Below are 67,297 nucleotides of genomic sequence, written 5' to 3'. Positions count from 1 at the left end.
ACATGATTCTATGATAAACTAATCTCCTCTTCCTGTACTGGTCCATATCCCTCTATTCCTTGCATATCTATATGCCTATCTAAAAGCCTCTTCAACACCACTATCACATCTGCCTCCACCCCATCTGTGTAAGTGTGTGTACATGACAGTGGTCCTACAGATCTGCCGACTTTCTCTGAGATCCACCATAGAGCCATACTGGGATCTCTCTGCTTCTGAAGATGAAGTTTAAAATGGCCCTGAACTCCTCAGTCTTTGGACCTATGGACTGGCTGCAACTATGGGAGATAATACAATATTATTTTATGCATGATATTATTTGATATTATTTTATACATTAGACATTGTTACGGTATTATTTTATACATTGTTGTTTAAGGTTTGTAACTACTTAGGCATTAGGCGCCTCTCTGTAACTAATTAAGGCGCTCTAGACATTCCTTACCCTTGACACGTCTCTGTAACATAACACTCCTTTGCTTTAGCTTGTCCCCTTGCTTTAGCCTAGATGATAAGGGTAGCAGAATCCGAAGAGATGCAGACATTCATCAATGAGTAGGATTTAATGGTGGCAAGAGAAGAGATAAGGAAAAACATGGGCCTTGGGGTGATGGATGGATGTGAGGGATGAACTAGCAGGAAATAAGGGAGGCGAAATATGAAGGGATGTGAGCATTGAGATAAGGATATATTACTAAATGGGATTTAATGGTGGCGGGACAAACAGGTACTACAAAGAAATGAAGGACTGAAGAAAGGAGTGTGGGTATGAGGTAATGCAAAGGAGATAAGGTTTAGAATAATCCTATAAAAATAGGCTGCCCGGTGTACTAAGTGGGATGGTTGACATCCTGATTGTTCCAGCCGTTGTTTGCAAATAAAGGCTTTTAACTTCTTGAAGAATTCTCCGTGTCATCTGCTTCATTTTGAACACCAGTAACCACGACACAACCTGCAACCGGTAGTTTGCTGCAATCGCATTGTGAAAGAGGCTCCCTTTAAAGCCAGGACAAATCAGCCCAACAGGAGAGTGGACAGCAGGCAACATGTCATGCTGATTTGGCCAAATGTTTATGAAGTTCTACAAGTGTGCAACACAGGAATGGGAGCCCCAGTCAGATTCTTCCACGCAATCAAAGTGCCAAACTTCCAGGCTCAGCACTCACAAGTCATACTGCTTTCACAACTAACTCACTTTGGGAATAAATGACAGAAACACTCCTCATGAAGTCTAGGAAAATAACTGCAGATGCTGGTACAAATCAAAGGTATTTATTCACAAAATGCTGGAGTAACTCAGCGGGTCAGGCAGCATCTCAGGAGAGAAGGAATGGGTGACGTTTCGGGTCGAGACCCTTCTTCAGTCTGAATCAGGGTCTCGACCCGAAACGTCACCCATTCCTTCTCTCCTCATGAAGTCTCATTCATTTCACTCCATGTCCCCTTCCCACTCACAATGTGCCTTTGCCTCCCATCATCTTTCTCTCCACTCTTCCTACATACTTCACTCTTCTGCCTCTCTCTTTTCCAGCCTCTGCTTTGTGTGACTTACCACCTCTCCATTCCCCCTTCATGTCCACCACTCTTTGAATAATATTCCCTTCCCTTCCCCTTGCCATCCCACTACCTGCTGTCTTCCCTGATTAGCCGGCCAGAAGCAATGTGCTGTGATCCAGCTGATGTCATGGTGAAGTCACTCTGACTACCTGTGAGCTCAGGGCCTGCATTGTGACATGTGACTGGTCTGTCTCCTTATCAACAGCCCCTCTCTGCCTCTTCCAAGCAGTCGGGTTTCGTGTTCACCATAGATAAAGGCAGCGCTTTTCAGATGTTTTGAAAGCCCCTGCAAATATTTTATCCTGAACCTTCAGAAGCGGAAACGACCAGTTGAAGATTTCATCTCAATGAATTCCATTTTCTTTTATTTAAATTCCAGATCGGTGCTATTTGACACAGATGATGAGGTAACAATATTCAATGTTAATTCTGAATTGCATTCTTTTTTTTTGTCGGGCTGTCTGTACATTGATGACACCAAGAAACAAGTTGTTTCAAAAAGAGGGGTCATTTCTGCTAGTGGGTAAATGGAGGTAGATCCACACTAGAGCCACACAGTTTGTGCACACTACCTCCCTTTCCCTTGCTGGAGAGGTTACATACATTAAAGCAAAATCACATCAGGCTACATTGATTTGGTTTATTGATAAGGTGAATGAGGGTAATTCACTTGATATCTTGTATTTCCATATTTCCTTAAAACATAGGCCACTTCGGCCCATCGACTCTATGCTGGCTCACAGAGAAATCCCAGCCCCCACTAATTTTCTCTGTATCCTATTCTAGAAACATAGAAAATAGGTGCAGGAGGAGGCCATTCGGCCCTTCAAGCCAGTACTGCCATTCATTGTGATCATGTATGATCATCCATAATCAGTAACCTGTGCCCAGCTTCTCCCCATATCCCTTGATTCCACTAGCCCCCAGAGCACTATCTAACTCACTCTTAAATTCATCCAGTGATTTGGCCTCCACAGCCCTCTGTGGCAGAGAATTTTACAAATTCACAACTCTCTGGGTGAAAAAGTTCCTTCTCACCTCAGTTTTAAATGGCCTTCCCTTTATTCTTAGACAGCGGCCCCTGGTTCTGGACTCCCCCAACATTGGGAACATTTTTCCTGCATCTAGCTTGTCCAGTCCTTTTATAATTTCATATGTCTCTATAATATCCCCTCTCATCCTTCTAAACTCCAGGGAATGCAACATTCTCTCACATTCCCTTGAATTAATTCCAGACTCCACCACTCACTTTACTGATCAATTAACTTGAAGATGTCTTTAGCAACAAGACAGAATTATGGTCGAAACAAGCAACTGCAGATGCTGATTTACAAACAAAGACACAAAGTGCTGGAGTAATGGAGTGTTAGCTGTTTTGTTTCAGATTGGAGGGAGTTTCCTGAGGTTTAGCACTGTTGCTTTTGATGAACATTATTATCTTAGCCTTGGGTTCTGGCAAAATTCTGTCGCGAACATTGAGTACGATCATAGTTGAGCTCAAGGGGACACTGGAAGGATGCTAGAATGTAATAGTGCACGTTCATCTTCAAAGTGTCTCCCAGAAGTGTGAAGGGAGATATATTAGTGGGAAGAAGAAGGAGAACAGATATGAGTGTAAAGAGAGTGTAAGAACAGAAAGAGATGGGCTTGAAGTAGTTCAGAAATCATGTGGATTCATGGCCTTTAATTCTAGCTCTGTTTATAGAGCACAAAATCCAGGAGGTTGTGTGCTCTATAATGTACCACTATGTGCACCTAATAAGGTACTAATTTAGTCTCAGGGGGAATATTTTGTCTAATTCTGGTGCCTTAATCTAGGAAGGTTATGGGGAGTGCGGGGATTTACGACTCAGTGTTTGGTATTTGTTTGTTATTGTCACGTGCTTCGAGATACAGTAAGAAAGTTTGCGTGTTGTCCAATCAAATTATGAATAAATGTGATAGCAGCAAATTACAGGCAGGAGGAATCCCTGGGCCACAACATGGAGTAGCGGCAATGGGTCTTGAGTGAGAAGTTTGTAAATCCAACATGTGGGGCGCTTCCACCCAGAGTTTCTTTGGCCTAACGCCGACCTCTCTGGGCGCACTGCGCCCCGGCTAACCCACTCACCTAGAGCCGAGAAACAGCTGCAGAATTCAATGGACATTGAGAGGTTCACATCCCCATTGGGAAAGCGCAACTAGTCGTTCAGAGAGCTACAGTCAGCCAAGGAGAAAGGAAATGGTCAGTGGAGGATGTCTGCCATCATGCAGGTGGTCACAACACTAAGGGAAGGCGCATGGAGGAGGTTCCCCATGGTGATTGACACTGCTGCTGTGAGGAGTCCTGGAGGCAACTTTTGTTGGAGTGAGAGGGATGGGGCATTGGTGTTGGAGGGAGTGGACATTGGTGTTAGAGGAACCAGGCATTGGTGACAGAGGGACGAGGAAGCTTCCCATAGGGCCAGAGGAGCAACAGGCCAACTGTAAAACTCCAATGTTCTTCCGAAACTGTACTTAAGATGTTCAACCCAGTCTGCTAGGGTGTAACGGGGACACGTTACCATGGTCCAGGTGGGAAGTCAGCTATGCCACACTGCTTGCTTGGCGAACTATCTGAGGAAAGGCCATGAATGGATCAATGTCCTGCCTGAGCCGATTTATCACTTTTGCTTTTTCCTATCAATAGAAATATCTATAATATTGTTGAATAGACACACAAAGTAAAAAAACAATCCGAGTTTTTCTAAGGAGGAGGGATGTAGCACAGAGATCATGGCGTTGGTACTAATGCCATCTGGGTAACGAGCCAGCTCAAGGATAATAGACTGAATGGTTGACTTTTGTGTCATATCTTTTTATGACATATGATTTTCTCACAGAAGGCAGGTTTTTCCTTAAAAACAGATAAAGGCTAAAGGGGGATTTCACAGGTGATTGAAATACAACATCTGGATGGAATATATTATGGAATATACCCAATGGCTGAAGAATTGATGTTTGGAAAAAAATGGTTTAAGGTGAATGGTAAATGAGTTTGAGGTAACATGAAACAAGCATTTTCATCCAGTGGTTGGCGAGTGTTTAAAATGCTCTTGTCTCATGGAGACGTGGGAACAGATTGAACCTTCAAACAGAAATTGGGGTAAAAAATGCTATATGGAGATTGGGATGCAAAGCCAAGGCGGGCGCAATGGGAAAGGAGGACCAGAGAAGAATCCAAGGCATTTGATCACATGTGAGAGGATTAGCTAGCACTGAAGAGAGCACTGGTTGTCCAGTGTTAGACCCTGTCGCTTCATTTAAGTGTAAGGGATACATTTCTTCCTTGCCTGGCAATTTACCCGTTATTTATTTCTTTAAAGATGACAGACGCCTTAATATGTCCTCTCTCTCCTCTTTGTTTAACATTTCTTATACTTTCAGTGAACTCCCGCATTTGGAGTATTGTGTACAGTTCTAAATACTCCATTACAGGAAGGATGTGGAGGCTTTGGAGAAAGTGCAGAGGGGGTTTACCAGAATGGCGCCTGGATTAGAGGATATTAGTTATCTAAAGAGATTGGATAAACTTGGATTGTTTTCTCTGGAATGTCAGAGATTGAGAGGAGACCTGATGGAAGTATATAAAACATTGAGAGGCAAGGATAGGGTAGACAGTCAGAATCTTTTTCCCCAGGGTGGAAATGTCAAAGATGAGGGGCCATGGCTTTAAAGTTTGAAGGAGTCCACATGGAAGGTTGATTAAGAAGGTTAAATCGTTGGGTATTAATAGTGAGGTTGCAAGATGGATTCAACAATGGCTGAATGGGAGATACCAGAGGGTAACGGTTGACAATTGTATGTCAGGTTGGAGGCCAGTGTCTAGTGGAGTGCCCCAAGGATCTGTGTTGGGTCCACTGTTGTTTGTCATTTACATTAATGATCTGGATGATGGTGTGGCAAATTGGATTAGTAAATATGCAGATGATACTAAGATAGGTGGAGTAGTTGATAGTGAGGTAGATTTTCAAAGTCTACAGAGAGACTTGGGCCTTTTGGAAGGGTGGGCTGAAAGATGGCAGATAGAGTTTAATGCTGATAAGTGTGAGGTGCTGCATTTTGGTAGGACAAATCAAAATAGGACGTACAGGGTAAATGGTAGGGAATTGAGGAATGCAGTGGAACAGAGGGATCTGGGAATAACTGCATTGTTCCCTGAAGGTGGAATCTCATGTGGATAGGGTGGTGAAGAAGGCGTTTGGTATGCTTGCCTTTATAAATCAGAGCATCGAGTATAGAAGTTGGGATGTAATGTTGAAATTGTACAGGGCATTGGTGAGGCCGAATCTGGAGTATGGTGTGCAGTTCTGGTCGCCAAATTATAGGAAGGATGTCGACAAAATGGAGAGGGTACAGAGGAGATTTACTAGAATGTTGCCTGGGTTTCAGCACTTAGGCTACAGAGAGAGGTTGAACAGGTTGGGTCTTTATTCTTTGGAGCGTAGAAGGTTGAGGGGGGACTTGATAGAGGTTTTTAAAATTTTGAGAGGGACGGACAGAGTTGACGTGGGTAGGCTTTTCCCTTTGAGAGTGGGGAAGATTCCAACAAGGGGACATAGCTTCAGAATTGAGGGACAAAGGTTTAGGGGTAACATGAGGGGGAACTTCTTTACTCAGAGGGTTGTGGCTGTATGGAATGGGCTTCCAGTGGAAGTGGTGGAGGCTGGCTCGATTTTATTATTTAAGAGTAAATTGGATAGGTATATGGATAGGAGGGGATTGGAGGGTTATGGTCTGAGTGCAGGTAGATGAGACTAGGTCAGGGAGAATGGTCGGCGTGGACTGGTAGGGCCGGGCAGGCCTGTTTCCATGCTGTAGTTGTTATATGTTTGTTATATGAGATACGAGCGTCAAGTTTTTACAGAGTGCGGTGAGTGCCTGTACACGGTGAGTGCCTGTACACGGTGAGTGCCTGTACACGGTGAGTGCCTGTACACGGTGAGTGCCTGTACACGGTGAGTGCCTGTACACGGTGAGTGCCTGTACACGGTGAGTGCCTGTACACGGTGAGTGCCTGTACACGGTGAGTGCCTGTACACGGTGAGTGCCTGTACACGGTGAGTGTCTGTACACGGTGAGTGCCTGTACACGGTGAGTGCCTGTACACGGTGAGTGTCTGTACACGGTGAGTGCCTGTACACGGTGAGTGTCTGTACACGGTGAGTGTCTGTACACGGTGAGTGCCTGTACACGGTGAGTGTCTGTACGTGGTGAGTGTCAGGGGGTGTGGTGGAGGCAGATACGATCGTGGTATTTGAGGCTATTGAATAGGCACATGGATATGCAGGGAATGGAAGGATTATGGATCACTTGCAGGTAGAGGGGATTTGTTTAACTTGACATCATATTGGGCATGGACATTATAGGGTGAAGGACCTGTTCATGTCCTGTACTGTTCTATGCACCACATTCTTCCTAGTTTATAACCACGATTACTTCATTTCTCTGGCATGCCACTCCAACTTTCATGAAAATGGATGCAAAGTATTCATTCAGAGATAATGCTGCCTGCTGTTTTGGTCTCTAAATTGTTTCACTCTTTCCTATCTAATGCAGCTTCCCCTCATTTTACGAGTGTGGGTGCGAAGATGGCGGGGTGTGGATGAGTACAGAGTTGGGGGTCAGAGATCAGACAATGTGGTGTGATTAGCTGGGTCTGACAGTGATATATATGTGATGTAATTAAATAGTGGGGTGAGTGCAGACAAGATTGTAGCAGTGCATATGGTTTGGTGGAGATGATGGTGCCTGTGCGTGGATGGTGCAGGCTGAGATAGATATGCCAAGAACAATGGCAAGCTTTTTATGTGGTTAGGTTGTTGAATGAATATTGGGGACTGTGGGAGAGAGGGCAGGGTGTAGAAAAGCAGGGGTTATGGTTTGTGTAAAGAGCTGAGTGATGTCTATGAAAGGAGTTTGGAAAGTGCGTTCTACTTCTTGGCTGAATATGGGCAGTGTTCAGGTCTGGGTGGCAAGGTGATTTTGCTTTGTAGAAATGGGGGCGTGGCACAATGAGGTCCATTAATCTGTGGCTTGGAGAGTGGTGTGTGAGGGGCGGGGATGTGGTGTGAGAGGGGTGGGGATGCGGTGTGGGAGGGGTGGGGATGTGATGTGGGAGGGGTGGGGAATGGGAGGGGTGGGGATGTGGTGTGGGAGGGGTGGGGATGTGATGTGGGAGGGGTGGGGATGTGATGTGGGAGGGGTGGGGAGTGGGAGGGGAGTGGGAGGGGTGGGGATGTAGTGTGAGAGGGGTGGGGATGTGGTGTGAGTTGGGTGGGGATGTGGCTGTACGCGGCTCTACGAGCAGGCTGCCCATGGCTGTACGAGCAGGCTGCCCATGGCTCTACGAGCAGGCTGCCCATGGCTGTACGAGCAGGCTGCCCATGGCTGTACGAGCAGGCTGCCCATGGGTCTACGAGCAGGCTGCCCATGGCTCTGTAAACAGCAGAGTCACTTCGAAGAGGAAAACATGTATCTTTCTCTAACTTGCATTGTTTTTCTTCCAGTTGCAGTACCATGACTCCAGGCCTTTCAGGGAGATCTTATTTCCTGAGACTTCCTATAATCAATCACTTATTGGGACCTGGTGGAAGCATCTGGTGGCAGGAGCAATAGCTGGAGCCGTGTCTCGAACATCGACGGCCCCGCTGGACCGGCTCAAGATCTATGTACAGGTAAAATGAAAAGGGTGATGGGAAACAAAGCCGTTGCCCTCCAGAGTGATTTACAGACGTTACCCAGGGAGCTTCCACTGAGAAATGGGTGAAACAGCAGAATCTACAAATGACTAAAACACTCATCTTGTTTGTTTATCTATACATTTGTCTCTTGTTCCCGAAATACAGCCAAAACAGTACACGATAGTGCAACAATTTTAGATCCACCCTACTCACCATTTCCATGTGCTCTCAATAAATCAAGTTTTGTTACTTTTTAAAAACAAATTAACTTCATAAACTTTAATAAATGCGCTAACCCCTCCCGCTGGGGGACACTCCCCGGCCGGCAACGGGTCCACAGATCGTCAGTTGGGGAGGGTTGCCACACCCCCACAGGAGAGGTTTGCACCCAACGGGGATTACCGCGCCCGCAAGAGAGGTTTGCACGGAGGGTTGCCACACCCCCAGGAGAGTTTTCGATCAGTTGGGGGAGAGTTGCCGGGCCCTAAGGAGAGGTTGCCACGCCCGCAGGAGAGATTTGGACCCAATGGGTCCATGCCCGTCTAGTAGCTTCTTCAAAAGGAAGTAGATTAAAAAAATCTGAGATATATCTACTAAGATCTACAAAGCACTTTCACTGAGCTAGTCTAGGGTGGCATGGTGGCGCAGCGGTAGAGTTGCTGCCTTGTGGCACCAGAGTCCCACGTTCGATCCCGACGGAGTTTGTACATTCTCCCTGTGACCGCGTGGTTTTTGTCCAAGAGATACAGGTTTGTAGGCTAATTGGTTTATAAGTGTACATTGTCCCTAGCGTGTGTAGGGTAGCGTTAATGTCCGGGATCGCTGGTCAGTGCAGACTCGGTGGGCCCACCACGTCTAGGCCCATCGTTAATGTCCGGGGATCGCTGGTCAGTGCAGACTCGGTGGGCCCACCACGTCTAGGCCCATCATTTTGCCAATTTAAACTTATCCCATTGACCTGCATATCCATCTTTTTTTCTGCCTGTTCTTGTGTCTGTTCATATGCCTCTTCAATGTAAATATTGTATCAGTCTGTAGAGACCATGCCTCAAACATTTCTTTAAACTTATTCCCTCTTACCTTAAGCTTCAAGTATTTGACAAATCTTTCATATATTGCCTTTCCAAATACAATGATTTCTCTGTTAACTTCTGACTTCTCCTTTCTGTCAAAATTCCTCCTGTGTTACGTTTTCATTGTTTTATTGCTTCATTTTCATTCACCACTGCAGGCACAGTTATTAAAAAAACTCCCAGTTAAATCTTTAAAAACCGCCATTGGGATAGAATATTTCACCAAAGGAAGAAACTATTGCCCAGTGATGTCCCGAAACTTGTTCTTCACGTCATATCATAACCCTGTTCTCACACAATTTAATACTTGTTGCATAAATTTTTATCAACTTCCTTTTTAGAAACTATACTAGTTCCTGCTTTTTTCTCCTGTTTCTACTTTTTTTAGTGTACAAATTGAAAATATATACAATTTTCTCTTTTAATGTCTCAAAGTCTGAGAACAAACCTGGTAGTGCTAATCTACATAGTTTCAATGTCTTCTTCATCTCCAAACTAACCTCAGTCATTTGGCTCCAGGGATTCTGCAAAGTCTTTATTGTCACAAAAATAAAAACTGAAAATTAAAAATAAAAACAAAAGTTGTTCAACAGGTCAGCCAGCAGCTGTGGAAAGAGAAGTGCAGCTAGTAAAGCTGCTACTGGAGATCCGGGTTCAATCCTGATCGAGGATGCCAATAGTGTGGAGTTTCCACATTCTCCCAATGGCCGGTAGTCCGGTTTCCTCCCACATCCCAAAGATGTGGATTTGTAGGTTAATTGGCTGCTGTAAATTGCCCCCAGAGCATAGGGAGAGGATGAGAAAGTGGATAACAGAACTAGTTTGAACGGGTGATCGATGGTCAGTGGCACTCAGTGGGCCAAAGGGCCTGTTTCCGTGCTGCATTTCCAAACTAAACTAGACTAAACTTGCATCTTAAGGGGCTACGGAAGGAACATGGGCCAATCCTGCACAGAAGTGGACACACTTCTAAAGAGAATCTGTAAGGCAACACAAATGATTGTTTAAAGAGGCACAGTTTCATTGATGCAGGATCTCAACCCAAAACGTCAACACCCCTTTGCCTCCACAGATGCTGCTGATCTGCTATGATCCTCCAGCAGTTTGGCTTTGCTCTAGATTACAGCATCTACAGTCTCTTGTGTCTCCATTGTTGAATTAAGTTCAGTCAGTATTTGACTGAACCCTAACCCTAATGATATGTCTGAAATTGACACAAAGTGCTGGAATAACTTCGAGTCAAGCAGCATCTCTGGAGAACTCCAGCACTTTATGTCCTTTTGTGTATTAACCACATCTGCAGGTCATTGTTTCCACAATGATTATGTCTGAATTGTTTGAGAAGATCACAAAGAGATTCATCAAGGTAGTGCAGACTGTGTGTATTAACCAATGTGGTTCACATTGGCAAGAAGTCTGATGAAAATCCAACATAGGAAGGCAAATTGGATTTATCTTGGGGAGGACAAACAGGCCAAGGAAATACATGGTGTACATCTGAGACTGTTTTACAAAGGTAAGTACAACTTTTTGCTGACTGAGGACTTGCTGCTACATTACGTAAAAGTCAGGATTAAAAGTTTGCCAATGAAACCACAATGGCCCTTACATTGTTCGTGAGGAAGAAAGGCTTAGGTTGCCGGAAGCCAGCAGGGGACTGAGGTTAGTCAGTACAGAGGTGTTAATCCTCACCAACCTCCAGTCATTCAGTATTTACTCCTTTTGGTTTCGCCGATCCTGCCTCTCCCCCGGCCTCCAGCAGGCTGGGGGGGCGTCAACTCACCCGAATTCCAGGCCCAGTACTGGATCGAGATCTTGACCTGAAATGTCACCTATCCATATTCTCCAGAGATGCTGCCTGACCTGCTGTGTTACTCCAGCACCTTGTGTCTTTTTGTGCATTGACCAGTAACTACAGTTTCAACTATTTCTACTATGATAATACCTTACTTGGTTGTAGCAGACAATCGGCAAACAAAACGACCTCCCCCCCACCATGGTCCGTTACAACAATGGTTCACTGTGTTACACTGGCACTACACTACAGGATAGTACATTGTTACATTCTGATTACACTGGTGTACACGGAGTACAAATACTAAACCCTGCACTGTCTTCCATCGTGTGACAACCACAACTGCACGGAGTACCCCTGCTGTCGACAAACCAATGCTTTCTATTGTTGTACCAGAACTCTCTGATCGTATTTTCTGTGCCGCTGCTGAGGACAAGTATCTCACTACTTTTGGCGATCCGTACACAAGTATATCAAGGTCCCACTATTCCTTAGTACTTCCTATGGGTACCATTCATGACATATTTCTATCATTAATACTTTCAAAAAATATTATTGCATATTTTTCATGATTAAGTTCCATCTGACATTTGCGCTGGTCATCTAATTAATTAATATCACAAACTATCCTCACTTTCAACAGAACCACCAATTTTCATGTCATCTGTATCTGACTAAATATACCTCCTGAATTCACCTGCAGATCGTCCCTTTGGTACTTACGTGTCACAGGTTGCCGATCACAAACAGCCTTCTGCTGTCACCCTTGGTCTCGTGTTATGGAGCCAATTTCAGATCCAACATCAACCACACCATGGCCTCTTACTTCAGGATCAGCCACCCACTTAGAACTTTGTCAAAGGTTTACTGAAGTTCATCAACCACATCACACTCATTGACAATTTTAATTTCCATTTCAGAAATTCTATTGGATTTGTCAGACAGGGATTTCCATTAAAAACATTATGATGATGATCCTTGACTAATTCCTGGCATTTCAAGTTAAGATTAATCCATTCCCATGATAACATATTGCAGCACCACATTTCGGTGCATACAACAACAGCAGAATACAGCACCACAAGATGTGAAAGCTGTATAAGTAATTTTAATTGAAATCATTAGGTGTTGTGATGTCGAGAGGTCGGGAGCTTTTCTCTTGAAGGTTGGGAGGTGTGGGTGCCGGAAATGAAGACAGAAAAGTTCTTGTTTTCAAACTTAAATTCCATATATTTAGTCTTTTCCAAAAACAGGTTAACTTAATTGTTTGCAGACAGGTACACAAAACCAAAACAGGTAGTTAAATCAAAACTGTAGCTTGCTGCCTTTCTTACAAAATATAACTCAAACACTGCTTCTCTCCCTGTCTGCTCCAGTCGTTGTTTCTCTTTTTAAATACACTGCTTCTCTTTTAGTTCTCTCATTGAGGCAATCAGCTCATCTGGTTCAGCTGGGCAGCAATCAGTGTCAGCAGCAATCAGTCTCAGCAGCAATCAGTGCCAGCAGCAATCAGTGCCAGCAGCAATCAGTGCCAGCAGCAATCAGTGCCAGCAGCAATCAGTGCCAGCAGCAATCAGTGCCAGCAGCAATCAGTGCCAGCAGCAATCAGTGCCAGCAGCAATCAGTGCCAGCAGCAATCAGTGCCAGCAGGGCAGGCAGCCCTGCTGACTATGGGTTTTGTAGTCTAATGCTGGCAGCCATGATGGTTTGTAGTCCTTGTTGCATCCACCGGGAGGAAATGTATCTCCCCTCTATGACTCTACCTCTCATGATATCACATTTTCCCCTCCCCTGACTTGAGGCCTCCGGACTGGGGAAGGAGGCCCACAGGACGTCTCTTCGGGAAAGGGCATCTGCATTCCCATGTTTCCGACCTGCCCTGTAGACAACCGAGAAGTCAAAAGCCTGGAGGCTGAGAAACCATCTTGTTACCCGACTGTTCGTTTCTTTATTTCTTGACATCCATTGCAAAGGAGCATGGTCTGCGAGTAGAGTGAATTTGCGCCCAATAAGGTAATAGCGAAGGGTTTCAAGGGCCCAATTAACTGCCAGACATTCTTTCTCCGGTGTAGAGTATCTTTTCTCATGGGCCAAAAGCTTTCTGCTACTGTATTGGGTGCTCCTCACCCTTCTGTATCTGAGAGAGTAACGCCCCAAGACCCACCTCTGAGGCATCTACCTGAACAACAAACTCCTTGTTGAAGTCTGGGACGGCCAGAACTGGGTGGGAACACAAGGCCTTCTTCAGGCTGGTGAAAGCCTCCTCTGCTTCCTGTGACCATTTCACCATTCGGGACTGTCTTTTAGTTGTCAGATCTGTTAGGGGGGCAATTAGATCAGAGAAGTTGGGAACAAAGCGTCTATAGTAGTTTGCAAGGCCTATAAAGGATTTTACTTGTCTCTTTGATACAGGTCATGGCCAATCTTGGATGGCCCTTAGTTTAGCATCTTGAGGTTTAACAAGGCCACGCCCTATTGTGTAACCAAGGTACCCTGTTTCACTATAGGCTAGCCTGCACTTGCGGGGATTGGCTGTGAGACCTGCTACCCGAAGAGCATCCAGTACCTTTTGTACTCGGGGCAAATGACTTTCCCAATCTGTGCTATGTATCACTATGTCATCTAAATAGGCTGCAGCATATTCTTTGTGGGGCCGCAGGACCCGGTCCATCAGCCGCTGGAAGGTGGCAGGCGCTCCGTGTAGACCAAATGGTAACTTGGTGTACTGGAAAAGCCCTTCACTTGTTGCAAAGGCTGTTTTCTCTCGGGATTCTAGGGAAAGCGGAACTTGCCAGTACCCCTTTGTGAGGTCAAGGGTGAAGCGAGCCATTCCCAGACGGTCTATTAGTTCATCTACCAGGGGCATGGGGTAAGCGTCGAACTCGGACACTTCATTTAGTTTTCTAAAGTCATTGCAGAATCGAGTCGACGTATCAGGTTTGGGGACCAGTACAATTGGGCTTGCCCAGGCATTATGGGATTCTTCAATAACTCCTAGTTCAAGCATCTTTTTAACTTCCTCTCTAATTGTTTCCTTATGGGCTTCTTGAACTCTATAGGGCCGCTGATGGACTACCTTTCCAGGCTTAGTGCGAATTTCATGTACCGCGAGATGTGTAGTGCCCGGCTTGGCCGAGAACACATCTTGGTTACGGTCAACCAGCTCCATGCACTCTTGACGTTGCTGGGGTGACAGCTCTGGGCCCACCTTTATGTCATCTCTTGGTGGTGCTCCTGACTCTTTTGGGGGTAAACAACTTAATAGACCCTTCTTCAGACTTCAGTCTGAAGAAGGGTCTCAACCCGAAAGGTCACCCATTCCTTCTCTCCCGAGATGCTGCTTGACCTGCTGAGTTACTCCAGCATTTTGTGAATAAATCGATTTGTACCAGCATCTGCAGTTATTTTCTTATATTAACCTGTCTGGTTGGGTTGCCCTGTATGGGTTTTTGGGGCTGTGGCCGAGGATTTGCTTGACGTCCTTGAACGATAGGTTGCTCTTTTTTCCCCCATGCGGAGCATTTCATTAGTAGCCTGAAACTGTTCAACTGCATCCACTAAGGCACTAGCTGCAACAGGAGCACTGTGGCCGATAACCCTTTTTGTCTCATAGGGTAGAGCACGTAAATATCGATCCACAACAATGGCTTCCACAATGGCTACTGCAGAGTTTTTATCAGGATCAAGCCACTTCTTTGTAATACGAATAAGTTCATGCATCTGAGTCCGGTGGGGGGGGGGGGGTTGGTCATTCCTAAAACCCCAATTATGGAAACGTTGAGCCATTCCAAACTTTGTAAGTCCTATTCTGCTCAATATTTCCTGCTTCAAGATGTCATAGTTATTCGCTATTGTACTGTTCAAGTCTTGAAAAGCTTTCTGTGATTCCCCGGCTAGGAACGGGGCTAGGATACCAACCCACTGGTCTTTAGGCCACTTTTCTCTGGTTGCAGTAGTCTCGATGCATGGAGATAGGCCTCTGGATCATCAGTGGGTCCCATTTTAGCAATAAAATCACTGGCACGGACCCTCGGGTTGGTGGTTGATCGCCCCGCTCCTTGAGACTGGATCCTCTGTAACCTGAGTTCCTCTTCTTTCAACATATTGGCTTTTCTTTGTTCCTCCAAAAGAGCCCATCTCGTCTCTATTTGGAGCTGGTTACTCTGAGCCAGCATCTTCAACATTTCCTCCATGTCGTTCTCACTGGTTCTCAATTGTGCCAAGCGGATAGTCAAATCACTGATGGACATTCGTACTTACCCCCCCCTCCTTATTTGGCATTCTCCACCATTGTGATGTCTTGAGAGGTCGGGAGCTTTTCTCTTGAAGGTTGGGAGGTGTGGGTGCCGGAAATGAAGACAGAAAAGTTCTTGTTTTCAAACTTAAATTCCATATATTTAGTCTTTTCCAAAAACAGGTAAACAATTGTTTGCAGACAGGTACACAAAACCAAAACAGGTAGTTAAATCAAAACTAGCTTGCTGCCTTCTTACAACATGTAACTCAAACACTGCTTCTCTCCCTGTCTGCTCCAGTCATTGTCTCTCTCCCTGTCTGCTCCAGTCATTGTCTCTCTCCCTGTCTGCTCCAGTCATTGTCTCTCTCCCTGTCTGCTCCAGTCATTGTCTCTCTCCCTGTCTGCTCCAGTCATTGTCTCTCTCCCTGTCTGCTCCAGTCATTGTCTCTCTCCCTGTCTGCTCCAGTCATTGTCTCTCTCCCTGTCTGCTCCAGTCATTGTCTCTCTCCCTGTCTGCTCCAGTCATTGTCTCTCTCCCTGTCTGCTCCAGTCATTGTCTCTCTCCCTGTCTGCTCCAGTCATTGTCTCTCTCCCTGTCTGCTCCAGTCATTGTCTCTCTCCCTGTCTGCTCCAGTCATTGTCTCTCTCCCTGTCTGCTCCAGTCATTGTCTCTCTCCCTGTCTGCTCCAGTCATTGTCTCTCTCCCTGTCTGCTCCAGTCATTGTCTCTCTCCCTGTCTGCTCCAGTCATTGTCTCTCTCCCTGTCTGCTCCAGTCATTGTCTCTCTCCCTGTCTGCTCCAGTCATTGTCTCTCTCCCTGTCTGCTCCAGTCATTGTCTCTCTCCCTGTCTGCTCCAGTCATTGTCTCTCTCCCTGTCTGCTCCAGTCATTGTCTCTCTCCCTGTCTGCTCCAGTCATTGTCTCTCTCCCTGTCTGCTCCAGTCATTGTCTCTCTCCCTGTCTGCTCCAGTCATTGTCTCTCTCCCTGTCTGCTCCAGTCATTGTCTCTCTCCCTGTCTGCTCCAGTCATTGTCTCTCTCCCTGTCTGCTCCAGTCATTGTCTCTCTTTTTAAATACACTGCTTCCCTTCCCTTTTAGCTCTCTCAGAGGCAATCAGCTCATCTGGTTCAGCTGGGCAGCAATCTGTGTCAGCAGCAATCTGTGTCAGCAGCAATCAGTGTCAGCAGCAATCAGTGTCAGCAGCAATCAGTGTCAGCAGCAATCAGTGTCAGCAGCAATCAGTGTCAGCAGCAATCAGTGTCAGCAGCAATCAGTGTCAGCAGCCCTGCTGACTATGGGTTTTGTAGTCTTTTGCTGGCAGCCATGATGGTTTGTAGTCCTTGTTGCATCCACCGGGAGGAAATGTATCTCCCCTCTATGACTCTACCTCTCATGATATCACAGTGTGTATAAATGACTTATAAATTCATGTTCATAAGTTGTATGAGCAGAATTAGGTCATTCGGCCCATCGTCGACTCTGCCATTCAATGATCTATGTTTACCTCCCAACCCCATTCTCCTTCCTTCTCTCCGTAACCCCTGACACCCTCACTAATCAAGAATCTGTCAATCTCTGCCTTAACAATATCCATTGAAGGCCTCCACAGTTGTCTGTGGCAATGAATTCCACAAATTCACCACCCTCTGACTAAAGCAATTCCTCCTCATGTCATTTCTAAAGCTACGTCCTTTTATTCTGAGACTATGGCCTCTTGTCCTAGACTCTCTCATTAGTGGAACCATCCTCTTCACATCTATTCTATCCAGGCCTTTGCTGTTCTGTAAGTTTCAATGAGGTCCCCCCTCATCTTTCTAAATTCCAGCGAGTAAACGCTCGTTATATGTAAACCCAATCATTCCTGCGATCAGTCTCACTCTCCCAACCTGTCTAAGTCCTTCTGCAGAGTCCCTACTTTCTCTAAACTATCTACTCCAGCAGTTATCTTTGTATCATGGTTTTCGATTTCTCCTTCCTCTAGGTCTATGCCATAAAAGAGAGCCTGGATCTACTGAGCATCTGGAGGGCAATGGTGAAGGAGGGCGGTTACATCTCACTCTGGAGAGGCAATGGGATAAATATCATGAAAATCGCACCAGAGACAGGCATTAAGTTTCTAGCTTATGATCAGGTAATTGGCTCAGTGATCCAGAGAAATAACCTTTCTGGGGAAGTCTTTGCTGACCCCATTCATCTCATAATCCTAATTCATAACAATGCTGGTTTCTGACCAATGTGACCCAACCAACCCCACGAGAAACACAAAGGAGGCAGGGTGAATCACCTGATGTGCTGTAGCTATACAATGTGGGAGCTGGTGGACCCCTTGTGACCACATCTGCAATAAGAGTTGGTTGATCGAAGAACTCAGACTCAAAGTTGACGACCTGGAGTCTGAGCTTCAAACACTGCAGCACATCAGGGATGGGGAGAATTACCTGGACGCTGTGTTTCTAGACGCAGTCACACCCATTAGAGTAACAGCTTCCAATGTGGTCCGTGGTCAGGAGGAAGATGTGATTGCAAGTGAGGCAGGCAGGGGAATAGAGGTAAGAGCAGCGTTAAAGGAACCCCAGCCCTTGAGCTTGTCGGTTGGGTCTGAGATTCTTGCTCCCTGTGCAGACGAGTGTGGAGGCTGTTGGAAGGATGAGCAACCTAACCAGGGCATCATGATTCAGGGGGCCATTCAAGAGGGGAGAGAGGGAGGAAAAGCATAGTTGCCATTTGGGATAGTATAGTTAGAGGAGTAGACATTAATGTCTGTCACGGGGATCAAGAGTCCCAAAGGCTGTGTTGCCTGCCTAATGCCGGGTTCGGGACCTCTCTTCTGACCTGCAGAGGAACTTGGAGTGGGAGGGAAAAGGTCCACTTCTTGTGGTCCATGTGGGTATCAATGACATAGGTAAAATGAGGAAAAAGGTTCTGCTGAGGGAATTTGAACAGCTAGGGGCTAAATTGAAAAGTACAGTAGAACCAAAGAGGAAATAATTTCTGGAATGCGTGACAATTTTAGGCCCACCTTACTCACCGTCGTCCCTTTAGTGCTAATGAAAGGTTTAATTGAAATTGGTAATATTTTTAAAGTTATTCACATTTTAAAGTTTAAATCTATCTCCTAAGGAGGGAGGATAAGGGGGGGGGGAGGAGGGAGGATAAAGGGGGGTTGAGGGGGAGGGAGGGGAGGAGGGAGGATAAGGGGGGGTTGAGGGGGAGGGAGGGGAGGAGGGGGAGGAGGGAGGATAAGGGGGGGTTGAGGGGGATGGAGTGGGAGAGGGGTGGAGGAAGGGGGAGGAGAGGGGAGGGGGAGGAGAGGGGAGGGAGGGAGGAGAGGGTACTGCACCAACGCAGGAGAGGTTTGGGCCCAACGGGTTCATTTGGTCTAGTCCCTACTAACATTTCTTGTCCTATTACTTCTTGAGACTTCAGTAACCTCTCCTGCACTCTCCTTCCCTTTAACTTCATCCATACATTTCCAATTTGATGACCCCCCTCCCCACTAATTAGTTTAAAGCCCTGTCTACGACTCTGATTATGTAGTTTGTCAGGACCCAGGTCCCAGTCGGGTCAAGTTGAGTCTGTCCCATCAGGACAGCTCCCTCCTTTCCCAACATTGTTGCCAATATCCCACAAATTTAAACCACTTCTTCCACACCAATCTTTGAGCCACACGTTCAACTCTTTAATGTTCTCAACCCTGTGCCAATCGCCTGTGGCTCAGGTAGCATTCCAATTGTATCTCCTGATGTAATTGTGTACACAAAATTGTGTACCGTTTTGACTGTAGCTCAGGAACAAACAAACAAACGAGTTTTAGTATATCGATAAGAGATTAAGATCAGGTAAAATCAGGACCAATATGAGTGGAGGGGTGGTGAATACCCAACTAAGGGTGTTCTATTTGAATTCACGTAGTATACGCAACCAAGTGGATGAACTTGTAGCGCGGTTAACAAGTGGTCGGTACGACGCTGTGGTCATTACGGAGACATGGCTGAAAGAGGATCAGAACCGGGAGCTGTGGGAAATTGGGCAGCATGGTGGCGCAGCGGTAGAGTTACTGCCTTACAGCGAATGCAGCGCCGGACACCCGGGTTCGATCCCGACTACGGGATCTGTCTGTACGTTCTCCCCGTGACCTGTGTGGGTTTTTCTCCGAGATCTTCGGTTTCCTCCCACACTCCAAAGACGTACAGGTATGTAGGTTAATTGGCTAGGTAAATGTAAAAAATTGTCCCGAGTGTATAGGATAGTTTTAATGTGCGGCGATCGCTGGTCGGCGCGGACCCGGTGGGCCGAAAGGGCCCGTTTCCGCACTGTATCTCTAAACTAAACTGAATATCCAAGGTTACATGTCCTATTGAAAAGACAAGACAAGTGGGCAGAGGGGATGGGGTAAGGAATGAAATCTGGTCCTTGGCAAAGGAGTGACATAGGATCAGATATGTAGTATCCTTGTGGGCAGAGCTAAGAAACTGCAAGGGTAAAAAGACCCCGATGAGTGTTATTTACAGACTTCCAATCAGCAGCCAGGATATAGGGTACCAATTACATCAGGAGATACAATTGGAATGTAAGAGAGACATTGGACCGCTGGGAAATGATGCTGGAGAAGTGATAATGGGGAATGGCAGATGAATTGAAATTTTTTTTTGCATCAGTTTTCACAGTGGATAACACCAGCAACGTGCCTAAAATTCAAGAGAGTCAGGTGGTGGAAGTTAGTGGAGAGGTTATTACTAAGGAGAAGGTGCTTGGAAAGCTGAAAGGTCTGAGGTGGATAGTCACCTGGACCGAAAGATCTGCAGCCCAGGGTTCTGAAAGAGGTGGGTTTGGAGATTGTGGAGACATTAGATGTGATCTTTCAAGAATCACGACAATCAGGAGGCATTCCAGACGATTGGAAAGTTGGAAATATTCAAGAAGGGAGCAAAGTAGAAGAGTGGTACCCAGAACTGAATGCCACAATCGGAAAGCAGCCTCACCAATGTCTTATATACACCAATCAGCCAAAACATTATGACCTGATGAGCCAAAACATTATGCCCACCTGCCTAATATGCTGTTGGTCCTCCGTGTGCAGCCCCATACGCAGCAGGGTGCGATGCACTGTGTATTGTGACACATTCCTCCAGTGACCACCATTAAACTTTTCTGTGACTTGTGCCACAGTCGACCTTCTGTCGGTTCGGACCAGATGGGATAGCCTTCGCTGCCCTCGTACATCGATGAGCCTTGGGCGCCCAACACCCTGTCGCCAGTTTGTGGTTTGTCCCTCCTCGGACCGCTGTCAGTAGGTACTCACCACTGCTGACCGGGAGCACCCAACAAGCCTTGCCGTTTCAGAGATGCTCTGACCCAGTTGGCTGGCCAGAACAATTTGGCTCTTGTCAAAGTCACTCAGTTCTTTACTCCTGCCCATTTCTCCTGCATCCAACACATCAACTTCAAGAACTGACTGTTCACTTGCTGCCTAATATATCTCACCCCTTGACAGGTGCCATTGTAGCAAGATAATCAATGTTATTCACTTTACCTGTCAGTGGTCATAATGTTTTGGCTGATCGGTGTAACTGCAACATTAAATCTGTACACACTCATAGGGTGTGAGTGTTGTAGGGTCATAGAAAGATACAGCACAGAAACAGACCCTTTGGTCCACTAAGTCCACGCCAATCGCCCTGTTTTGCTGGCAAGGCCAACATTTATTGCTTAACCTTAATTTTCTTTGAATTAAGTGACTTACCAGATCATTTTGACATGAAGCCATGTTTAAACTATGTCACAGCTGAACCAAGTGAGAGCATCAGAAGGATTTTAACAAATTGGCTGGGTTTATGAGAATCCAGTGATTTTATGATCACCTTTACAGGTAACCTGGTTTTCACTTTACATTAATTTTATTCCCTGAACTTTCAATCACCAGCTATGCTGGTGGGATCCCCCTCCAAACCGACAGTGCAAATCTCACCAAATTGGTCTAGTAACGTAACCATGGTGCTGCCAGAAGCCAGCAACGTTGAATAACTTAACAAATGGATGTACAATTATTCCCATACTTACATTATATCCCCCATTGTGTGTTTTTGAACAGTACAAGAAGTTTTTCAGCGACAGCCACGCCAAGCTGGCCATCCATCAACGCTTTGCTGCAGGATCGCTCGCAGGGGTCACTGCTCAGACCATCGTCTATCCGATGGAGGTAACATCTACTTCTGAAGTTCAGGCCATTGTTGACGGGTCAATCCAGGATCAGCAAAGTTGGAATTGCTCACAAAAACCTTCTTCAGAGAGAAATGTAATTTAGTTACAGATTAGACATACAGCATGGAAACAGGCCAATAGGCAATAGACAATAGGTGCAGGAGGAGGCCATTCAGCCCTTCGAGCCAGCACCGCCATTCAATATGATCATGGCTGATCATTCTCAATCAATACCCCGTTCCTGCCTTCTCCCCATACCCCCTGACTCCGCTATCCTTAAGAGCTCTATCTAGCTCTCTCTTGAATGCTTGAGTCCACGCCAATCATCAATCACCTATTGGCACGAGTTCTATATTATCCCATTTTTCAGAAACCAATTAACCTACCAACCATACATCTTTGGGATGTGGGAGGAAAATGGAGCATCTGGAGAAAACCCATATGGTCACAGGGGGAACGTGTCATGGCATTGCTGAAGCCAGACATTGATCCTTCAGCCACAAAGAGCTACAGGCCAATATCACTTCTTTGCCACACCTACAAGCTGTTTGAGCGACTCATCTTGACCGGCCTCAGCCAGGTGATAGAGCCATCCCTAATAAAGGAGCAGGCAGGGTCCAGCCTGGGAATGTTGCACAGGTCAGCTTCTCAATCTCACCCAACACATAGAGGATGGCTTTCAGGAAGGTGTTATCACAGGCGCTGTTTTTGTAGACCTTTCAGCCGCTTATGATACAGCAAACCGTCGCCGACTGTAACACAAAGTACTTAATTTGGCACACAACTTGCATCTAACCAACCTGGTGAGGATTCTGGTCGAAAACAGACACAGTAGGCCGGTCAGTATGCCAAAACTTCTTTGTCAAACTGTCAGGAAAGAAAAGTCGCTGGCGCAGGCAGAAACACGTCCTCCCTCAAGGAAGTGTCCTGGCACCCACCTTGTTCAATATCTATGGTGATAATGACCAGCCTATCCATCCCAACACCAGGAGTTTCATTTATGCAGATGACCTGTGTACTACAGCCCCAAGTGCTGAATTCCTTGAGGCAGAAGCTACTCTGTGTGAGGCTTTAGTCAACCTGTACTACAAAGAGAATCACCTGAGAGCTAATCCATCTAAAACCCAAGTCTGCGCCTTCCACTTGAAGAACAAGTGTGCCAATCGAAGGTTGAAGTTCACATGGAATGGAGTCAGATTGGAGCACTCGGACAATCCAGTTTATCCCGGTGTGACTCTTGATCGATCTCTGACCTACAAAGCACATATCACCAAGCTTCAAGGAAAAATCAGTTCCAGAAATGCTCTTCTTAGCAATCTGAGGACCTCAAAATGGGGAGTAAATTCTAAACCCATTCGATCAACGGCTCTGGCTCTCTGCTTCTCCACTGCCGAGTATGCCTGTGCAGTGTGGGAGTGCTCAGCTCAGACAAGGAAGATTGATCCTGTGCTAAACACAAGCTGTCGCTGCATCAGTAGATGCATGAAACCTACCAAGACCGACAACATCTACCTACTCTCTGGCATTGCACCTCCTGGAATCAGAAGATCTGTAGCCAGTCAAAAAAGAACACTTCAGACAACCAGAGGATAACAGACACCCCCTACATGACCACCCTTTGCTACCTCAGCATTTGAAATCACACAGAAGTTTTCTCTCTTCTGTCCATCCCCTGGACTGCAGTGCATCATCCAGAAGGCTCAAACTCTGGGAAGATAGACGAGAGAAATCTCCGGAAGACATTCACATGGCAATCGATCCCTCTGAGAAACTCCCACCAGGTTCCAACCAACCGTGGATAACCTGGTGCAGTCTCGACAGACTGCGGACAGGCGTGGGGAGGAGCAACATCCTGAAGTGGGGATACACTGAAGATGCGGCAGACTGCGAGTGCGGACGGGGCTTCCAGACTATGGAACATCTCCTGAGCTGTGATCTGCTGCATGACACATGCACTGTGAAGGATCTTGCAGAGCCCAACGACGTGGCATTAAAATTTGCTGGCTATTGGCAAACAGTTGTGTGATGACACGAATAAATAAAAGGACCCTTCAGACTCAGTTGTTTCTCTCTAATACTGTTGACATGTCTGATATATTACATTTTATTGAAAGCCTATCTGAAACCCACATTAACAAATGTAATTGTGGCAATCACCTGCATTTTGTTTGGCTTTCCTCTCTGGGAAACTCAAATAACTGCAGGATCATTACAGAAAAAGCTTGTTTTTGAAATATTACTGTTTAAAAATCCTTTTCATCCAGAATCACAGATATGTAAGCTTACCAAGATCATGAGTCTAATGAAGATTTCTCATGGTTTAGGTACTGAAGACGAGACTGGCACTTGGATATACGGGGCAGTACAAAGGAATCAATGATTGCATGAGAATTATCATCAAAGGTGAAGGTCTTGCTGCTCTCTACAGAGGCTACTTCCCAAACCTACTTGGTATCATCCCCTACGCAGGCATCGAGCTGACAGTCTACGAGGTATGTTTCAACAAGAAATACTTTGGATTTAGTGAGAGACGGCTGCTCCACCACAACAGCCACTGCTGTTAATAGTCGGAGTCTCTAGACCCCACTACCTCACGACAGTCTGGTACGATGTATATGGAACAAACTGCCAGCGGAAGTGGTACAGTTCAGTCCAATTACAATGTTTGAAAAACATTTAGACAAGGCACATGGACAGTACAGGTGAAGAGGGATATGGGCCAAATTCAGGCACATGACATGAGCTCAGGTAAACATCTCGGTCAACGTGCTGGAGTTAGTCCAAAGAGCCTGTTTTACAATGATTTGGTGACTCTAAACAGTCGAACCACACTTCCCTTTATATTTGTGACCAGAAACCTGGCCACCATTTTATTTTAAGGGTAACTTCAGGCAGTGCTGTTGAGTCCATTCCGTTCCATTATCATGTTACATGGTAATGCACTTTATCACAGCCACTCTCTGTGAAAGACAGGCAAAGTGCACAGATGACCTTTTGTTAAGGAACTCCACCCTTTGGTCTGATCCCTCAACTCAAACAAGCAGGCAGGAATGCCTCTTTATTGTTCAGTACGGACACAGCTCCAAGATGCTCTGAACTAGCACAACCAGTTAACAACCAAAGGAGCAGGCCAAAGTCTGAAGAAGGGTCTTGACCTGAAACACCACCTATCCATGTTCTCCAGAGATGCTTCCTGACATGCTGAGTTACTCCAGCAATGTGTCCTTTTAGGACAGTCTTCCTAAGCTCAAGTTTATTATTGTCACGTGCACTGAGGTACAGTGAGAAGCTTTGTTTTGCATTAGATACAAACAGATCAGATCGCACTATAAAAAAATACAACCAAGTCAAACTCAAGTAGAATAGATAGAGCGACTAGGGAAGATACAGGGTGCAGAATATAGTTCTCAGCATCACACATCAGTTCCATCAAAGTCCAATGTGCGCAATGTAGTAGAGGTGAATTGGGCAGTACCCTACTTATTGAAAGAATGTTCAGAAGTCTGATGGTGAGGGGAGGAAGCTGTTCCTGAGTGTCGTAGTGCATGCTTTCAAGCTTCTGTCTCTTCTGCTAGTTGGGAGCAGAGAGAAGGAGGAATGACCTGGATAGGATAAGTCTTGGGCAATGGGCAATATCATTATCTCACATACCTAACATTCTACTCTCCTAAGCTGCTACTGAAAGCCATTTGGCCCATTCTCACAGACCACGCATCACTCATGGACTGACATATTTGCTTTGACGTGTCACCACTTTCTATCCTGTTACGCATATTACTCATTGTTTGTGCATTTTCTTCTCATTTGATTACAGAGTTCAAAAAAAGCATATTGCCAGAGATATGGGCAAAGCCCAAATGACCCTGGTATGTTCATCCACCTTGGCTGTGGCACCATCTCCAGCACCTGTGGGCTGCTGGGCAGCTATCCTTTGGCACTCCTTAGGACCAAGATGCAAGCACATGGTAAGTTCTCTCATCTCAGTTCAAGATTCCTTCATTACATACACCAAGTAATGTGGTGATCTGCTTACTGAACAAACCCACTGAGAATCTGTGTAACGAGCAAAGTATTGGGGAACAGTTTGATGCATTGATCTGAAGAAGCAGAAGAACCATGGCGGCCTTACAGATTACATGAAGTCCCAAGATACAGTTTCTAGTGTCAAACATCCTTTGATATTAAGCAAAACAGCAGGAGGAACTCAGCTGGTCAGGCGGTATCTGTGGAGGGAATGAACAGGCAAATGAGTCTTGAGAACCAGAAACAAGAGTCTGAAAAAGGGGCCCAATCCAAAAGGTCACCCTGTCTATTCCCTCCACAGTTGCTGCCTGGCCATAAAGGGCCTGTCCCGGTTACGTGATTTTTAAGGTGACTGCCGGCGACTGTCAAAGTCGTAGCAGATCGCCAAATATTTCTTTTACCCGACGACAATGCCGAGTCAGGTCGATACAAGTTACTTTTTTTGTGAAACTAGCACCTGGCTAAGAGATTACACCGTCTTCGGAAACACGCTTACCTGACTGTCAAACTGTCGCCTCCAATCTACCTGTCAAATGTCCTGACGGTAAATAAATTGGTTAAACAAAATTATCTTCTGGTATCTTCAAATGCCTTTTCTTAATTTAATATTACGTGCTTCTAAATGCATCTGCGACAACCTAGCAAACCTGGGGACAGCGTGCGACAGACAGCGCCCACAATAAGCTACGATACCTGGCGACAAGCCAGCTGTCGCCGAGAAATTTCTATATGGAATTTTTTTCAATGACGCGCCGAGATCCGCTACGATTCATTGAAGACTCCTCACGATCACGCCTGCGACACCCTGGCGAATGTTCGGCGACAGCCTAGTCGCCGGCAGTCGCCTTAAAATTGCCTAAGTGGGACAGGCCCTTAAAGTTCCTCCAGCACTTTATGTTTTGCTCAGCATATTCCAACATTTCCTTGTGACTTCCTTGATATACCAGTTTTGTGAAATGTGTGATATCCCATCTGCTTCTCAGAAACCTCTTCAAAACTGGTCACAGTGGCACAGTGGTAGTGTGCACCAGGGGCCACCATGAAATGATCACTCACCTCATCCAGTGAATTTGCCTGTACTTAAGGCAAGAAACTGAGAGCTTCGGCAAGGGACTAAGAGACATGGTGATCTCTGTGCTGCTACTGGCCAGCTCCAAGTCCATTGCAACAGACTGTGCAGTAACAACCTACCTTCCCATTCCCAATACAGTACAGCCTTCGGCTAAAATCTGATGGCAAACACCAGATACATTTATCCAAGTTTTGTTAAACACCTTGACCAGAATGGTGTATGTTCCCAGCATCCTGAGTGCAACACAACAGGAAGATCGCCAATTTAATCTTGTGTTCTAATTTTACCGACTTCCTGTCCAGTCAATCATTTCAGTCTTAAGGCCCAATATCCCATGAGGATGTCAGGAGCAACGATTTGCTTGGGAATCTGGAAGAGTGAATGAGAAACATGGAAACCTGACCAGCCACTGCCAGCTGGTTGTGTCCTTGCCAACCTGGTTGGTTGCCAGCTCACATCTTGCAGCAGATTGGTCCCGGATTCCTGAGATAATTGATCATTCCCACCTTCAGATGTGAGAGTTTGAGGATCAGGTTTTAAATATAATTACCCATACCCCTTGAATGATTGCCCTGATGCGTGGTTACTTTCTGTGTTAAGCTTTTACCTGTTCACACCTAGATTGTGCTTTGAAACTATTTGCCAATGGGTTAAGTTGTTCCAACGTGTAATGCACAGGATTTTTTCTTTCTATAGCTATTGTCACAAACAGGGCACCGGCAAGCATGGTTCAATATATCATCACCATCATGGAAGAGCAAGGTTTAAGAGGGTTTTATCGAGGATTCACACCCAACTGCATGAAAGTTGTCCCTGCCGTGAGCATCAGCTTCATGGTCTATGAGCAGATGAGGAATCTTCTTGGTCTCACCTACAATTAATCAGCAGAACATGTCGGAAAATTTAACTAATTCTTCCCATATTTCTCTTCGATCCTGACCTGGAAAACGAGAGAAGTTGAATAATGGGAGAAAACAAAACCCATGTTGAGGAGTTGAAAGTTCTACCTCTGTCCAGATTCAGGCAGACAGAAACTTCATTAGCTGCCACATCATCTCAGTCCCTACATACCAAACATTCAACCCAACCTATGCATCAATTGTCAGCTCAATTGTTAACTCATTAGGACCATCTATCCATTAAAAGACCAGCAAATCTATGAGAAAGCCGAGAGCCAATTAAACAGCTAGTCAATTAAAAGTTAGTTCTTTACCATTCCACATCAAACTGAACAACCAACAGGACAGCTAACTCATGAACAAAGTTTGCCAGCCAAACTTCAGCAGGCCTGTTAAGCAGAAATTCAAAGACTAGCAAACTATCAGGTTGCCAGTTAACCAAGAAATCATTAAAAGCAAACAGTGAAAGATACCCAGTCCAAAGGTCAAGTTATCAACAGTTTAAGGGTCAGTGAACCAATATGAATATTAGATAGTTAAATAACAATCCAGTTCACCCTGTTAACCATCAGAGAATCACTGGAGGTCAGGTAACCTGGTCTTATCAACATAAGACCAGCTGACCAAAGAACATCAAAAAAGTAACCAAGTAACCAACCAGCTAATCAATCATCTGAAGACTAGTTAACTAGTCAATGGAAGATGCAAACCAATGTTTGGTCAGCATATCAACTAGCCAACCAACCATCTAGGTATAGGAAGACCTGTTATCCATCAAGATGCCAGAAAATAAACTGTAAGGCTCGCAAAGCTACCAGTGTGAGCAAATAACTTAATATATCTAACCAACCAATGGAATGCCAGTTAAATATTAGGAGTCAGATATTAAACAATTTGAATCCCAATAAGCCAATTATCTGGAGCCGATCTAACCAATAACATGACCATTGATCCTTAGAAAATCTGATAACCAATTAATGGAAGGCATGCTGTCCAATTAAACTAAGGAGAGTCAAAGAAGATCAGCTGAACAACCAAGTTAAGGACAACTAACCTGCCACACAGCAGTAGGGAATCTACAAACAGCTGATAACAAACCAACTTGTCAGCCAAACCATATCCAGTACAGCAGCTCATCAAGCCAGAAGGCAATTTAATATGAAAGGCTGGCAAACCAACCACAATATCAGCTATCAAATCATAAATAGGCTCACAAACCAATCAGTATTGCACCAGCATCATAAGGAACATGGCTACAAAGCAAGTAAAAGAAGGCATATGAACTAGCCAATCACACTAATGACCAGGCCAGTTTGGCGAACTAATCAATCATCAGAAGACTTGATCATCAGTTGCTAATTGAGAAGTCAAATTATCCGTCAAGGACCCAATGATCTAACGATCAAAGAGAGGAATGGTTACTTAACATAACCATTGGAGGACGAGCGAACCAACTAATAGAATCCCGATGACAGTGAAATGACCCTGGGGCTTACATTCACAGATTCTTAAAGACAACAAGATATCTCACTAATTTACTCCATTTGTTGAGGCATAGAATATAAAAGCATAGAGGTTATATTGGAACTGTATGTGGAGGTCTGACAGTAGCTCAATATATCTTCTAGTCACATTAAAATATATGTGATTTCAATGGAAATGGGGATCCTGAGGATGTTGCCAAGACTGGAAAATCGTAGCTGTGAGGAAAGATAGGATAAGTGGGGGAAGTTCCCTTGGAACAGACGAGGCTGAAGGAAGGCTAACTGAAGAGTGTAAAACTATGAGAGTCTAAAATAAATAGAGAGGACTTATTAAAGGGGTGAAACATTGTGGGCATAGATTTGAAGTAATTAGTAAACAGATTAAAGGAGACATTGAAGAAAACATTTTTAAGGCAAGGATGCTGCATCTGTAGCTCAGTGCTGGAAGGGTGTGAGTGACAGACACCCATGCTGCATTTAAACAGTATAGCAAAACTCCAAAATCTGCTATCAGATCAATCAGAAATCCCAATGGTTCGGCATCTTTGATCTTCCTATTCACTGGGACTGAGATCTTGTATTCCCTTCCGACTCACTGGGGCATGGATTCTGTGCTTCCATTTGAGTCTCGAGCTCTCTTTACATTTACCAGGTTCACTGGGAAATGTATTGTAAAACGATATGAATTAAAATTAAAAAATATGGGCAGTGAAGACCATCTAACAGTCTGTAAAGCCAGCAGTCTGCTAATCCAGCACCTCTGTTGTCCCAAGTGTGCCCTGTTAGTGGAGTTTTACTGCTGGTGTTGCATTTGAAGAGTGATTAACCACAGGGTTTTGGAACTTGTGCCAGAAAAGGATTTAGGTTTGGAAGCTACTTTTTTCATGAGTACAGACACAATAGGCTAGATCACCTCTTTCTGTATCATAAATGTTTTATGATCCTAGAAATGTGAAATATTTTAATTCTCGGATACAAAATAAAGACATTGAATGTAAAAAAGCATCAAACCTTCACGATATTTACTTTCTGCAGCATTCTCTCCATCCACACTCTCATTTATATTCTCATCACACATGTTAAGATTGGTTTCAGCAGGGACAGGTCTGGGTGTCGGGGGAAGATATGTAATTGGGACAAGGCAGATTACAATGCCATTTGGCAGGAGCAATGGAAGGTGCATTGGGATCAGTTGTTATTGGCTATTTCCACAGATAACATGTTGGAATAGTTTAAAACCTAGCTGATCAAAATGCAGGATCAGGATGTTAGAGGATGTCCCCAGGCCTGATTGGATCTGTCCCACGTTAATGAGGGAGGCAAGAGAGGAGATTTCAGAGGCCTTGAAGAGAATCTCTTTCTTTTCTAGCTGCAAGCGAGGTCCCGGAGGACTTAGAAAGAATCCAGGGAACTACTGTATAGACAGGTGAGCCTCAGCTCAGTGGCAGGGAAACTACTGGAGAAAATTCTTCAAGATAGGGTTTACTCTGATTGGAAGAAAATTGACTAATTAGGGATAGCCAGCACAGGTTTGTAGGCAGCATGTCATGTCATGTTTTACTAATATGGTTGATTCTTTGAGGAGATGGTGAAGGTGGCTGTCTAAATGGATTTGAGGAAGGCTTTGATCAGACCTGTTGTGGTAGGCTGATCCGGAAGATTAAGATGTACAGGATTTATGATGGCTTGGTCATATGGATTCAGAACTGGCTTATTCATAGAAGACAGAGTTTGTGGTAGAAGGAAGATATTCTGGCTGGAGGTCTGTGACCAGTGGAGTTCAGCAGGGATCTGTGCTGCGACATCTGCTATTTGTGATAAGTTTAGTTTGATTCATTCTCATGTGTACTGAGGTAAAGTGAAAAGCTTTTGTTGAGTGGTAAACAGTCGGAGGAAATACAATACATGATTACAATCGAACCATCCACAGTGTACATAGATATATGCACGTTTTGTGCAAGATAAAGTCCAATTAAGTCTGATTAAAGATAATCCAAGGGTCTCCAATGAGGTAGATGGTAGCTCAGGACTGCTCTCTAGTTGTTGAGGATGATTCAGTTGCCTGATAACAGTTGGGAAGAAACTGTCCTTGAAGTGTGTCGCAAGTGTTTGCCAAAGTGGGATAACTGAGAGCTAGTGTGAACCATTTGGATTGCTGAAACATGTTGGTCTCCCAGCACAGCAAGATTTCCATTGGGATGTTGGCACCTGACCCATTCCAGACTGCAGGAGGATGTGCTGAGAGACTCACTGAGGCTTGGTGCAGCCCAACACCAAGGCTCTGTGTGGAAGGAATAATTTGTGTTTGTTTCCACCCAGGATCTCCAAGGACTGGACCTGTGGTGCTGGAAGTATCTGCTGGGGTTAGACTTTCTCTTCCCACTCTGCCAAATGCTGGCATAAAATGGAATGAACTTCTTTCTCATTGCTGTTCGCCTGATACACAAGTCTCATATAATTCAGTGTTTTTGTCAAAGTAGTGTTACAGTCGGGTTTCCTCTGATATTTTGAATGTTGCCCTATAATGCTCCTGCAACCTTATCCAAACTATCTGGATTTGATCTTCATGGAGATTGTGTGAAGGTAAGGCCCCTATTTCAACCCCTCTTTTGGTTTCAGTGGATGTTTCAGATCAGGACCTTTGAAAGATTAACAATGGGGTTTCCTATTTATTTTTAGTCAAGGGTTTTACAATTCAGGAAGCTGGATCTTTAACAATAAAAGCAGTGCTGGAGGAACTCATTGGGTCAGGCAGCATCTGTAAGAAATGGACAGATGTGTTGGGTCAGGAACCTTCAGACTGAAGTGGAGAAAGAAGTGTGGATCTTCAGGGCAGGAGGTAGGTGAGAACATTATTGCTTTCTCCTGAAATGTATTGGCTTCTTTGATTAAATTGTGCTGACTTTTCCTTTCATTGTCATTTGAAGTGTCCAGGGTTTTTAATTATTACTTTTTCTGGTGCAACTGGAATTGTGCTGTTTCTGTGCTGTATCTCAGAACTAAAGGATGTTTCCACTAGTGGGAGACTCTGACCAGAGGGCACAGAGTCAGACTAAAAGAGGATATCTTTACTAACGTGGTGATACCCTGACCTTGATACAACTGAAATTGAATCTGGGTGATGTAAAATGTTGAAACAAGGAACTGCAGGTATAGGTTTATACCAAAGTTAGACACTTTGCTGGAGTAATTCAGTGGGTCAGGCAGCATCTCTGGAGAAACGAGAGATTTTAGGATGGAACAAAAGGGGTCGCCCATCCTTCTGTCATGGGCCTCTTCCATTGTCATAGTGAGGCCCAGCTCAAATTTACTGTCTTCCTGTCTCCAACTACATTCCATCTTTGTCCTGCCCCCTCCCCTGATATCAGTCTGAAGAAGGGTCTCAACCCAAAACGTCACCCATTCCTTCTCTCCTGAGATGCTGCCTGTCCTGCTGAGTTACTCCAGCATTTTGTGAATAAATACCTTTGATTTATAGCAGCATCTGCAGTTATTTTCCTACACTATCTCTATCTCCAATGCTTGGAGCCCCTGGGAAAGGGTGCAGACGAGATTTATGAGGATATTGCCAGGAATTGTTGCTGCTGCCAAGTCAAACCAGTACTTTGTCCACATATCAGACCGGCCTGCAGTGCAGCAGATTACCACACGGTGGGAGTGTTGACCACAAATTGGATGGGCCTGCAGTGCACCGGATCACCACACGGTGGGAGTGTTGACCACAAATTGGAGCGACCTTTTATATGAATTCACTGCACTTTGGGAGCGCTGTTTACAAATTAGATATAATTGTGCTCTTTGCTGCAAAATGGTTCTTTATTGCTCTGTGACCTGTTTCCTTTCCCCGTAATGCATCCATTGCCCAGATGCGACATTTGTAAAAGCCATGAAACCAAGGAAGATTTGGGGTGAAAATCAAGGAACTGCAGTTGCCGGTTTACAAAAAAGACACAGTGCAGGAGTAACTCAGCAGGACAGGCAGCATCTGTGAAGAACATGGATAGGTGATGTTTCAGAGTGCTGGAGGAGCAGCGGGCCAGGCAGCATCTGTGGAGAACATGGATTGGTGAGATTTTGGAACGGGAGCCTTCAGACTAATATCTATGTTTGGTTCCATTTACTTCATGAAGGCAGTGGCAAGAATGACTGTGTCGTGGACAGCTGTCAATTGTGTTTTAATTGGGGCACTTTATAGAAACATAGAAACATAGAAAAATAGGTGCAGGAGTAGGCCATTCGGCCCTTCGAGCCTGCACCGCCATTCAATATGATCATGGCTGATCATCCAGCTCAGTAACCTGTACCTGCCTTCTCTCCATACCCCCTGATCCCTTTAGCCATGAGGGCCACATCTAACTCCCTCTTAAATATAGCCAATGAACTGGCCTCAACTACCTTCTGTGGCAGAGAATTCCACAGACTCACCACTCTCTGTGTGAAGAAATGTTTTCTCATCTCGGTCCTAAAAGACTTCCCCCTTATCCTTAAGCTGTGACCCCTGGTTCTGGACTCCCCCAACATCGGGAACAATCTTCCCGCATCTAGCCTCTCCAACCCCTTAAGAATTTTATATGTTTCTATAAGATCCCCCCTCAATCTTCTAAATTCCAGCGAGTACAAGCCCAGTCTATCCAGTCTTTCCTCATATGAAAGTCCCGCCATCCCAGGGATCAATCTGGTGAACCTTCTCTGTACTCCCTCTAAGGCAAGAATGTCTTTCCTCAGATTAGGAGACCAGAACTGCACACAATACTCCAGGTGCGGTCTCACCAATGCCCTGTACAACTGCAGCAGAACCTCCCTGCTCCTAAACTCAAATCCTCTTGCTATGAATGCCAACATACCATTCGCTTTCTTCACTGCCTGCTGCACCTGCACGCTTGCTTTCAATGACTGGTGCACCATGACACACAGGTCACGTTGCATCTCCCCTTCTCCTAATCGGTCACCATTTCCTGTTCTTGCCGCCAAAGTGGATAACCTCACATTTATCCACATTATATCGCATCTGCCATGCATTTGCCCACTCGCCTAATCTATCCAAGTCACTCTGCAGCCTCCTAGCATCCTCCTCGCAGCTAACACTGCCACCCAGCTTCGTGTCATCCGCAAACTTAGAGATGTTGCATTCAATTCCCTCGTCCAAATCATTAATATACACTGTAAATAACTGGGGTCCCAGCACTGAGCCTTGCGGTACCCCACTAGTCACTGCCTGCCATTCCGAAAAGGACCCGTTTATTCCTACTCTTTGCTTCCTGTCCGCCAACCAATTTTCTATCCACCTCAACACTGGACCCTCAATACTGTGTGCTTTAAATTTGTACACCAATCTCCTATGTGGGACCTTGTCGAAGGCCTTCTGAAAGTCCAGATACAACACATCGACTGGTTCTCCCTTATCCACTCTACTAGTTACATCCTCGAAAAACTCTATAAGATTCATCAGACATGATTTGCCTTTTGTAAATCCATGCTGACTTATGAAGACGGGTTTTCATTTTATGACTAATTCTTGTGATTAAGAAGACAGCAGGGAATTTAAAGTGGATCTACATTGTACTTTGTTGAGGAAAGTTAATGTGAACTAGTTGTTAACCACTTGTGTGAAATGTTTAATGTTAACTACCCTAATCAAAGCTTGTTTATTAGGAATTCTTACAAAGGACTTTCAGGTGGCAGGAAACTGAGTAGAATGGTCATTCATTGGGCTTTGGACTGGACAATCTGAGGGGTACCTTTTCCAGAGGGTGGTGGGTGTATGGAACAAGCTGCCAGAAGAGGTAGTTGAGTCAGGGACTATCACAGCGTTTAAGAGACACGTGGACGGGTACATGGATAGGACAGGTTTTAAGGGATATGGGCCAAATGCGGGCAGCTGGGACGAGTATAGATGGAGCATGTTGGCCGGTGTTGGCAAGTTGGGCTGAAGGAAGGGCCTGTTTCCATGCTGGGTGACTCTCTGAACTTCCAAGAATAACTTTCTCCTTTCTCTAGGTCATTCTTTGTCATTCAGGATTGGTTCCAGTGGATTCGAGAGTAGCTAATGTTATCCCACTATTAAGAGGGCGAGAGAGAAAACATGAAATTATAGACCAGTTAGCCTGACATCAGTGGTGGGGAAGATACTGGAGTCAATTATAAAAGAAAAAATTGCAGAACATTTGGATAGCAGTAACAGGATCGTTCCGAGTCGGCATGGATTTACTAAGGGGAAATCATGCTTGACTAATCAGGGGTCACAGCTTAAGGATAAGGGGGAAGTCTTTTAGGACCGAGATGAGAAAACATTTCTTCACACAGAGAGTGGTGAGTCTGTGGAATTCTCTGCCACAGAAGGTAGTTGAGGCCAGTTCATTGGCTATATTTAAGAGGGAGTTAGATGTGGCCCTTGTGGCTAAAGGGATCAGGGGGTATGGAGAGAAGGCAGGTACAGGTTACTGAGCTGGATGATCAGCCATGATCATATTGAATGGCGGTGCAGGCTCGAAGGGCCGAATGGCCTACTCCTGCACCTATTTTCTATGTTTCTATGTTTCTGGAAATTGAGGATGTAACTAGGAAAATGGGCAAGGGAGAGCCGGTGGATGTAGTGTACCTGGACTTTCAGAAAGCCTTTGATAAGGTCCCTCATAGGAGATTAGTGGGCAAAATTAGAGCACATGGTATTGGGGGTAGGGTACTGACATGGATAGAAAATTGGTTGGCAGACAGGAAACAGAGTAGGGATTAACGGGACCCTTTCAGAATGGCAGGCAGTGACTAGTGGGGTACCACAAGGCTTGGTGCTGGGTCCGCAGCTACTTACAATATACATTAATGACTTAGATGAAGGGATTAAAAATAACATTAGCATATTTGCAGATGACACAAAGCTGGGTGGCAGTGTAAACTGTGAGGATGCTATGCGGATGCAGGGTTACTTGGACAGGTTGTGTGAGTGGGCGGATGCATGGCAGATGCAGTTTAATGAGGATAAATGTGAGGTTATTCACTTTGGTGGTGAGAACAGGAAGGCAGATTATTATCTGAATGGTGTCAAGTTAGGAAAAGGAAGTACAAAGCGATTTGGGTGTTCTTGTTCATCAGTCACTGAAAGTAAGCATGCAGGTACAGCAGGCAGTGAAGAAAGCTAATGGCATGTTGGCCTTCATGACAAGAGGAGTTGAGTATAGGAGCAAAGAGGTCCTTCTGCAGTTGTACAGGGCCCTACTGAGACCACACATGGAGTACTGTGTGCAGTTTTGGTCTCCAAATTTGAGGAAGGACATTCTTGCTATTGAGGGAGTGCAGCATAGGTTCACTAGGTTAATTCCCGGAATGGCGAGACTGTCGTATGTTGAAAGACTGGAGCGACTGGGCTTGTATACACTGGAATTTAGAAGGATGAGAGGGGATCTTATTGAAACATATAAGATTATTAAGGATTGGATGCGTTAGAGGCAGGAAACATGTTCCCAATGTTGGGGGAGTCCAGAACCAGGGGCCACAGTTCAAGAATAAGGGGTAGGCCATTTACAATGGAGATGAGGAAAAACATTTACACTCAAGAGTTGTAAATCTGTGGAATTCTCTGCCTCAGAAGGCAGTGGAAGCCAATTCTCTGGATGCTTTCAAGAGAGAGCTAGATAGAGCTCTTAATGATAGCAGAGTCGGGGGGGTATGGGGAGAAGGCAGGAACGGGGTACTGTTTGTGGATGATCAGCCATGGTCACATTGAATGACAGTGCTGGCTTGAAGGGCTGAATGGCCTACTCCTGCACCTATTGTCTATTAATAAAGAAAGTTTACCTTTCCTGTTTAAATGCCCACAGTAAAGAATTATGCTTCAGGTTAAAAAAAAGAGTAGATGATTACTTTAGCCAGGCATTATGTTACCTTGCATTGTGTGATGTTGTAAAGTGGATGATACTGAATCTTGAGCATAAAACAAAGTGCTGGAGGAACTCAGCGGGTAAGGCCCCATCTGAAGAGGACTGGGACCCTTCTTCAGACTGAGTCTGCTTTCTCCTCACCAACCCCCATTCCAATCAGTCTGAAGAAGGCTCCCGATCGCAGATCGCTGACTGACCCGCTGAGTTTCTCCAGCACTTTGTTTTTTGACCATGGCTCCAGAATCGGCAGTCTGCTCTGCTCACCGAGTCCATGGTGACCCGTTCACACCAGTGCCCACCTGTACACTGTACAGAACAATGACACTACAATGTACAGAAGCGAATTAACCGACAAAACTGCACATCTTTGGAGTGTGGGAGGAAACCCGAGCTCCCAGAGAAAACCCACATGGTTACAGGGAGAACGTACAAACTCCGTAGAGACAGCACCCGTAGTTGGGATCGAACGCTGGTCTCTGGTGCTGTGAGGCAGTAACTCTACCACCGTGCCACCCTTAAGGTTAAGGCAACAAAGTCACTTACATAATGGTATCAGGACATCAATGCACAGTTGGTTGCCCATCTGTTTGGCAAATTAGATACGGCTTGGTTTAATTTCAGACCCAAATGAAAATGTTCCAGATATTGCATGCATTTCAAAACCTCATTAATGCTGAGACATCTCGGATATTATGTAATATTTAATAAACTGTGATTACTGGTGTGCTGGAAATCAATACACAAGCTCCTTTGATATTGGCAAACTAAAATATTTGGATGACTATTCAACAAATGTGGACATTTACTTATCTTTCTGTTGCTCACTTCATTTATAGAATTAGCACCAACACATAATATTGTTCTGGAACCATTATCAGTTACAGAATACATTTTGGATGTTTGTGAGATTCACAGTGTAGGTAATTAAAACAGAGGCAGGGCAACAGGTTGGATACCAAGCAATGCAAGTGTAGAGTTTGTCATTAAGCACAGCAACAGGCCCATCGGCCCAATGAGTCCATGCTGACTAATCGGCACGTTTTGGGATGTGGGAGGAAACCGGAACACTCACAGTCACAGGGAGGACGTGCAGACTCCACAACATCAGTGACCGAGGTCAGGATTGAATCTGGATCTGCAGCATTGTGAGGCAGCAGCTCTACCCGCTGCACCACTGCGTTGCCCTTTTGACCAGGCTGTGTTTTTATCTCATTTCCGAATGCAAATGTTCATTTTACTTCCCCTTTCTTGGGCGCCCCCCAAGTGAAGAATGACTGATTTCCACTCCAGTTTTCAGGTGCAGGGGATACCTGCACGTGATTTATTTTAACATTGGAAGGATTATGTTGCACCATCTATGAGATGAGAGGGCAAGCTGTTGGTCCAGTCCACTAATAGCACACATAAATACAATGGATCCTCGTCTGGAACAGCACGCAGAGAGCCGCCAGGTTCCGGCAACATCTTGTAACTTCCACTTCTCTGAAAAGTTTGATCTTGGCCCAAAGAGATACCAATTTCTTACCTTCTTGCTTTAAGGCCGGGTGTGGTGGCGGCCCTGGATGGGTGAAGTAGGAGTGGGCTTGGCCCATCGCCATGTCCGACATCGGCCACTTCCACCGCCGCCCCGTGCAGCTGCCCCAGGCAATGATCGATCCGCCCGCTCACACCCCTGACTGCTGTGGGACCTCCCGCGGCCACCTCCACCAACACCACCCACCGCCCGCCCGCGACCACCACCAACCCGCCGTCCATCTGTCCCCTCCACCGACACCACCACCCACCGCCCGCTCACCCCCCTGACTGCTGTAGGACCTCCCACGGCCACCTCCACCAACACCACCCACCGCCCGCTCGCGGCCACTGCAAACCCACCGTCCATCCCCTCCACCAACACCACCGCCAACATCACCGCCAAACCACCGTCCATCTGTCCCCTCCACTAACACCACCGCTAGCACCATCGCAAACCCACTGTCCATCTGTCCCTTCCACCAAAACCACCGCAAATCCACTGTCCATCCTCTCCACCAACACCACCGCCTGCCCGCGACCACCCACCGTCCATCTGTCCCCTCCAGCAATACCGCTGCCAACACCACCGCCCTCGACCACCACAAAACTACCGTCCATCTGTCTCCTCCACTAACACCACCCACAGTCCGTCCATCCCCTCCAGCATTCGCCCCTCTGCTTCTAGAACCTGGAACATAGCACAGTACAGCACAAGAACAGGCCCTTCAGCCCACAATGTCTGTTGAATATGATGCCAAGACCATCTCTTATCTCCCTGCACATAACCCATATCCCTCCATTTCCTGTATGTCCACGTGACTATCTAAAACCCTCTTAAACTCCACTGTCGTATCTGCCTCCACCACCACCAACCCTCTGTGTAAAAAAAAAGTTGCCCCTCTAGTATTTGAGGCCAATGCTTTAATCTGTGCGCATAACCAAGGAACCATGGTTGGTAAACACAGCACCTGTATGAAAGGGAGGATACTCTGCTGTTAAACAATGCATTTCCCACACATTCAGCAGCCATCTGATAACAAGACAACGTGCTGGCATCAAACTGACCAATAACTAATAAAGTTAGACTTTACATCCCAGGGACAATTTTAACCAAACAATGTGAGAGAATTAAATCTAAATAAATAATATTGCCCTTTGAGTGATATCTGTAATGAGAAAATCTTTCTTTGCCTTTATAAAAAATATATTCTCTGATACATAACGATTGGTATTTCCACCAATCTTTCTCTGTGATATTCCTCCTCATTTATTTGCAGAGTTATTTTCCTCATGCTGCAGCTCTTTCAGAACCCATCTTTTATTCATTTATTCTTACGGTGGCGTAGTAGCGCAGCGGTAGAGTTGCTGCCGTACAGCGCCAGAGACCCGGGTTCGATCCTGATTACGGGTGCTGTCTGTAAGAGTTTGCACGTTCTCCCCGTGACCCACGTGGGTTTTCTCCGGGTGCTCCGGTTTCTAAAGACGTGCAGATTTGTAGGTTAATTGGCTTTGGTAAAATTGTAAAATTGGCCTTGGTGTGTAGGATAGTGTTAGTGCACGGGGTGATCGCTGGTCGGCGTGGAGTCAGTGGGCTGAAGGGCCTGTTTCCATGCGGTATCTCTAAAGTAAAGTCTAAAGTATTCTGATCTAGGTGTGACTGGGGATCCAATCAGATCAGATAATAGTAAACATCAATACAATCACGTAGAACAGGTAGAGCAAAGGGAAGGTGCAGATTGATAAGTAGTTGTTCCTGAGTCTGTTGGTGCAGCTTTCTGTACCTCTCGCCTGACAGCAGCAGGGAGAAGAAGGAATGGCCAGTCTGGGACAAGTCTGCGATTATGTTCGCTGCTTTCCTGAGGCAGCGTTTAAGTGTAGATGGAGTGTACGATGGGGAGTGTGGTCTGTGTGATGGACTGGGCTACATCTACAACGGTGGGGAGTGTGATGGACTGGACTACATCTACAATGGTGGGGAGTGTGGTCCGTGTGATGGACTGAGCTACATCTACAACACTACAATTTCTTGCGGTCTCGGGCAGGGCTGTTCCCAAACCAAGCTGTGCTGCAAACCGACAGTATGCTTCCTATGGAACATCTGTAGAGGTTTGTAAGAGTCACTGGTTGAACCATGACAGATAATTCTTTAATGGACTTCTGTACATGTGAGAATAATAAACTGAACTAATGTTGTATTTCTCCAGTACTTTGTGTCTTGTTTTGTAAACCACCAACTGCAGCGGCGCCCCCGAGAGGGACCCTTCAAAACACAGCCCATCCATCCATCGCTCTGGTCCCACTGCTCAGCGAGGCTTCACCGGCCCGACCGTGACTGCGCTCCGGACCCGACCAAGGGTCAAGATCAGAGACGTCGCCCCTCTCCCGCAGTTTAATAAAATATCGTCCCTCCCTCCCTCCCACCTCCCCCCCCCCCTCCCAGCCCTGCCTGTCTGTCCGCACAGCCGCTGACCGGCGGGTCGGGTGCCGTGGAGGAGCGAGGCGGGGGTGAGTGTGAGAGGGGTGCGTGTGAGGGAGTGATTATGAGGGGGGGTGATTATGAGGGGGGTGAGTGTGAGGGGGGTGAGTGTGAGGGGGTGAGTGTGAGGGGGTGAGTGTGAGGGGGTGATTATGAGGGGGGTGAGTGAGGGGGTGAGTGTGAGGGGGGTGATTATGAGGGGGGTGAGTGTGAGGGGGTGAGTGTGAGGGGGGTGAGTGTGAGGGGGGTGATTATGAGGGGGGTGAGTGAGGGGGGTGAGTGAGGGGGGTGAGTGTGAGGGGGTGAGTGTGAGAGGGGTGAGTGTGAGGGGGGTGAGTATGAGGGGGGTGATTATGAGGGGGGTGAGTAAGAGGGGGGTGAGGGCGGGGAATCTCTTTCTTGTGTCATTCTGCACCGTTGATCGTGTTCGCGGTTGCACCCACGCACTCCCCGGCGCCGAGTCCCCGCAAGTCCAGCTGCGCGCAAACATCTGCAGGTCAGGTTGGCTCCGAGAAGATCCAGCGCCCCTGGGCCGCTGCCTTGAAGGCAATGGCGGGGAGACCGCGACCGACCTGTGCTTCCAGACCGAGATCTTGTGGGAGATCGGTGAGGTTCGATCTCCTCGGTCAGAAGAAAAACAGTTGGAGGAACTCAGCGGTTCAGGCAGCATCTGTGGAGGGAATGGGACAGACGATGTTTTTGATCGGGACCCTTCAAGACTCCATTCTTGTCTCCATTTAACAGGTCAGTTTCCGACAACAGCAGATAGCAGAGGTTGATGATCACCATGGACTGGAATGACACATCGTTGAAGATCCCAAATGCCCAATCTTGCTCCAAGTTCTATGTGACCTTCCACACCTGGCGCTGGAGAAGCTGATGAGGAACAACTTGGTGGGACTTCTTGTGGCCCCGGATCTCCTCCAGACGGTGTGAAGGGGAAAACATGAAACATCTGCCGACTGATGTGGTCGCCAGCTGTTTGCATGGAACTTTCCCTCCGAAGACTTGCAGGAAAATGCCACTGGGGCAGATGATGAGTCAGAGCCGGACGAGTTTGACAAATTTCTGAATCGCCGTGGATTCTCCCTTGCAACCCCATGAGGGATTGGATAACACGCAACAACAGCCTTTCACTGTACCTCAGTGCACATGACAAGAAACTAAACTAAAACATCGTGAAACCATCGGATCTGAAGCCACATCGGTGGGGACCGTACCCAGAATTTCTCACTCCGTCCAACAAAGGCCCTTTTAAGAGTCACGAGAAAGAGCTACAACCACTTCCCCGCCCGCGCTTTCATCTGCAGTGGGATTTCATCGTCAACATTTCCCAGCACAACTGGCAGCGATCTGACCTGTCTGACCTGTGCTGCTGGGCAGACACTTGTCTGCTGGGGTAAGACTGTCTCTTCCCATTCTGCTAAATGCTGGCGTAGGATGGAATAAACTTCTTCTCCATTGCTGTTCTCCTGATACAAGTCTCATTTCATTCAGTGTTTTTGTCGGTTGAAGTATTGTCTGGTCTGTGGTCTGGTTTCCTCTATTTTGAACTGCTGCACGCCCTGTAACGTTCCTGCAACCATATCCAGTCTATCTGGATGTGATCTCCATGGAGATGGTGTGAAGGTAAGGCCCCTATCTCAACCCCTCCTTTGGTTTCAGTGGGGATATAAGTCTTTGAAAGATTAACAATGGGTTCCCTATTTTTGGTCAAGATTTTATAATTCAAAATGCTGGATCTTCAGCAATAAAAGCAATGCTGGAGGAACTCAATGGGTGTGGCAGCATCGGTAGGAAATGGACAGATGTGTGGGGTCAGGATCCTTCAGACTGGAGTGGGGCTGGAAGAAAGCTGGAAAGGTAAGGTGGGGTGGGCAAAGCCTGGCAAGTGATGGACGCTCACCAGGTATCCAATTACATTATTTGTGGGGAGTTGGACTTGACATTATTTGTTTTTAATTCTTTGCCTTTCACTTATTCTCGATATGTTTCTGTGTTGCAGCCACAGTCCCTGTTGAGACCCCCATTGATGCCCCCCCCCCCCCCCCCCATATTATCAGCATGCAGCACCTTTCTCATCGCAGACGGCATACTCAATGCCTGGGTACTATTGGCTGGAGACACACGCACCTGCGCAAGGGACAACAGAGTGGCCCCCCAGAACAGAGAGCCCGGCCTCAAGTTCTGACGGCAGTCCTCATGAGCCAATGTCTAACCGGCCACATTAAACATTATTACATAGAAGAATCTGTTTAATGTTAAAAATCTCTTTTTTGGTAGTTTTTGTAATTGAAGTTTATATTTTTCACAGATTTTTGCATGTAGTTATCCACCTTTTATAGGAATTTAGTTTGTTTGAATAAAGTTGATTTTGGACATTTTGACAAAAAATTGATGTCTGAAGTTATTGCATTTCTAAGTACTTTCTCATGGCACCTCTTTCAAATATTTTTGTTTCATTTATTTTGACCAATGAAATAAACACAGACACAAGCATTGCACTGCATTTAAAAACAAAACTTTTTATTTATTTAGATCAATGAAGCAAACACAAACACAAGCAATTCACTGCATTGAAAGGCAAACTCTTACCATTTCTTTTGATCATTGAAACAAAACCAACACAACCAATGCACTGCATTGAAAAATAAACTCATTGGGAGGGTGTGGGGGGCCCTGGATAGGGGCTTGGGTTGTGGTCTTTTGGGGGCTCTCTTCCTGGAGTGCTGGACATCTGCTTGTGGAGTGGGCAGTTTGCTGCTGGTCTTCAGATCATGTCATTCTGCTATGGTACGCTGCCTAGTTCGGAGTTGTAGTAAGTGCAGAGATGGTCTCTCTGCTCCTTGGCTTTCTTGGCGGAGGTGTTTCCTGGCAATATCCCCAGTCCCAGCAGTGGTGTTGCGTGTCCTCCAGTTCTCCATGAGCCTGTCTGGTTGTCCACCCTCCACCATGGTTGCTGCTGCTGCACTTCTGCTACTGATCAGGTTGTGGAGGACACATGCTGCGTAGACAATGGTCTGCACATTCTTGGGCTCCTACTGCATCGTAGTCATCAGGCATCTGAATCTGCAGGTGAGGATGTCAAAGGCATTTTCCACCACCCTTCTAGCCCTGGATAGCCTCTAGTTGAAGATCCTCTGCTCCCTTGACATCCCCCTGTGAGAGTATGGCTTCATCATCCATGACCTGCGTGGGAAGGCGTCATCACCAACCAGGGTGTATGGGATGGCAGGGTTCTCTTCTTCTGGCAGATGTTCTGGATCAGGAAAGCCTGCTCTTCCTTCCAGTGCTTCCCCAAGGGATGTCTCTCTCCAGATCCCACCATCTGCGACACTGCCAGGTGTGCCCACATGCACATACAGGAAGTTGTACTCTGCATCCACCACAGCCATGAATACGATGGAATAGAACTTCTTGTAGTTGAAGTACGTGGAACCTCCATTGGGTGGACATCTGATGGCCACGTGCTTGAAGTCCACTGCCCCACATGTGTTCTGAAAGTTCCATCTGGTATCAATGCTCTGCGCCACTCTTCCACTCATCTGGTGTAGAAGGACAGTCCATGACTTCATCTTCATAAACATTGATGTTGGCCTCACAGGTCTCTCGGACAACCTTGCTGATGGTGTTGTGGGCCACAAGAAAGCTGTAGTAGAGGCTCTTGTAGGAGTCTCCTGATGCAAGGTAGCAGAGGGTGATGGCTAGGCGCAGGCCTGTTTCCAGTGGCTTCCTCATGAAGGTTTCCCTTTTCTCCAGGAGAGGACCCACCCGTGACCTCAGCTCGTGAAACACCTCAGGAGGTAGCCTAGTGAAGTTTCTGAAGGCAGCCTGTTGACGTTTGCATCTCAAGGGCAGGATAGTCGGTATTATGTCTTTTATTCTTCGGAGGAATAAACACACATGCTCTCATACATCGGTGTTGCTCTAACCGGAAGTGAAGACTTTTATTTTGTTTTCATATGCATTTTATATCTGGTACACCGGAAGTGACGTCAGTATAAGAGCACAGTTAAACAGTTTCGGTTTAACATCCAACACCCCCACTTGCTCTTATGCTGTGCATTACATTTAACAACATATACAACATAACTTAATTGATTACATTCTCTGTGTCACCACATTTTACACATTTACAGTGTTCAACCTTTCAAAAAAAAAATAATTTTGTTATGATTTTACACTCCAAACATATAATCCCTGAATTTCTCAGTTTTAAACTTTGTTGCAGGCTTAGTTAAGATATCTGCAACCATGTCTGCTGTTGGACAATACTCAATGATTACTTTCTTATCACTGAGTGCAGACCGAATGAAATAATACCTAATGTCGATATGTTTGCATCTTTGTCGGTTCACTGGGTTCTTTGATAATGCAATCGCACCTTGATTGTCCTCAAAGATTTTCACTGGCTCGTACTGGCAATCTTTGGCCATTCCTTTCAATAGCTGCACAAGATACAAGCTCTCTTGTGTAGTAGCCGCCATTGCCATATATTCGGCTTCACATGTGGGCTACTGTCTGCTGTTTCTTGGATTTCCATGAAATAACAGGCCCATTTTCAGACAAACTAAAACAATATCCTGTTGCGCTTCGCCTGTCATTTTGATCTGCCGCCCAGTCAGCGTCACTGTATGCAACAAGTTTGAGTTTTTCCTCTCTTTTCTTGTAACACAGCTCCTGGTTTAAAGTACCCTTTAAGTACCTCAACACATGTTTGGTAGTTATCCTATGTTGTTCTTTAGGCTCTGCTAGATATTGTGACAGTTTACTGACAATCCAGCTTAAATCAGGCCTTGTACATGTCATCACATATATCAAGCTGCCTACCACTTCCCTGTATTGTGTTGGATTAACAGGCTCATCATCATCATAAAAGTTTTGTTTCTGTTCACATGGAGTTGACCTTGTTTTACAGTCAGACATTCCAAACTTCTCCAGTATATTTGCTATGTACCTCTTTTAGTTCATTTTTATTTCTCCCTCTGTCTGTGAAAAATCAATGCCTAGAAAATGTCTACGTTTCCCAAGATCTTTCATCTTAAACTTTGCACTTAGCATTTCTTTCACACCATTGAGAGATTCTTTATCACTGGCAGCAATAATTAGGTCGTCAACCCACATGATCAGAATTATTCTCTCATTTTCAGTCTCTTTACTGTACACGCAGTGATCTGCTGGATTTTGTGCGAAACCATTTTTACATGCTCTCATACATCGGTGTTGCTCTAACCGGAAGTGAAGACTTTTATTTTGTTTTCATATGCATTTTATATCTGGTACACCGGAAGTGACGTCAGTATAAGAGCACAGTTAAACAGTTTCGGTTTAACATCCAACACAGCCTCATCTTCTTGCTGGAGCTCAGTCATCAGGTTGTCATACTGGCCCAACCTGGGTCTCTTCACGGACAAGGGCTTCAACCACACAGACCTCTTCTTGGGTTTCTTCTTCACCATTCTTCTTTTTCTTCTGCCTATCAGAATTTGAAGCGCGAGGGCCACTGCAAGCAGCAGGGCTTGCATTTGATGAAAGAGCAATGCCAGCATTTTCTGCTTCCTGGTAAACATGATGCAGAATGATCGGTGATCCTACCCACACCCCTTTGGCGCCAAAATTACGTGAAATTGCTACCCCCCCCCCCCCCCCCGTTGTCATCCGGAGACTCAGGTTCGATCCTGACTACGGGTACTGCACTGTAAGGAGTTTGTACGTTCTCCCCGTGACCTGCGTGGGTTTTCTCCGAGATCTTCGGTTTCCTCCCACACTCCAAAGACGTACAGGTATGTAGGTTAATTGGCTGGGTAAATGTAAAAATTGTCCCTAGTGGGTGTAGGATAGTGTTAATGTACGGGGATCACTGGGCGGCACGGACTTGGTGGGCCGAAAAGGCCTGTTTCCGGCTGTATATATATGATATGATATGATATCAGTTGTGACCTGACAGGGTCGTAGCTTGTCGAGGGCGGAGGTCATGTTGACGTTGCTTGTCGTAGCTTGTTGTAGTCCCTGTCGTAGATGGACTTCCTAGGTCGCAAAGACTGGGTCGCCGATTGTCGGCAGCTTGCCGTCACCTATGTGGTAGGTTGTCGTAGCTTGTAGTCCCTGTCGTAGGTGGACTTCCTAGGTCGCAAAGACTGGGTCGCCGATTGTCGGTAGCTTGCCGTCGCCTATGTGGTAGGTTATCGAAGCTTGTTGTGGGCATTGTTGTAGGGGGAGTCGTAGACATGGTTTAAAAAAATTCCAAGTTTTTCGGCGATCTGCTACGACTTTGAAAGTCGCCGGCAGTCGCCTTAAAAATGGCCGAGGTGGGACAGGCCCTTTACATTTCAAATTTCTTCTCCCCTTGTCTGACCCCTTTTGTCTACTTTTCACATCGAACCTTTGTCACCGACTGTTCTCCTCTCCCAATAACCTCCCTCCACTAAATCCGCCGATCAGGTTCAAGACTTTGACTCGCTCCCACCTCTTCTACTTCATCCAACCCCATCAGTCTGAAGGGTCCCATCTCAATGTCATCTTTCCATTCACCTTGCACTCAGGTAGTTGGTGCCTGAACTGCTGAACGCCTCCAGCACTTTGTTTTTGGACACAGCCATGTTCCCTGGTTAAAGTAATTGTAGTTGGCTCCTGTTACAGGGAAAGTAGAGTTTACTATTGGTGGTGTATTAATTTGACTGTTTTGTACATCTTTGTCAACTCTATGTGGATCTGGTCTTTATGGAGATGGCAAGGCCCCTGTTTCAAACCCTCACTTGGGTTTCAGTGTTTGTGGAAAGATTGGACAGCACAGTGGTAGAGTTGCTGCCTCACAGCGCCAGAGACCTGGGTTCAATCCTGACAACATGTGTTGTCTGCACAGGGTTTGTACGTTCTCCCTGTGACCAAGTGGGTTTTCTCCAGGTGTTCTGGGTTCTTTCAACATGCCAAAGACATTCAATGTGTCAGAAGGTGAGGAGGCGTGAAATGTGAAGCTTGAGGGAGGTATACAGGTGTAATGGGACAGGGTGGGGGTGAAGGGGGTAAAATGGAAATATGGGGCTCTGAGAGGGAAATGAGCATACTGATGAAAACTCCACTCTTACCCTGCACCCCCACCTTGGTGTACACACTTCCCCATCACCTCAGTCACTGCTCCTCCCCCTCTGTACACTCATCTCTCATTCCCTGAGTCCTATATTTTCCGCCTTCCCCTTGCACCCATATCCATCCCTCTGGCTTTACATTTCAATGCTCTCATCTCCTTATCTGACAACCTTTGTCTCATTTTCCCCTCAAGCCTTTGTTACTTACTCCATCCATCTGCCAACCACCCTCTCGACTGTATCCAACTATCACTCGCCAGGCTTTGTCCTGCTCCCATCTCTCTCCCCAATTTCTTTTAGAGTGGGTGTCAGGGATTATGGGGATAAGGCAGGAGAATGGGGTTAGGAGGGAGAGGCAGATCAGCCATGATTGAATGGCAGAGTAGACTCGATGGACCGAATGGTCTAATTCTTGTGTCTTCTGGTCTTCTCTGACATAAGGAGATGCAAGCAGCCAGTTTGTGCAAACAGCAATGAGTCAATAGAGGGCAATTATTGTCCCCAGACAACTACTGCCCCCAGGTGGACATTATGATGTGTGCAACAAACATTGACCGGCCACTGGTGGACGACGGGTTAATGTGGTAAACGACTTGATTGAAGCTCAATAGGATTGAGGTGTGACGGGTAATTGCCAACTCCTCTGTATAAAAGGAGTTGTGGGAGGGTCTAAGTGTAGTTGTCCTGTGCTGTTGTTGTAACCAGTGCTCAGGGCAGTGACAGAGAGTCTCCCCTTGTAACCGATGCTCAGGGTAGATGCAGGGAGTCTCCCCTTGTGTCTGATGTGGATCTATGTCGCCAGGGCAGGAGGTAGGCGAGAACATTATTGTTTCTCCTGAAATGTGTTTGCTTATTTGATTAATTGTGCTGACTTTTCCTTTCAATTGTGTCATTTGAAATGTCCAGGGTTTGAATGATGATTTTTTTTTCTGGTGCAACTAGAATTGTGCTACCTCCATGCTGTATCTTAGAACTGAAAGGATGTTTCCACGAGTGGGACAGTCTCAGAGGGCACAGTGTCAGAATCAAAGGATGTGTCTTTACTAAAGAGATGATACCCTGACCTTGATACAACTGAAATTGAATCTGGGTGACATAAAATGTAGAAACAAGGAACTGCAGATGTTGATTTATACCAAAGTTAGACACATTACAGGAATAACTCAGTGGGTCAGGCAGCATCTGTGGAGAACATGGATAGGTGAAGTTTCATAGAGTGCTGGAGTAATTTGGCGGGTCAGGCAGCATCTGTGGAGAACATGGGTAGGTGACGTTTCAGAGTGCTGGAGTAACTCAGTGGGTCAGGCAGCATCTGTGGAGAACATGGATAGGTGACGTTTCACAGAGTGCTGGAGTAACTCAGCGGGTCAGGCAGCATCTGTGGAGAACATGGATAGGTGATATTTTGTGTTGAGAGCCTTCAGACTGATTTCTGCATGTGGTTCCATTTACTTCATAAAGGCAGTGGCAAAAATGAATTTGTCTCCTGGATAGCTGCCCAATTGTGTTCTAATTGGGGAACTTCAAGAAGATGGGTTTTCAGTTGATGACTAATTGTTGTGATTAAGAAGATAGCAAGGAATTTAAAGTGGATATACATTGTACTTGGTTGAGGAAAGTTAATGTGAACTAGTTGTTAACCACTTGTGTGAAATGATTAATGTGAACTACCCTAATCAAAGCTTGTTTATTATGAATACTTATGAATTTCAGGTGACAGGAAACTGTGAAATGTGTAGAGCGGTCACTCATTGAGCATTGGACTGGACAATCTGAGGGGTAACTTTTCCACACAGAGGGTGGCGGGTGTATGGAACGAGCTGCCAAAAGAGGCAGTTGAGGCAGGGAATATCACAACGTTTAAGAGACACTTGGAAAGGTACATGCATAGGACAGGTTTGGAGGGATATGGGCCAAATGCAGGCAGGTGGGACTAGTGTAGATGGGGCATGTTGGCCAGTGTGGGCAGGTGGGACTAGTGTAACTGGGGCATGTTGGCTGCTGTGGGCAAATTGGGCCGAAGGAAGGGCCTGTTTCCTTGCTGGGTGTCTTTGTGACTCTCTGAACTTCCAAGAGTACCATTCTCCTTTCCCTGGGTCATTCTTTGTTAATAGATAAAGTTGACCTTTCCTGTTTAGATGCCCACAGTAAAGTCTAGTCAAAAGTGAGCCCACCTGCTTCAGCCATGATGAATTAAGAAAATACATCACTGTTCATTTCTCTGGCAGTTGGCATTGTTCAGAACATTCCCTGCGCTCTGACCCTTGACACCAATGCCCCACAGGGTTATCATATCATATATCATATATCATATATATCATATATATATACAGCCGGAAACAGGCCTTTTCGGCCCTCCAAGTCCGTGCCGCCCAGCGATCCCCGTACATTAACACTATCCTACACCCACTAGGGACAATTTTTACATTTACCCAGCCAATTAACCTACATACCTGTACGTCTTTGGAGTGTGGGAGGAAACCGAAGATCTCGGAGAAAACCCACGCAGGTCACGGGGAGAACGTACAAACTCCTTACAGTGCAGCACCCGTAGTCAGGATCGAACCTGAGACTCCGGCGCTGCATTCGCTGTAAAGCAGCAACTCTACCGCTGCGCTACCGTGCCGCCCACAACTTGTGGCCCGGTCTCATGCCAATGGGATCGTGATGTACGTCCACCGATTATAACACTATTGTCAGCCACGATGAGATAGAATACAGGAAAGACATTGGGATCCCTCTGTCCTGAAGGGCCGAATGGCCGACTCTTGCACCTGCTTCCTGATGTCAGGACCACAAGCCATCCCTCAACATCTGCAAGACAAAAGAGTTAGTGTTTACAAGAATGATCCCGGGAATGAGTGGGTTAACGTACGATCAGTGTTTGTTGGCACTGGGTCTGTACTCGCTGGAGTTTAGAAGAATGAGGGGGGACTTCATTGAAAAGTACAGAATAGTGAAAGGCCGGGATAGAGTGGGTGTGGAGAGGATGATTCCACCAGTGGGAGAGTCTAGGACCAGAGGAATTGAAGAACATTCCTTTTGGAAGGAGATGAGGAGGAATTTCTTTAGCCAGAGGGTGGTGAATCTGTGGGATTATTTGCCATAGAAGGCCGTGGAGGCCACAAATCAGTGGGCATTTTTAAGGCAGAGACAGACAAATTCTTGGTTAGTGCTGGTGTCAGGGGTTATGGGGAGAAGGCAGGAGAATGGGGTTAGGAGGGAGAGATAGATCAGCCATGATTGAATGGCGGAGTAGAATCGATGGGCTGAATGGTCTAATTCTGCTCTTATGTCTTCTGGTTGGAGGAGCTCGTTATATTAAAATTATTTTTTTATTTGAGATTCTTTCAATTCAGGGCGATGGAATCTTGAACAAAAACAACAGTGCTGGAGGAACTGTAGGTCAAGCTGCATCTGTGGAGCAAATGGATAGATGTGTCCATTGGGAATCATTCGGACTGGAGTGGGGGAAAGCTGGGAAAGTGAGGTGGGGTGAGGCAAAGCTTAGCAAGTGATGGGTGGATAAGGTGAGGGGGTGATTGTGGAGTAAGTGACAAAGGCTTGGGATGAAAAGTTGAAAATGTGTCAGAAGGAGAGGGTGAAATGTAAAGCTTAAAGCTTGAGGGAGGTGTACAGGTGTAATGGGACAGGATGGGGGTGAAGGGGGTAAAAAAGGGAATAGTTAGAGTTAGAGTTTAATATTCATGGCCTTTTTTAAGGTAATTAGAATTTATTAATGCAGCCCATTCCAGTTGTCTCTAGTTTGGAGAGACAGCATGGAAATGGGGCCCTTCGGCCCACCGAGTCAATGCTGACCAGCAATCACCCATTCCCTAACCTACACCGGGGACAATTTACAGAAGTTAACTAACTTACAAACCTGCAGGTCTTTGGTATGTGGGAGGAAAACAGAGCACCTGGAGAAAATCTCTGTGGTCACAGAGAGAGCAACAAACTCTGTACAGACAGCACCAGAGATCAGGTCTCTGCTCCTGTACGACAGCAACTCTACCACTGTGCCACCCATATTTTAGTTGGTCTTAATGTTTTTCTTTTAGTACGATGTGACGAAGGTTCCTGACCTGAAACGTCACCTATCCATGTTCTGCAGAGATGCTGCCTGACCCGCTGAGTTACTCCAGCACTCTGTAAAACGTCACCTGTCCATGTTCTCCACAGATGCTGCCTGACCCTCTGAGTTACTCCAGCACTGTATCTTTTGTAAACCAGCATCTGCAGTTCCTTGATTTTGATTGCAAATCTTCTCGGGGCTTTTACAAACTTTGGCATCTGGGTAATGGGTGTATTATGGGGAAAGGAAACGGGTTGCAGATCAATGAAGACTATTTTGCAGTAAAGAGTAAAATTATATCTAATTTGTAGACAACACTCCCAATGTGCAGTGAATTCAAAAAACAGGTCGCTCCAATTTGTGGTCAACACTCCCACCGTGTGGTGATCTGCTGCACTGCAGGCACGTCCAATTTGTGGTCAATACTCCCACCATGTGGTGATCCGCTGCACTGCAGTTTTTTTGTTATTTTTTGTGTTTTAAAAGTATGTTTAATGTGTAAGCATGTGGGGGGGGGGGTCAGGGGAAACCTTTTTCAATCTTTTACCTTGTTTTCCAGATTGTATCACCAGTCGCTCTGCGGCCTTGCTCGAGACTGACTTTGAGACCCACAGCGGGGCCATGGACTGACCGTCGCAGCCTGCGATCCCTCGCCGGCGATCGATGCTCCCACCATGGCCTGCGATCTTCAACATCGAGGCGTTCGCAGTCACGGGTAGAGACTGATGTCGGGAAGCTCCAAAGAACGACGAAGGTTCGACTAGCCCTGACCCGGGGTCTGATCGCCCGGTGCGGGGAGCTTGATCGCCCCAATGCGGAGGGCCCGACCGCTGGCTATGGGAGCCAAGATCGCCCCGCCAACAGGAGGCTCGAGGCCCCTGACCATGGGAGAACAAAGAAGGGAAGTGATTGAAGTTTTTTTAACTTCCATCAGAGTGAGGAATGTGGAGGAGTCACTGTGGTGGATGTTCATGTTAAAATGTAGTTTGTGTGTTCTGTTGCTTTTTATTGGTGTGACTAAGACAAATGAAATTCCTCGTATGTTGCAAAACATACTTGGCTAATAAAGTATGATTATGACGGAAGGCAGCAACTCTAGAGCTGCGCCACCATGCCACACCATGCTTGAATTGTGAGTAAATAACTCTCGATTCAAGTAAATAAGTAAATAAGTGCTAGAGGAACTTGTTTGCTAGAGGAGTTTGGCAACCTCTGAAGAAATGGACAGATGACATCGGGTCGGAGATTTCAGACCGGAATACGGGAGAAAGCTGGAAATGGGGTGGGGCACTGCCTGACGGGTGATGGGTGGATACAGGTCAGTGGATGATGGGCAGATGGGTGGAGTAAGTGACAAAGGCTGAAGGTGAAAGTGATAAAAACATGTCGGACAAGGACAAGAGCTGTGAAATGTAAAGCCAGAGGGAGGTGGGGGTTGCATGGTAAAGGGAAAATATGGGACAAGGAGATGGGAGATGTGTGTACTGACGAGGGAAAGCCCCTCTTCTCCTTCACCCCCACCCTGGTGTGCACATTCTCCACCACCTCGCTAACCCTGGTCCTTTCCTTTCTGATATACGCTCAGTGCTCTCCTTATTTGGCATTTTGTCCCTTTCACCTTGAGCCGTTGGCACTGATTCCATCCATGTGCTCATCACCCCTCACACCTATCCACCCATTTACTTGCTGGCTTTGTTCTGCGTGCCTCTGCCTCTTTTCACTCTCTTTCATCAGTCTGCGGGAAGTTCCTGATCTGACATGTCATCTGTCCATTGCACTTGCGGTCAGGCAGATTGTGCCTGAACTGCTGAATGCCTCCAGCACTTTGTCTTTAGACATAGCCATGTTCCTCGGTTAAATAATTGTAGTTGGCTGCTGTTGTGGGGAAAGTAGAGTTTAATATTGCGGCTAAGTGTCACAATGTTATTAATCCTCCCTTCCAAGTACTTTAGTTTTTGCAGTTGTTTTAAATCTCAGATTTGGATACATCTGCATTGCCACAATTTCCTCGCCCCTCTTCCTCTGAAGGATTGACCAATTCCAATTAGTTTCCACCCAGTGTTTCCAAAGACTGGGCCATGTGCTGCTAGAAATATCTGCTATTGTTAGACAGTCTCTTCCCAATTTGCCAATATCGGCATGTCCTGGGGCAACCTTCTTCCCCATCATTGTTATTATGGTTAGTAGATGGTTTAATTCAAATGATGTTTTCATTTAAAGTAGTGTCTGTATCATGGGTGTGTTTTCACCAGATATTCTGAACGCCCTGGATGCTCCTGTTGCTGTACAGGCTTCGATGCCCATGGTAAACACCAGCAGGGGGACAGTGAAAGAACACACTTTGTGTGAGGTGTTTGGTTTAGCTGGGGTGTTGCTGAGCCAGTTGATCAAGTCAATGTATTCTGCTAACCTGTAGGATTCACTGCTGGAGTCATACCAAATGTTGCGTCTCATGTTGCGCCCCATGTATTTTATAGTATGTGTTAATGTTCTCATTGTTTTATGTGGGGAGTGGAGGGGGTCAGTGGAAAGTTATTTCAATACCTTACCTTGTTTTCCCGATCATATCTCCAGTCGTTCTGCGGCCTAACATCATGCTGCTGGCGGCCTTGCTCGAGACTGACTTTGAGACCCACAGCGGGGCCATGGACTGACCATCACAGCCTGCGATCCCTTCCCGGGGATCGACGTTCCAACCTCGGACTACAAATGTCAACAACGAGGAGCTCGCAGTCTCGGCTAGGGACTGATGTCGGAATGCTCCAAAGAATGAGGAAAGTTTAACTAGCCGCGACCCGGGGTCCGATCGCCCGACGTGGGGAACTTGATCGCCCTCTTGCGGAGGGCCCGACCGCCGGCTTTGTGAGCCAAGATCGCCCCGTCAACGGGAGGCTCGAGGCCCCCGACCGTGGGAGGACAAAGAAGGGAAGTGAAATCTTTTTTTTTAACTTCCATCACAGTGAGGAATGTGGAGGAGTCACTGTGGTGGATGTTCATGTTAAAATGTATTTTGTGTGTTCTGTTGCTTTTTATTGGTATGACTGTCACAAATGAAATTCCTCGTATGTTGCAAAACATACTTGGCTAATAAAGTACGATTATGATGGAAGGCAGCAACTCTACAGCTGCGCCACCGTGCCACCCCATGCTTGAATCGTGAGTAAATAACTCGTGATTCAAGTAAATAAGCAGATAAGAAATCAAGTGCTGGAGGAAGTTGGGGGGTTCGGCAACCTCTGAAGAAATGGACAGATGACTTATCGGGTCAGGGGCCTTCAGACTGGAATACGGGAGAGAGCTGGAAATGAGGTGGGGTGGGGCACTGCCTGACAGGTGATGGGTGGATACAGGTGAGTGGGTGATGGGCAGATGGGTGGAGTAAGTGACAAAGGCTGAAGGTGAAAGTGATAAAACATGTCGGACAAGGACAAGAGCTGTGAACTGTAAAACCAGAGGGAGGTGGGGTGGGAAGGGAAAAATGGGACAAGGAGATGGGAGATGAGCAGGCTGATGAGGGAAAGCCCCTCTCCCCCTTCACTCCCCACTCTGGTGTGCACATTCCCCACCACCCCGCTAACCTCGCTAACCTCACTAAACCTCGTTCTTTCCTTTCCAATGTACGCTCAGTGCTCTCCTTATTTGGCATTTTGTCTCTTTCGCCTTGAGCCCTTGGCACTGACTCCATCTGTATGCTCATCACCGCTCACACCTATCCACCCATTTACTAGCTGGCTTTGTCCTGCGTGCCTCTGCCTTTTTTCACTCTCATCGGGGAAGTTCCTGATCTGAGGTGTCATCTCTCCATTCCACTTGCGGTCAGGCAGATTGTGCCTGAACTGCAGAAGGCATCCAGCACTTTGTGATTAGACATAGCCATGTTCCCTGGTTAAAGTAATTGTAGTTGGCCCCTGTTACGAGGAAAGTAGAGTTTAATATTGTGGCTAAGTCTTGCTAAGTTATTAATCCTGCCCTTCCAAGTACTATAGTTTTTTGCAGTTGGTTTAAATCTCAGATTTGGACACATCTGCATTGCCACAATTTCCTCGCCCCTCTTCCTCTGAAGGATTGACCAATTCCGATTAGTTTCCACCCAGTGTCTCCAAAGACAAGGTCATGTGGTGCTAGAAATAACTGCAAAGGTTAGACAGTCTCTTCCCAATTTGCCAGTCGGCATGTCGTGGGGCAAACTTCTTCCCCATCATTGTCATTGTGGTTTGTAGCTGATTTAATTCAAAGGATGTTTTCATTTTAAGTAGTGCCTGTGTCATGGGTGTATTTTCACCTTATATTCTGAACACCCTGGATGCTCCTGTTGGTGTACAGGCTTTGATGCCCATGGTATACACCAGCAGGTGGCACAGTCACAGAAAACTGTTTGTGTGAAGGGTTTGGTTTAACTAGGGGTGTTGCTGTGCCAGTTGATCAAGTCAATGTATTCTGCTAACCTGTAGAATTCACTGCTGGATTCACATCAAATGTGCCAAATGTATTTAAAAAGTATGTGTTAATGCTCTCTGGTTTGTTTTATGTGGGGGTTGGAGGGGTCAGGGGAAACTTTTTTCAATATCTTACCTTGTTTTCCAGATCGTATATCCAGTCGCTCGGCGGCCTACCATGGAGCTGGTGGCCTTGCTCGAGATTGACTTTGAGACCCACAGCGGGGCCATGGACTGACCATCGCAGCCTGCGATCCCTTGCCTGGGATCAACGCTCCAAACTCGGCCTGCAGACTTCAACATCGAGGAGCTCGCAGTCTCGGGTAGAGACCGATATCGGAAAGCTCCAAAGGACGAGGAAGGTTCGACTAGCCGCGACCCGGGGTCCGATCGCCCGGCGCGGGGAGCTTGATCGCCCGGATGCGGAGGGCCCAACCGGCGGCTTTGGGAGCCAAGATCGCCCCGTCAACAGGAGGCTCGAGGCCCCCGACCGTGGGAGGACAAAGAAGAGAAGTGACCATTTTGTTTACTTCCATCACAGTGAGGAATGTGGAGGAGTCACTGGGTGGATGTTCATGTTAAAATGTATTTTGTGTGTTCTGTTGCTTTTTATTGGTGTGACTAAGTCAACTGAAATTCCTCCTATGTTGCAAAACATACTTGGCTAATAAAGTATAATTACGATGGAAAGCAGCAACTCTACAGCTGCGCCACCATGCCACCCGATGCTTGAATCGTGAGTAAATAACTCGATTTCAAGTAAATAAGTAGATAAGTAAAGTGCTGGAGGAACATGGGGGTTTGGCAACCTCTGAAGAAATGGACGGATGACTTATTCAGTAAGGGGCCTTCAGACTGGAATACGGGAGAAAGCTGGAAATGAGGTGGGGGTGGGGCACTGCCTGACAGGTGATGGGTGGATACAGGAGAGTTGGCGATGGGAAGACAGGTTGAGTAAGTGACAAAGGCTGAAGGTGAACGTGATACAACATGTCGGACAAGGACAAGAGCTGTGAAATGTAAACACAGAGCGAGGTGGGGTGGGAAGGGAAATATGGGGCAAGGAGATGGGAGATGAGCGTACTGACGAGGGAAAGCCCCTCTTTCCTTTCACTCCCCACCCTGGTGTGCACATTCCTCACTAACCTCATTAACCTCGCTAACCCTGGTCCTTTCCTTTCCGATGTACGCTCAGTGCTCTCCTTATTTGGCATTTTGTCCCTTTCACCTTGAGCCTTTGGCACTGACTCCATCCATATGCTCATCACCCCTCACACCTATCCACCTTTTTACTTGCTGGCTTTGTCCTGCGTGCCTCTGCCTCTTTTCACTCTTTCATCAGTCTGAGGGAAGTTCCTGATCTGACATGTCGTCTGTCCATTCCACTTGCGGTCAGGCAGATTGCGCATGAACTGCTCAATGCCTCCAGCACTTTGTGTTTAGACATAGCCATGTTCCTCGGTTAAAGTAATTGCAGTTGGCTGCTGTTACAGTGAAAGTAGAGTTTAATATTGTGGCGAAGTCTCACCACGTTATTAATCCTGCCCTTCCAAATACTGTAGTTTTTGCAGTTGGTTTATATCTCAGATTTGGATACATCTGCATTGCCACAATTTCCTAGCCCCCCTTCCCCTGAAGGATTGACCAATTCCGGTTAGTTTCTACCCAATGTCTCCAAAGACTGGGCCATGTGCTGCTGGAAATATCTGCTATTGTTAGACAGTCTCTTCCCAATTTGCCAATATCGGCATGTCCTGTGGCAACCTTCTTCCCCATCATTGTTATTATGGTTAGTAGATGGTTTAATTTAAATTATGTTTTCATTTAAAGTAGTGTCTGTATCATGGGTGTGTTTTCACCAGATATTCTGAACGCCCTGGATGCTTCTGTTGCTATACAGGCTTCGATGCCCATGGTAAACACCAGCAGGGGGACAGTGAAAGAACACACTTTGTGTGAGGTGTTTGGTTTAGTTGGGGTGTTGCTGAGCCAGTTGATCAAGTCAATGTATTCTGCTAACCTGTAGGATTCACTGCTGGAGTCATACCAAATGTTGCGTCTCATGTTGCGCCCCATGTATTTTATAGTATGTGTTAATGTTCTCATTGTTTTATGTGGGGGGTGGAGGGGGTCAGTGGAAACTTATTTCAATACCTTGCCTTGTTTTCCAGATCATATCTCCGGTCGTTCTGCGGCCTAACATCATGGAGCTGGCGGCCTTGCTGGACACTGACTTTGAGACCCACAGCCTGCGATCCCTTGCCGGGGATCGACGCTCCAATCTCGGCCTGTGGACTTCAACATCGAGGAGCTCGCAGTCTCGGGTAGACCGATGTCAGGAAGCTTCAAAGAACGAGGAAGGTTCGAGTAGCACCGACCCGAGGTCCGATGGCCCGGCGCGGGGGGCTTGTTCGCCCCGATGCGGAGGGCCCGTTCGCCAGCTGTGGGAGCCAAGATCGCCCCGTGAACGGAAGGCTCGAGGACCCCGACCGAGGGAAGACAAAGAAGGGAAGTGACGTTTTTGTTTACTTCCATCACAGTGAGGAATGTGGAGGAGTCACTGGGTGGATGTCCATGTTAAAATGTATTTTGTGTGTTCTGTTGCTTTTTATTGGTGTGACTAAGTCAACTGGAATTCCTCGTATGTTACAAAACATACTTGGCTAATAAAGTATGATTATGATGGAAGGCAGCAACTCTACAGCTGTGCCTCCGTGCCACCCCATGCTTGAATCGGGAGAAAATAACTCGATTCAAGTAAATAAGTAGATAAGTAAATAAGTGCTGGAGGAACCTGGGGGTTTGGCAACCTCTGAAGAAATGGACAGATGACTTATTCAGTAAGGGGCCTTCAGACTGGAATATGGGAGAAAGCTGGAAATGAGGTGGGGGTGGATACAGGTGAGTGGGTGTTGGGCAGACGGGTGGAGTAAGTGACAAAGGCTGAAGGTGGAAGTGATAAAACATGTCGGACAAGGACAAGAGCTGTGAAAAGTAAAGCCAAAGCGAGGTGGGGTAGGATGGTAAAAGGGAAATATAGGACAAGGAGATGGGAGATGAGCGTACTGACGAGGGAAAGCCCCTCTTTCCCTTCACTCCCCACCCTGGTGTGCACATTCCTCACTAACCTAGCTAACCCTGGTCCTTTCCTTTCCGATGTACGCTCAGTGCTCTTCTTATTTGGCATTTTATCCCTTTCACCTTGAGCCTTTGGCACTGACTCCATCCGTATGCTCATCACCCCTCACACCTATCCACCTATTTACTTGCTGGCTTTGTCCTGCGTGCCTCTGCCTCTTTTCACTCATCAGTCTGAGGGAAGTTCCTGATCTGACATGTCGTCTGTCCATTCCACTTGCGGTCAGGCTGATTGTGCCTGAACTGCTGAATGCCTCCAGCACTTTGTCTTTAGCCATGTTCCTCGGTTAAAGTAGACAATAAACAATAGACAATAGGTGAAGGAGTAGGCCATTCAGCCCTTCGAGCCAGCACCGCCATTCTATGCGATCATGGCTGATCACTCTCAATCAGTACCCCGTTCCTGCCTTCTCCCCATACCCCCTCACTCCGCTATCCTTAAGAGCTCTATCCAGCTCTCTCTTGAAAGCATCTAACGAACTGGCCTCCACTGCCTTCTGAGGCAGAGAATTCCACACCTTCACCACTCTCTGACTGAAAAAGTTCTTCTAAATGGCCTACCCCTTATTCTTAAACTGTGGCCCCTTGTTCTGGACTCCCCCAACATTGGGAACATGTTTCCTGCCTCTAATGTGTCCAATCCCCTAATTATCTTATATGTTTCAATAAGATCCCCCCTCATCCTTCTAAATTCCAGTGTATACAAGCCCTATCGCTCCAGCCTTTCAACATACGACAGTCCCGCCATTCCGGGAATTAACCTAGTAATTGCAGTTGGCCCTGTTACAGTGAAAGTAGAGTTTAATATTGTGGCGAAGTCTCACCACGTTATTAATCCTGCCCTTCCAAGTACTGTAGTTTTTGCAGTTGGTTTAAATCTCAGATTTGGATACATCTGCATTGCCACAATTTCCTAGCCCCCCTTCCCCTGAAGGATTGACCAATTCCGGTTAGTTTCCACCCAGTGTCTCCAAAGACTGGGCCATGTGCTGCTGGAAATATCTGCTATTGTTAGACAGTCTCTTCCCAATTTGCCAATATCGGCATGTCCTGGGGCAACCTTCTTCCCCATCATTGTTATTATGGTTTGTAGATGGTTTAATTCAAAGGATGTTTTCATTTAAAGTAGTGTCTGTATCATGGGTGTGTTTTCACAGGATATTCTGAACGCCCTGGATGCTCCTGTTGCTGTACAGCCGTTGATGCCCATGGTAAACACCAGCAGGGGGACAGTCAAATAACACACTTTGTGTGAGGTGTTTGGTTTAGCTGGGGTGTTGCTGAGCCAGTTGATCAAGTCAGTGTATTCTGCTAACCTGTAAGATTCATTGCTGTAGTCGCACCGATTGGGCCTTCCTCGAATTAGTTCTCCAGGCACTGTCCAGGTGTCTGGTTGTTCATTTTGGAGAATGTATAATTTTGTCACTGGGGGCTCTGTTCATTACCCCCCTGCGGGTCTCTAAATGTGGTCGATTCACCAGGAACCTGTGGTGCCCATCCAAAATATCTCCAATCTCCTCCATAAATGGGTTTTAAATGTCGTGTCTCCAAATGTTGCGCCATGATTTTAAATGTCGCGGCTCGATTTTCAATGGCGCGGCTTGCCTCTCAACCACGTAATTGCTCGGCTTTCAACTTCGTGTTGCTTGGTTTTAAAGTGTGTCTGTTTTTGAGACTTCTGGTCTCTTTTTGAAATCTCGTGTCTCCCAATGTCTCATTTTTAAATGCCGTTTCTCGGTTTTAAAGTTTGCATCTAGGTTTTAAATTTCGCGGCTCGGTTTTAAATTTCGTGGCTCGGTTTTAAATTTCGCGGCTCGGTTTTAAATTTCGCGGCTTGGTTTTAAATTTCACCGCTCGGTTTTAAATGTCGCCGCTTAATTTTAAAAGTCACGGCTCGGTTTTCAATTTTGTGTTTTGGTTTTAAATTTTGTGTCTCCAAGTGTCGCATGTCGGTTTTAAATGTCGTGTCTCGGTTTTAAATTTCCTGTCTCCAAATGTCAAGTTAAATGTCGTTTCCCGGCTTTAAGTTTTGCGTCTTGGTTTTTAATTTTGCGTCTCGGTTTAAAATTTTGCGTTTCGGTTTTAAATGTTGTGTTTTGATTTTAAAATTTGTGTCTGTTTTAAAGTTCATGTCTCGGTTTTAAATTTCATGGCTTGATTTTGAATGTCGCATCTCTGTTTTAAATTTCACGTCTTGGTTTTAAATGTCATTTCTTGGTTTCAAATTTAGCGCCTCTGTTTTAAATTTTATGTCTCTTTTTGAAATTTCGGTCTTTTTTTTCAATTTTATGTGTTTTAAATTTCGCAACTGTTTTAAATTTTGCATCTCGGTTTTTGATGTTATAATAATAATAATAATATATTTATTTTATATAGCGCCTTATCACATGCTCAAAGCGCTTTACAAATACAATTAACATAGAAACAAACAGACAAACTATCCTGACGGAAAAGCGGCGAATACTCAACGCCAGCGTCCTCTCACGTCAGGGTCCGGCAGCAGACATCAAAAAGCACAAGACACAGATACAATTTTTTACACAAAACAGCCATCACAGTGATTGCTCCAGGCATACCCTCACTGTGATGGAAGGCAAAGTCTTATCTCCTCCTCATTCTTCTCCCGTGGCGCCACGAGGCGATCGAGGCTCCCAACCCCTTGAAGCCCCCACCGGGCGATGGAAAGTCCCAGGGCCGAGCCGAGCAGGCCGATGAAAGTCCTGAGCCCCCACCGGGCGATGGAAAGTGCTGCGGCCGAGCCGAGCAGGCCGATGAAAGTCCTGAGCCCCCACCGGGCGATGTAAAGTGCTGCGGCCGGGCCACGCAGGGCGATGAAGGGCCTGCGGGCGGGTTGATCGTACCTTGCGCTTCGGGGCGGTCGAAGCTGCTACGGCTGGAGCTCCCAAAAGCCGGTCGCCAGCCAGGGACCTGCGAGCTCCCGATGTTGCGGTCTGCAGGGCCCAACGGCCGAAGCCTCCGAGATGGTAAGTCCAGGCCCTGCGACCGGAATCTTCGAGGTCGATCCCAGCTGGAGGCCGCCGACTCCACGATGCTAGGCCGTAGCGCGAACGGAGATACGACACGGTAAAGGTCGCATCTCCGTTGAGGAGGAGATTGAAAAAAAGGTTTCCCCCAACCCCCCCACCACCCCCCTACATACACAGAATTAATAATAAAACAAAACGTACATTTAACAACGACAATGACAAAAAAAAACACAAAAAAAAACGGAGAGACTGCCGGTGAGCCGCAGCTGCAGAACACAGCCACGCCCCTTCTGTTGCATCTGTTTTTAATTTTGTGTCTCAGTTGTAAATTTTGTGTCTCGGTTTTAAAGTTCATGTCTCGGTTTTTAATTCCGCGGCTCGGTTTTAAATTTCGTGGCTCGATTTTAAATTTTGCGTCTCGGTTTTAAATTTCACGTCTTGGTTTTTAATGTCATTTTTCCGTTTTCAATTTAGCGTCTGGGTTTTAAATTTTGTGTCTCTTTTTGAAATTTCCGGTCTCGGTTTTAAATTTTATGTGTCGGTTTTAAATTTTGTGTTTTGGTTTTAAACTTTGTTTCACAGTGTTAAATTTTGTGTCGCAGTTTTAAATTTGGTGTTGCGGTTTTAAATTTCGAGTCTTGGTTTTAAATTTCGTGGCTCGGTTTAAAATTTAGTGTCGCGATTTTAAATTTTGTGTCATGGTGTTAAATTTTGTGTCGAGGTTTTAAATTCTGTCGCGGTTTTAAATTTCGAGTCTTGGTTTAAAACTTCATGTTTTGGTTTTAAATTTCGTGTCGCTGTTTTAAATTTAGCGTTTCGGTTTTAGATTTTGTGTCTTGGTATTTAATTTCGCATCTCGGTACTTAAATTTTGTGTCTCGGTATTAAAATTTTGTGTTGCGGTTTTAAATTTTGTGTTGCGGTTTTAAATTTTGTGTCGAGGTTCTAAATTTTGTGTCGCGTTTTTAAATTTCATGTTGCGGTATTAAATTTCGAGTCTCAGTTTAAAATTTCAGGTTTTGATTTTAAATTGTGTCTCGGTTTTAAATTTCGAGTCTTGGTTTAAAATTTCGATTCGCGGTTTAAAATTTTGTGTCGCGGTTTAAAGTTTTGTGTCTTGGTTTAAAATTTCATGTTTTGATTTAAAATTTCGTGTCTCGGTTTTAAATTTCAAGTCTTGGTTTAAAATTTTGTGTCGCGGTTTAAAATTTTGTCTCACGGTTTAAAATTTCGAGTCTTGCTTTAAAATTTCGTGTTTTGGTTTTAACTTTCACGTCTCAGTTTTAAATTTCATGGCTCAGTTTTAAATTTTGTGTCGCGGTTTTAAATTTTGTGTCGTGGTTTTAAATTTGTGTCTCGGTATTTAATTTCCGGTCTCGGTATTTAAATTTTGTGTCGTGGTTTTAAATGTTGTGTTTTCGGGTTCGGGTTGGGGTTTGGGTCGGGGTCAGGGTTTGAGGGTTCGGGTTCGGGTTAGGGTTAGGGTGTGCATTAGGGTTAGGGTTAAATTAGGGTTAAATTTTGCGTCTTGGTTTAAAATTTTGCGTTTCGGTTTTAAATGTTGTGTTTTGATTTTAAAATTTGTGTCTGTTTTAAAGTTCATGTCTCGGTTTTAAATTTCATGGCTTGATTTTGAATGTCGCATCTCTGTTTTAAATTTCACGTCTTGGTTTTAAATGTAATTTCTTGGTTTCAAATTTAGCACCTCTGTTTTAAATTTTGTGTCTCTTTTTGAAATTTCGGTCTTTTTTTCAATTTTATGTCTGTTTTAAATTTCGCAACTGTTTTAAATTTTGCATCTCGGTTTTTGATGTTGCATCTCTGTTTTTAATTTTGTGTCTCAGTTGTAAATTTTGTGTCTCGGTTTTAAAGTTCATGTCTCGGTTTTTAATTCCACGGCTCGGTTTTAAATTTCGTGGCTCGATTTTAAATTTTGCGTCTCGGTTTTAAATTTTACGTCTTGGTTTTTAAAGTCATTTTTCCGTTTTCAATTTAGCGTCTGGGTTTTAAATTTTGTGTCTCTTTTTGAAATTTCCGGTCTCGGTTTTAAATTTTATGTCTCGGTTTTAAATTTTGTGTTTTGGTTTTAAACTTTGTGTCGCAGTTTTAAATTTGGTGTTGCGGTTTTAAATTTCGAGTCTTGGTTTTAAATTTCGTGGCTCGGTTTAAAATTTAGTGTCGCGATTTTAAATTTTGTGTCATGGTGTTAAATTTTGTGTCGAGGTTTTAAATTCTGTGTCGCGGTTTTAAATTTCGAGTCGTGGTTTAAAACTTCATGTTTTGGTTTTAAATTACGTGTCGCTGTTTTAAATTTAGCGTTTCGGTTTTAGATTTTGTGTCTTGGTATTTAATTTCGCATCTCGGTACTTAAATTTTGTGTCGTGGTTTAAAATTTTGTGTCGCGGTTTTAAATTTTGTGTCTGGGTTTTAAATTTAACGTCTCGGTTTTAGGGTTAGGGTTAGGGTTAGGTTGTGATTTATCGGACAGTGGGACAAAATGCCCTTTGGTGCTATAGGGTTTAGGGTTTGGGTTTGGGTTAGGGTTTAGGGTTAGGGTTAGGGTTAGGTTGTGATTTATCGGACAGTGGGACAAAATGCCCTCTGGTGCTCAATGATCTCTGCCTGGAGATTCCTTTTCACCATGTACTGCCACTTTGCTCTGGCCCACGGTCTCATCACCCTCGTACAAATCTGTTGACCTTTGCACTTGCCCTTCTGTAGATTTTTAGGAGTCAGTCAGGGTCCACCCTAAGTTTGAGTTTATGCTTGATTGAGGCCCTTGGCCTCTCGAGTCTAACGCTTCAATCCATATCCCCTCTGCCCTCTTCCGACACCCGGTTGACTAATTTATGTTTGTTTCTAGGCCCATGATCTCTAGGGACTGGGTCCCGTGCTGCTGGGAGTGTCAACTACTGGGTATGGACTTTATGTGTTGCTGAGGTGTCCTGTCAGGCTGATTCTGAGGCTGTTACCTGTTTCGCCTATGTACAGTAAGTTACACTCCTTACATTAAACTGCATACACCCCATTATTTTGCTCACAGGTTATCCTCTGTGCTGTCCGGTCTCCCCTGTCACCCTGTTCTATGTTTTTGTCTATTACCCAGTGGGAACAGGCCCCATATTGACATTAATTTGTATCCCTACTGCTCCCCTTGTCTGCTGGTTTTATCACAATCTCATTTTTATCCCTCAGCTCTGCCATGGTCTCCCTCTCTTTTCTGGTGAGGTTTGGCCTTTCCTTTGTCATGGGCATATCACAGGCTATTTTGGTAATGTTCATTTAAAATGTGTCGTGTTTGTTTGGCTTTACCCACGTTCCAGCATTAGAGGCCAATTTTTGCAATGTTTCCTGGGTGGGATTTGCCGGTTTTACAAATTGTGTCATTATCTTACCCTGCCTCCTGATACCCTTATGGGGTCGGCTCTGTTCTTGCAGAACCCTCAGGTGGTGCAGAGTCTGGGCCTTGTTATCAATATCTTGCACTGCTTCCTGATACCCTTATGGGGTCGGCTCTGTTCTTGCAGAACCCTCAGGTGGTGCAGAGTCTGGGCCTTGTTATCAATATCTTGCACTGCTTCCTGATGCCCTTATGGGGTCGGCTCTGTTCTTGCAGAACCCTCAGGTGGTCCAGAGTCTGGGCCACTTTATAAATAACTCTGCCTGCGACTGCAAAGGAATCTCTCGGTCTCGGTTGACTCCTGTGCTGGTCATGATTCACATTAATACTGTTGTTAAACAATCACACTCATCCCCTCCCCTCTGCATGTAATTACTCATTTCTGGCTCAGTTAGTACAATGCAATACTACTGCAGTAAACTATAAACATCAAGTATCTCTAGTACAGTTTCTACAATGCAATACTAGTGCAGTAAACTATAAACATCAAATATCTCTAGTACAGTTTACACCCAGGTGCTCCACAAGTCTTTGGTTTTTTCCGGCTTACGGAGACCACTTGCTGAACTTTTCCCTGGTGAAAGGTAGGGTAGGTACGTCATCGGGGTCATCAGGTGGGTACCCTCCTTCCTCGACGTTTCATTGATAAGCCCACAACGTCTCCAGAGGGCTCAACGGTGAAACCTGGCGTCCCAGGTACACCCCCCTCAGTTCCATACCCTCCTGTTTTAAACTTGCAGCTCAACTCGCAGCTCTACTCAACTTCTAGCCGATAAGGGGTTTTAAAGGGTAGGTTGATGTCCCTACCTTTCTGGATTTACTCCTCCCATGTGCTGAGTCCTGGGACCGGTGACTGGGTAACAAGCCTCCAGTTTCGCTCTTGCTGTAGCTTCATCAGGGAAAAATCAATAACTACTACTGGTCGGTGGGGAGTTTTAAAGGGTGGGTTGAAAATCCCTCCCTTTCTGGGTATGTCCTTTCCATCTGCTGACTTGGGACTGGTCACTTTGGTTGGGACTGTTGATCTCATCCCTATTCTTTGTGTTTGTTTGATTGTTTGTGTTCCTGGCCTCCTGCTGTTTTATCTGATGTTAATGTTTTCAGCATTCCTCTGGCCTCCTGTCTTTATCATGTTCTGCAAGTCTTTGTTGTGAGTGAGTGGGCTTTGCAAACCTGCACCTGGTCTGTGTGGAGCTAGTGGCCGTTGTGTGGTGGGGGGGGGGGGTCTCTGAGGTGGGCTGAGGTGGGAGTGGGTATCGTGTTGTGAGTG

The 67,297-nt window shown here is 45.8% G+C and overlaps 1 protein-coding gene across 1 annotated transcript; it reads left to right on the top strand.

Annotated features, from left to right (window-relative positions):
• Positions 1 to 7,892: 7,892 nt before the first annotated feature.
• On the top strand, positions 7,893 to 27,540 carry LOC144608918 (mitochondrial adenyl nucleotide antiporter SLC25A23-like). Its single transcript, XM_078427163.1, has 7 exons — positions 7,893 to 8,015; positions 8,085 to 8,252; positions 17,345 to 17,494; positions 21,455 to 21,562; positions 23,889 to 24,056; positions 25,379 to 25,529; positions 27,356 to 27,540. Exons 1-7 carry the CDS (start codon positions 7,893 to 7,895, stop codon positions 27,538 to 27,540), a joined length of 1,053 nt encoding a protein of 350 aa, XP_078283289.1.
• The last annotated feature ends 39,757 nt before the right edge of the window (positions 27,541 to 67,297 follow it).

This window comes from Rhinoraja longicauda, chromosome 33 (genome assembly GCF_053455715.1).
Source record: "Rhinoraja longicauda isolate Sanriku21f chromosome 33, sRhiLon1.1, whole genome shotgun sequence".
Lineage (NCBI taxonomy): Eukaryota > Metazoa > Chordata > Chondrichthyes > Rajiformes > Arhynchobatidae > Rhinoraja > Rhinoraja longicauda.
Note: the sequence above shows the minus strand (reverse complement) of the source record. Positions and strands in the feature narration are given on the sequence as shown.

What these genes read in the sequence shown, in the direction of transcription:
- LOC144608918 (XM_078427163.1), top strand. Translation starts at nt 7,893, where the DNA reads ATGGCTGTACGAGCAGGCTGCCCATGGCTCTACGAGCAGGCTGCCCAT. An exon ending in GGCTCAAGATCTATGTACAG is followed by an intron (nt 8,253 to 17,344) that starts GTAAAATGAAAA and finishes TCCTTCCTCTAG; the next exon opens with GTCTATGCCATAAAAGAGAG. An exon ending in CCATCGTCTATCCGATGGAG is followed by an intron (nt 21,563 to 23,888) that starts GTAACATCTACT and finishes CTCATGGTTTAG; the next exon opens with GTACTGAAGACGAGACTGGC.